Source organism: Macaca fascicularis, chromosome 8 (genome assembly GCF_037993035.2).
Source record: "Macaca fascicularis isolate 582-1 chromosome 8, T2T-MFA8v1.1".
Classification (NCBI taxonomy): Eukaryota; Metazoa; Chordata; class Mammalia; order Primates; family Cercopithecidae; genus Macaca; species Macaca fascicularis.
The window spans coordinates 33,246,049-33,317,773 of record NC_088382.1 but is presented as its reverse complement, the minus strand read 5'-3'; the positions used below and the strand labels follow the sequence as shown (position 1 = coordinate 33,317,773).

Genomic DNA, 71,725 nt, shown 5'->3' with positions numbered 1-71,725 from the left:
ATAAAAATACAAAAATTAGCCAGACGTGGTGGCGGGTGCCTATAGTCCCAGCTACTCGGGAGGCTGAGGCAGGAGAATTGCTTGAATCTGGGGTGTGGAGGTTGCAGTGAGCCGAGATCACACCATCACACTCCAGCCTGGGCAAAGACTCTATCTCAAAAAAAAAAAAAAATTTTTTTCGAAAATTTGAAAAAAAATTGTCCTAAAAATAAATGGCTGATATTATTCCCAGAGATATGTTAATAAAGTAAAAACCCACATGATAACTATTTACATAATTGTTAAATACAAAGCTGACTCATAAACATGTCTTACAAAGAGATCAATAACAGGAAGTAAACACTACTTTAATGTGACTTTGAGGGTGGGTTTGATTCTTTTTTTTCTTGGCATATCCTAAATAACTCCCTCTGTTTCTTTCTGTTAGAATTTAAAATACGCAAGAGAAAAGTATCAGGACTTCCAAATTATGCAGTAGCAATGTCATTTAACTAGCACTTACAAATTACTGCCACATCTGCAGATCACCTGTACTGTTATGCAATTACCATTTTTCTTCGATCAGCTTTAACTTACTTATAAAACTTACCCTGCTTCCAAGCAATGGCAGTGATGAAAATTGGGTTTGGTGTAGTAATTCTATTTTACTCCAGTACTCACTAAAAGAGACACATTCTTGTTCAAAAAAAAGAAAAAAACCTCTTTATTTGTGTACTGTGTAAAACCATCTACTTATCTAGGGTGACATCTATCCCACCATATGAAACATTGGACAGGTATCTCAGCTTGAGTATTCCAAACCAATCCTTCTCACCCTTTTCAAAATGTAAAATTGCAAATAAGCTTTTTGATATGGTTTGGGTCTGTGTCCCCACCCAAATCTCACATCGAATTGTAATCCCAGTGTTGGAAGAGGGGCCTGGTGGGAGGTGATTAAATCATGGGGGTGGATTTCCCCTTTGCTGTTCTCATAATAGTGAGTGAGTTCTCACAAGATCTGGTTGTTTATAAAAGTGTGTAGTACCGTCCCGCTCTTTCTCTTCCTCCTGCTCCAGCCATGTAAAACGTGCCTCCTGCCTCTTCACCTTCCGCCAGGATTTTAAGTTGCCTGAGGCCTCCCCAGCCATGCTTCCTGTACAGCCTGTGAAACTGTGAGCCAATTAAACCTCTTTTCTTTGTTAATTACCCAGTCTCAGGTAGTTCTTTTTTTTCTTTTTTTCTTTTTTGTGGGACACAGGGTCTTGCTCTGTCACCCAGGCTGGAGTGCAGTGGTGTGATCTCAGCTCATTGCAACCTCTGCCTCCCAGGTTCAAATGATTCTCCTGCCTCAGCCTCCTGAGTAGCTGGGACTACAGGCACATGCCACCATGCCCAGCTAATTTTTGTATTTTTAGTAGAGACAGGGTTTCACCATGTTGGCCAGGCTAGTCTTGAACTCCTGACCTCAAGTGATCCGTCCACCTTGGCCTCCTGAAGTGCTGGGATTACAGGTGTGAGCCACCACTCCTGGCCTCAGGTAGTTCTTTATAGCACTACAAGAACAGACTAATACACTTTTAATCGGTAAAACTTCACAAAGATAATACTAAGTTAGAAGTTATAGATAACTTAGAAAGTTATAGGTCAATGTCACTGATTAACATGAAGGCAAACAGCACGCCCAATCTTAGCACTCAGAACATAACGGGACAAGCAGTGAGGGTCTTGATGAACAGAGACGGCAAGGATTTGTAGTGGCCTTGGTAGGGCGCAGTGGCTCACGTCTGTAATCTCAGCACTTTGGGAGGCTGAAGCCGGAGGAGCTCTTGAGCCCTCGAGTTTGAGACCTGCCTGGGCAACATAGGGAGATGCCATCTCTATTAAAAAACACACACACACAAACCCAAAACTTGTAGTGACCTTACCCAGAAGGGTTCTATACTTTCTCTCACCATACTCAGTAGCCCAGAGGAGACAAAGTAGATAAACGGGGTTTCCCAGAGTTGGGAATAGTCAAAGAGACTCTGTCTCAAAAAATAGTTTCAGACTCTGTCTCAAAAAAAGAAAGAAAGAGCGATTTTTATAGGGTCACTTCTGAGGAGCTGTCTATGGGTGTGTCCAATTGATGAAAATCCTTTGAGAGGTACACTTTAGATGTGTGTCCATATATATGTTACACTTCAGTATTTTTTTTTTTTTGAAACAGTGTCTGGCTCTGTCACCCAGGCTGGAATGCAGTGGCATGATCTCGGCTCACCGCAACCTCTGCCTCTTGGGCTCAAGCAATCCTCCCACCTGAGCCTCCCAAGTAGCTGGGACTACAGGAGCACACAACCATGTCCGACTAATTTTTTGTATTTTTTGTACAGACAGGGTTTTGCCATGTTGCCCAGGTTGGTCTCAAATTCGTGAGCTCAAGCGATCCAACCTCCTTGGCCTTCCAAAGTGCTGAGATTACAGCCATGAGCCACCGTGTCCAACCCCGTAATTTTTTTAAGTGACTATTCTTCATGATTAGGGAAATGCTCATGAAGGAATGTTAAATTTAAAAAAGAACTTGGTTAACAAAGCCTTTTAAAATGCAATCTGGCCTCCAAATCTATCTCCCCACTGATGGCCAGGGGTAATTTCTACTCCTCTGATTGGTTAAACCAGAACGTCTGCTTCCTTCTTTTTCTATTTGCATTCTGTAGAGAATGATTCATTTCTCTGGACAGTAGTAGAAAGAACATTTCTCTGGACAGTAGAAAGTGATTTGTGGGAATTGATCTAAGGAAGAAGTTGGAGCCAAAGATGTAGACCGGAGCCATCTGTCTGCCCAGAGTACAGCCCGGATCCAAGATGGGCAGAGAACAGAGAGGAGGTGTCTCCTTCCAGTTCTGTTTCTTTTGTTAGGTCTTAACTTGTTCACTTCCCAACTCCTGCCCCCGCTGCTCCCTCCCATTTGGCAGCAGTTTCCCTATCCTTCATTACCCATTCTGTCACTTCCAAGACGCTGCCCATTCTCCCGAATTCCCTTTGCCACATGACTGGTAGTACCTGCTTATTAACACCCCACTCTCTCTTTTAAAAAAATTCAACCACTACCCTTCTGGAATATCCTCTCGTTAATGTGCTCTAACCTCACTTCCAGATCTGGATTTGATGTTTTCCTTCTCTTGCTTGATCTAGAAGTAACCCTCAGGTTACCCCTGCTTTCTGTCTTGTTCCGGCCCGTTTATTGGCCCAAGCAGAATATATATATATATATATATATATATATATATATAAGATAATGAATCATTCTCTACAGAATGCAAATATATATATATATATATATAGAGAGAGAGAGAGAGAGAGAGAGAGAGAGACTGTGTGTGTATATATATATATTTTTTTTGAGACAGGGTCTCACTCTGTCACCTAGGCTGGCATGCAGTGGCACAATCAGAGCTCACTGCAGCCTTGAACTCCTGGGTTCAAGCAATCCTGCCATGTCTGCCTCCCAAGTATAGAATAGTATTTTGACGAATTGTGCCTATCCTTACAAATGCAAGGATGGGGCCAGCTGTCTCTGTCTTGCAGGAAGTAACCCTGGACAAGTGAACTAAATTCTGTGGACCAAGTACTAGAGCTCAGTAACCCATGGAAACAGCGCCCAGTAGGCACATGCCTCCTGACCTCTGGCTCCCCACTTTCATCAGCCAAATCACTCTGAGAGGTTTGGCAGCTCTTTCAGGTCCCCAGGCAGGGGGCCTCATTCATTTGTTTGAAAATAGTGTCTGAGAGTTTGGTGATTAAGAAATCCCTAAGAGGAGGGTAAGCTAAGCCATGAAAACCAACTCAGGATGCTGGCAAAGCTTAACAAGAAAATGTTTAGCAGAAAACTATAGCATTAGCCTTTCTAAGAGCAGCAAGAAACTATAGCCTTCATTATTTATAGATTAAAATGGCATCATCACCTAGGAAGTGTCACGAGAACTCAGGTAATCTGTCAGCATATTATTTTGTTTTTTCTTTTTTTTCTTTTTCTGAGACACAGTTTCACTCTGTCACCCAGGCTGGAGTACAGTGGTGCCATGTCGGCTCACTGCAACCTCTGCCTCCCGGGTTCAAGTGATTCTCATGCCTCAGACTCCCAAGTAGCTCAGATTATAGGCTTTTTTTTTTTTTTTTTTTTTTTTTGTATTTTTAGTACAGATGGGGATTTGCCATGTTGGCCAGGCTGGTCTTGAACTTTTGGCCTCAAGTGATCCTCCCACCTCAGCCTCCCATAGTGCTGGTCTGGCCTGTCAACCTATTATTCTGAATAATCTACCCTCATAGTGCAGCCCCATCCTTCTGAATCATAGCAGCTACTAAGCTGCACTGGCCTCCTTCTTAATCTGTAGACAGTTGTTGTGATCAACAGTCAGCCAGTGGCTTTAATATATGTCCCAGGTTTAGTGATCCACTCCAGTAGTTAAACTTCTCCAAAGGGGACAATCCAACGTTGGCCTTTTTCTTTTTTTTTTTGAGACAGAGTCTCGCTCTGTCGCCCAGGCTGGAGTGCAGTGGCCGGATCTCGGCTCACTGCAAGCTCCGCCTCCCGGATTTACGTCATTCTCCTGCCTCAGCCTCCCGAGTAGCTGGGACTACAGACGCCCGCCACCTCGCCCGGCTAGTTTTTTGTAGTTATTTTTTTTAGTAGAGACACCTTGGCCTTTTTCTATTCATGTATTTTCATAAAGCAAACCACAGGAAGACTTCACTGATATACATTCAGTCTGTTGATTCATCTATACTGGATTCATCAATTCCATGAGAGCTTGGAAAAGGAGGCTGGTATGCTTTGAATGTGTCCCCTAAAGTTCAAATGTTGGAAACTTAATCCTCAGTGCAGCCGTGTTGGAAGGTGGGGCCTAATGGAAGGTATAGTCATGTGTCACTTAATATGGGGACACATTCTGAAAGATGCATTGTTAGGCTATTTTGTCATTGTATGAACATCATAGAGTGGTCTTACACAAAGCTGGATGGTCTAGCCTACTACACACCTAGGCTCTATGGTATAACCTAGGGGTCTCTGACTCCCAGTACTGATCCATGGCCTGTTAGGAACTGGGCCACACAACAGGAGGTGAGTGGCAGGCAAGTGATTGAAGCTTCATCTGTATTTATAGCCACTCCCCATCGCTCACATTACTGCCTGAGCTCTGCCTCCTGTCAGATCGGTGGCAGCATTAGATTCTCATAGGAGTGTGAACCCTATTGTGAACCGTTGTGAACTGTTCTCCTTATGAGAATCTAATGCCTGATGATCTGTCACTGTCTCCCATCACCCCCAGAAGGGACCGTCTAGTTGCAGGAAAACAAGCCCAGGGTTCCCACTGATTCTACATTATGGTGAGTTGTATAATCATTTCATTATATATTACAATGTAACCATAATAAAAATAAAGTGCACAATAAATATAATGCACTTGAATCATTTCAAACCATCCCCCATCCACCACCTAGTCCGTGGAAAATTGTCTTTCACAAAACCAGTCCCTGATGCCAAAAAGGTTGGGGACCTCTAGTATAGCCTATTGTTCCTAGGCTGCAAACCCCCACAGCATGTTGCTATACTGGATAACGCAGTTCTAACACAGCAGCTACATCACTAGGCAATAGGGATTTTTAAGCTGCATTATTATCTTATGGGACCACTGTCTCATATGTGATCTGTCATTGACTGAAACGTCATTATGAGGAGCATGACTATATTTAGGTCATAAGAATTCCACTCTTATGCAAGGATTAATGTTGATTATAAAAGGGCTTGAGGCTGCAAGTTCCATCTCTTTTTTTAAAAAAAAATATTTTTAGTTTCCTTTTTTTTTTTTTTTTGAGGCGGGGTCTCACTCTGTCACCCAGGCTGGAGTGCACTGGCTCGATCTCAGCTCACTGCAACCTCTGTCTCCTGGGTTCAAGTGATTCTCCTGCCTCAACCTCCCTAGTAGCTGGGACTACAGGCACATGCCACTACACCAGGCTAATTTTTGTATTTTTAGTAGAGATGGGGTTTCACCATGTTGGCCAGGCTGGTCTCAAACTCCTGACCCCAGGCGATCCACTCACCTTGGCCTCCTAAAGTGTTGGGATAACAGGCGTGAGCCACCACACCTGGTTGCAAGTTCGATCTCTTATTCTCTCTCATACATGCTCTCCTGCCTTTCCACCTTCTGCCATGGGATGGTGTAACAAGAAGGCCTTTGCCAGATGTGGGCTCCTGGACCTTGGACTTTCCAGCCTTCAGAACTGTAAGGAATACACCTCTGTTCTTTATAAATTACCCAGTCTCAGGTATTCTGTAACAGCAGTACAAAATGGACTAAGTTAGAGGCACCCAGATGGAGAGTTCGAGGAATTCATATTGACAGGCATTAGGAAATGACTCAAACCAGAAAACTGCCAAGAGGTCGTGTTCTACCTCTGCCCAGAGGTTGCCACTCAGCCTATGTGATCTCCCTTCTGCAGGTGATGAGCCCTCTCTCTGGTCACCTGAAAGGTCCTGGCAGCTGCCTGCCATAGCTGGGTGATGGGGGAAGAAGGATGAATTGATGAGGAACATATTGATTTTGATGGTGAAGCAGGTCCAGTGGATGTGAAAGAACTGATTTGACCACCACATTCGTAGACATATCATAAAGACCCACAGATTATGGCCATTGCAATGACCAATTGCAATCATTAGTAATTATCCTGATTAGAAAGCCAACTATTAGATAGTACATTCAAGTCACTTACAACAGATTCTTCACAGATTTATAACATAGGAGATGGTTCAGGAAATTTGATTCTCCATAGTCTAAGAGCTCAGTACTAACAGGTGAAGGGATAGTGATTATATTTTATGTGAGCTTTTTCCAAATGTCTAAATGCATCTATTTCCAAAGCATTTCAAAGGAAATGATAGAGTAAAATGACCCATGACTACTTTAGCATTTTCTTCCTGATAATGGCTGATTCCGATGTTGGCAAAGCCATCTCATGGGGAAACAGTCTGAATCCCTTTCCTCTAGGCAGGAGTTCTGGCTCTGTCCCAGTTCTAGCACAGGCCAACTGGGCGACCCAAGCAATTCCCTCGGGGCCCCAAGTTTCCTAGTACGCCAAAACAGGATGTGGATAAAATATTCCTTTTAGAGTATTTAATTTTAAAAATGAAGTCATTATGATTGTATAAGTGCTCTATTAATTTTTCAACACATTAAGCAGAAAAAGTAAGGCACCCATCTCCCAACCTGCCTCTATTCATCCAGCAAGAATTTTATAGAAAGCAATGGAAGAAAATCTGCTGAGTGCTCAAGGTTCTTTATAAACAGCCGGCATTTCCTATTACGTTCCTTCCATTTGTTTTCTATTGTATAAAAAGAACAAAGTGATATTTTTGTGGCTCACCAAAAAGCTGAGAGTCGACAATAGTTCTCTCCTACTAAGAAAACACTGTTAACTTCTCTGACTCTTTCTTTCCTGAATAGTAGGTTTAATTTCTTAGTCTATATTTGGCAGCTCATAACCGTCAAATAGTTATTGATCTCCTTTGGCTCGTTTCCAGGAACAATCATAACAACAGCTAGAGATACCAGATTATTTCTAGGGAAGTATTTTTGTCTTGCTTGGTTCTTGCTGCACCTTTTTCTTCAGAAACACCTTTAAAGCTACGACAAGTGAGATAATTATGTATGTATGTTTTCCTTGCGGGGAATTTTGTGCAGTTCATAAGATTCAAGTGATACTTTGATTTAGTTTCATGGCCAATCTGGGTATGTTACATCGAGTGCCTTAGGTGGATTCATTAGCCTGAGGACATGTGAGGTGATGTTTTCTGGTATTCTCAACTTAGGAAAGGAATGCTTACCACAACTTTGCTTCTAAATTGTTTGTTTAGAGCTTAGATGACATTTCCCTGTAGAAAGAACATTATGTTAACTCCTAATGGATGACACTCATGCTAATGACCTGAATTCAAGGGAACATGTTGTTTAGGATTGAAGAGAAAAGCAAAGGTAATTTCCTCCCCATTTCTTAAATGTGCAGCTGACCCTAAGTACATTTTATTTTTATAATTTTTTCTGTTTATATAGTTATGTAAATAACTATATAATAGGCCGGGCGCGGTGGCTCAAGCCTGTAATCCCAGCACTTTGGGAGGCCGAGACAGGTGGATCACGAGGTCAGGAGATCGAGACCATCCTGGCTAACACAGTGAAACCCCGTCTCTACTAAAAAAATACAAAAAAACTAGCCGGGCGAGGTGGCGGGCGCCTGTAGTCCCAGCTACTCGGGAGGCTGAGGCAGGAGAATGGCCTGAACCCGGGAGGCGGAGCTTGCAGTGAGCTGAGATCCGGCCACTGCACTCCAGCAAGGAGGACAGAGTCAGACTCCGTCTCAAAAAAAAAAAAAAAAAAAAAATAACTATATAATAAACTATATATACGAATTATATGTGGACTTTGTTTAGATCTTGATCCAAATGAACCAACTTTGAAAGGATACTGTAGGGAAATTTAAACAGTAACTGGATAGTAAAGCTTTATTTTTAACTTTTTCAGGTGTAATAATCATATTGTGTTTTTTCTTAAGAATAAGGAAGGGTCACATTTTAGAGATACTCACAGATTAAGTGATATGTCTTGGATTTGCTTTAAAATAATCTGAGTTAGAGAGAATGGAGAATACATGGATGAAACAGAACAGCCACGTGTTGAGAATTGTTGAAACTGGTTGATGGGGAGTTCAATATATTCTTCTATTTTTGTATAGGTTTGAAAATTTATATGAAAGCAAGTATGCAAGAGACTACTGGGCAGATAAGGAAGAGGGAAGTCAGGTACAGGAATTTCCATTCCCCAATACCTAATGAAAAGATCAAAAACTGCAAAAAAAAAAAAAATCACTGTGGCCCCAGTGACCCATCCCCTCTTCCGGCATTCTCATCACCCCACATTGAATCAAGGTTGGTCTGTGTGATGAATATTACATGACAGAAGTGATGGTATGTCACCTCTGAGATTAGGTTATAAGAGACAGTTGACAGTGTGAGACTACCAATCTTACCAACTTTGTGTTTTGGTAGTTTCTTCTTCACTGCACTCCAGGTACAATGGCCTTGCTATCTTCTGGAAAAAAAAAAAAAAAAAGCATATTCCTCTCTTTGAGCCTTTGAAATTGCTGGTCCTTCTATCCAGAATGTTCTTACCCAGATCTCCAAGGAGAGAGATGCTGCTTCTTTACATCATTAATGTCTCTGTTCAAATGACAGCTTGCCAGAGAGGAGCACCTTGTCTAAAATAAATCCCATTCCCACGCCATCATTCCCATCTCCTCACTCTGCTCTATTTGGTTCATTTACTTTTCATTGATTGAAATTATGTTATTTATTGTTTGACTAAATGAATAAATTATAGGTCTGGATAGAGCTTCCTAAGCAGGAATAAGGATAGACATGGGAACCATGCAAACATACTTCATACTTGAAGTTTGTATGTGTGTATATGTATGTGTGTGTGAGTGAGAGAGACAGCGAAAGAGAGAGGAATGCTAGTACGACATCAGAAAACCTGATATGTTTAGGAATAAATGTAGTAAATGACTGCAAGATCTGTACATGGAAAACTATGAAACACTGCTGAGAGATGTTGCAAACCTCAATAAATTGAGAGATATACCATGTTCATTGATTGAAATACTCAATACTGTTGTGGCAGATTGCATTTTCCAGAGATGGACACCATAATATATTCCTTCCCATATGCTTTTCTTACAATGTAACATTAACACTCTTCCCATTGACTGGTCTATGGTCATTCCCCTTGAACCTGGAGGGACATTTACACAACTGAGTTGACCACTAGAGTATGGCAGAAGTGATGCTTTGTGAATTCTAAGGTAGGTCATAAAATGTCCACACACTTCTGACTGGTTTTCTTGGGATGATTCACACTCTTGGAATGGATGTAAGAAAGCCACATTGCCATGGAGAGGCAGAGTTTTATATGGAGAGGAGCAGAGACCCCTGGCCTTCATACTAGCTGAGCTCCCATTTAGACATCCAGCACCAATTGCCAGCTATGTAAGTGAACCATCTTGGGAGATGATCCACCAAACCCCAGCTGACACCATGTGGAACAGACAAACTCTTACTGTTAAGTCTGGACCAAATTACAGATTTGTGAGCTGAACAAATGATTATTGGTTTAAGTCAATACGTTTTGGGTGGTTCGTTATGCTGCAATAGATAACTGTTACAATTATTAAGATTCATTCTCCCCAAATTGATCTATAGCTTCAGTGCAATCCCAATCAAACTCCCAAAAGTTTTTTTTGAGAGAGAGTCTTGCATTGTTGCCCATGCTGCAGTGCAGTGGCACGATCTCAGTTCACTGCAACCTCCGCCTCCTAGGTTCAAGGGATTCTCCTGCCTCAGCCTCCCAAGTAGCTGGGATTACAGGCATGCACCACCAAATCTGGCTAAATTTTTTTTAATTTTTTTTTTTTTTTTTTTAGTAGAGACGGAGTTTCACCATGTTGGCCAGGCTGGTTTTGAACTTCGGACTTCAAGTGATCCACCCGTCTTGGCCTCCCAAAGTGTTGGGATTACAGGCATGAGCCACTGTGTCTGGCCCTCCCAAAGTTTTTTAAATAGAAACTGACAAGCTAATTCTAAAGTTTATATAACAATGCTAGACTGGGTGAAGTGGTACCCGCCCATAATCCCAGTACTTTGGGAGGCTGAGGTGGGAGGATTGCTTGAGGACAGGAGTTTGAGACCAGCCTGGTCAACATAGGGACACCTTGTCTCTACATAAAAATTGTGAGTGAATTTTTGAATATAGAGTGAAGTAGGGATCCAATTTCATTCTTTTGCATGTGGATATCCAGTTATCCCAGCAGAATCATCTTGAAGAGATGATTCCTTCCGCATTGAATTACCTTGACAACTAAAGTTAATTTTTTTTTTTTTTTTTTTTTTTTTTTGAGAGGGAGTCTTGCTCTGTCACCCAGGCTGGAGTGCAATGGCATGATCTTGGCTCACTGCAACCCCTGCCTCCCGGGTTCAAGTGATTCTCCTGCCTCAGCCTCTCGAGTAGGTGGGATTACAGGCACGTGCCACCACGTACAGCTAATTTTTTGTATTTTTAGTAGAGATGGGGTTTTACCATGTTGGCCAGGCTGGTCTCGAACTCCTGACCTCAAGTGATTCTCTCGCTTTGGCCTCCCAAAGTGCTGGGATTACAGGGGTGAGCCACTGTGCCGGCCTAATTTTTTTTTAAAGATAAAAATAAAACAAAAAAGGAATCACTGGAATGCTTGGGGGAGCAGAAGGTAAGGAGCTGTCCACCAGCTTTCCTGTTAGTCCCCACACCCCTAATCCAGAGGTCAGGACATTTCTACTGCCATCCAGAGGCCAAGAAACCACTGCCAGAATCAAATATCCTCGCATCGGGTAAAAAGCAGTGCAACGGAGTCTTGTCAGCCCCAGAAAAACCATACCAAAGCCCACATACCACTGCTGGCAGAGGAAGGATGTCTTTTGCTTTCCTTCAGGTGTCCAAGTCATTTCATGAGTTTATCTTATTAAAAATATCTAGGCTGGGCATGATGGTTCACACCTGTAATCCCAGGACCTTGGGAGGCTGAGGTGGGCAGATCACTTGAGCTCAGGAGTTCAAGACCAGCCTGGCCAACATGGCGAAACCCCGTCTCTACTGAAAATACAAAAAATTAGCCGGGGGTGGTGGCGGGTGCCTGTAATCCCAGCTACTTGGGAGGCTGAGGCAGGAGAATCGCTTGAACCCAGGAGGCCAAAGTTGCAGTGAACTGAGATGGCACCACTGCACTCCAGCCTGGGCAACAGAGTGAGACTCTGTCTCAAAAAACAAACAAACAAACAAAAAACCAAAATACACAAAAACAATAAACAGCAAAACATCCAAAACACAATATGTAGATGAAACACAGAACCCTGGAGGTAAGGGAATCGAGAAGAATCTGTCTCAGAAACAAAATTAAACAAAGATGGTAGATTTCGTGTCATGTATTTTGTTACCAGACTTAAAAAATATATACATATATATGTGTATATATATGCATATACAAATACATACAACTTATTAAGTGACCATTTATATTTTGCCCTCTTTATATTTTACAACTAAAAGAATATCATGTAACATCTTATGCACGTGCAGTCTTATGATAGTTCTTATTCTTCTATTTTTCCCCAAATGGCTGGGGGAGATCTGGATCCATGCTGTTCTTTTATGTTTGTTATGGAGGAAGCAACTGTTAACAGATTTTCCAACTCAGAATCTGCTTCAAAGGGATGAGCTATTTGGACCCTTTTCAGAAACTTGCTTGGGGCAAAAATTATTAGTAATAATGACAATCAACTCTAATTTTACTATTTTATTTGAGGTAGTTTAATGTGCAGCATTAAAAACATACATTTATTTATTTATTTATTTATTTATTTATTTATTTAGAGATGGAGTCTCACTCTGTTGCCCAGTCTGAAGTGCAGTGGCACAATCTCAGCTCACTGCAACCTCTGCCTCCCAGGTTCAAACGATTCTCTTTCCTCAGTCTCCCCAGTAGCTGGGATTACAGGCATATGCCACCACACCCTGCTGGTTTTTGTATTTTTAGTAGAGATGGCATTTTGCCATGTTGGCCAGGCTGGTTCTGAACTCCTGTCCTGAAGTGATCTGCCTACCTCGGCCTCCCAGAGTGCTGGGATTATAGACATGAGCCAGCAGGCCCGACTTAAAAGCTTTTTTATAAAAAATCGTTAAGAAATTCTCCATATTTTAACAAATATCTAGTTAATATTTTTGTATATAGCTGTTATGGGCTGAGTAGTAGTCCCCTAAAATTCATATCCTAACCCCAGTACCTCAGAATGTGACTGTATTTGGAGAAAGGGCTTTAAAGATGTAATTAACATTAAATGAGGTCATTAGCATGGACTCTCATCCAAAATGACTGGCATCCCTCTAAAATCAGACAATTGGGACACAGACACAAAATAGAAATTGACAAGTGAATTGTAAAGTTTATATAAAAAAACTAGATAGGGTGCAGTGGCAGCTCACACCTATAATCCCAACACTTCTGTGTGAGGACACAGGGAGAATGGGCCATCTGCAAGCCAAGGAGGGAGACTGTAGGGAAAAGAGAGATCGGACTGTTACTGTGTCTATGCAGAAAGGGAAGACATAAGAAACTCCATTTTGACCTGTACCCTGAACAATTGCTTTGCTCTGAGATGCTACTAATCTGTAACTTTGCCCCACCCTTGAGCTCACAAAAACATATTTTGTATGGAATCAAGGTTTAAGGGATCTAGGGCTGTGCAGGATGTGCCTTGTTTACAAAATGTTTACAGGCAGTATGCTTGGTAAAAGTCATCGCCATTCTCCAGTCTCGGTAAACCAGGGGCACAATGCACTGCGGAAAGCCCAGGGACCTCTGCCCTGGAAAGCTGGGTATTGTCCAAGGAGGTTTCTCCCCATGTGGTCGTCTGAAATATGGCCTTATGGGATGGGAAAGACCTGATCATCCCCCAGCCCGACACCTGTGAAGGGTCTGTGCTGAGGAGGACCAGTGAAAGAGGAAAGCCTCTTGCAGTTAAGAGGAAGGCCTCTTTCTCCTGCCCACCCCTGGGAACTGAATGTCTCCGTATAAAATCCTATTGTATGTTTGTTCAGTTCTGAGACAGGAGAAAAACCGCCCTGTGGCGGGAGGTGAGACATGTTGGCAGCAATGCTGCTTTGTTATTCTTTACTCCACTGAGATGTTTGGGTGGAGAGAAGCATAAATCTGGCCTACGTGCACATCCAGGCATAGTACCTTCCCTTGAACTTATTTGTGACACAGATTCCTTTGCTCGCATGTTTTCTTGCTAACCTTCTCCCCACTATCACCCTGCTTTCCTGCCGCATTCCTCTTGCTGAGATAGTGAAAATAGTAATTAATAAATACTGAGGAAACTCAGAAACCGGTGCCAGTGCAGGTCCTCTGTATGCTGAGTGCTGGTCTCCTGGGCCCACTGTTCTTTCTCTATACTTTGTCTCTGCGTCTTATTTCTTTTCTCAGTCTCTTGTCCCACCTGACGAGATATACCCACAGGTGTGGAGGGGCAGGCCACTCCTTCAGGAGATCTCAGAAAAAAACTGAACCTGCTGACACCTTACTGTTGGACTTTCAGCCTCCAACAGTGAAAAAATAAATGTCTGTTGTTTAAACTACCCAGTCTGTGGTGCTTTGTTATTGCAGCCCTGGTAAATTAATACAATAACCTTCCAGCTTTTTCCACATGTACATATGTATCTGTATGTACATATATTAATATATTTATGTTTTTCTGGCCAGGCACGGTGGCTCACACCCGTAATCCCAGCACTTTGGAAGGCCAAGGCAGTTGGATCACTTGAGGTCAGGAATTCGAGACCAGCCTGGCCAACCTGGTCTCTACTAAAAATACAAAAATTAGCCAGGTGTGGTGGCCGGCACCTGTAATCCCAGCTACTTAGGAATCTGAGGCAGGAGAATCACTTGAACCCAAGAGGCAGAGGTTGCAGTGAGCCAAGATTCTGCCACTGCTCTGCAGCCTGGAAGACAGAGCGAGACTCCATCTCAAAAAAAACAACCAACCAAAATGAAACAAATAAACAAACAAAAATATATATTTTGTTTTTCCAAACTATATACATATATATTTTGTTTTCCCAAACAGTAGATTCACACTAATTTCTATTTTGTAGCCTGCTTTTTAAACTTTATGTCTATAAGCATTTTTCTACAATGTAATTTTTAATAACCACCTAATACAGTCATAGTTGATTTAATTGATTTTCTGCTAACTTTCAGATTTTAAAATTTTTTTGTAGAAACAGGGTCTCACTATTTTGTCCAGGCTGGTCTGAAACTCTTGGCCTCAAGTGATCCTCCCACCTCCAACTCCCAAAGCACTGGGATTACAGGCCTGAGCCACCACACTTGGCCTTAAGATTGTTTTGATTTTTCAATACCATAATTAGTAAAGCGATGACAATCTTCTGTCTGTGACTAATTCCCTAGGATTACAATACAGGGAGTTAGTAGGTCAAATGGTATGCATATTTTGAAGGTGTATAGGGAAAACAAACCATTTTTTTCCTCTACTCACACATCTCTCAATACTTCTAATAACCAAATGTATGGTTTTTTTTCTCCCCCATCCTGACCAATTCTCCAGCACCAGCTGGGCGTCCTATAATTCAGTTCATGTCTGATACTGACTACCTGGAGTTAGCATCAGATCCCACAGGGTGAGGGCCCAGTCCCACAAGATTGTCCCTCCCTTCAGATGCAATCACAAGTAGCAGGTCCCCAGAAAACCCACAATGTCTGTCTGACTTGGCTACAAATCAGAGGTTCTCACAACCCCCTTCTTGGATTTGACCATTTGCTAGAGCAGCTCACAGAACACAGGAAAGTGCTTTACTTTATTACCTGTTTACCCTAAGGGATACAGCTCAGGAACAGGAGGACATTTATCACGTAAGGCAGGGGTCCCCAACTCCCAACCCTACAACCCCCAGGCCAGAGGCCAGTATCAGTCCGTGGCCTGTTAGGAACCGGGCAGCAGAGCAGGAGGTAAGCAGCTGATGAGCGAGCATTACTACCTGAGCTCCACCTCCTGTTAGGTTAGTGGTGGCATCAGACTCTCACAGGATCACAAGCTCTATTGTGAATTGCACATGCAAGGGATCTAGAGATCTATGAGAATCTAATGCCTGATGATCTGAGGTAGAACAGTTTCATCCCAAAACCATCCCCTGCCTCCCTGTCCATGGAAAAACTGTCTTCCACAAAACCAGTCCCCGATGCCAAAAAGATTGGGGACTGCTGACCTAAGAGACCTCAAAGATGTTAGGAGCTGTGTGCCAGGAAATGAGGGTAGCAACCAAATTTTTTTTTTTTTTTTTTTTTTTTTTTTTTTAAGACAGGGTCTTACTCTTGTCACCCAGGCTGGAACACAGTGGCATGATCATGGCTCACTGCAGCCTCTACCTCAAGGCTTAGGTGATTCTGCCACCTCAGCTTCCTAGGTAGCTGGGACCACAGGCATGTGCCACCATACCTGGCTAATTTTTTGTATTTATGTAGAGATAGGGTTTTGCCATGTTTCCCAGGCTGGTCTCAAACTCCTGGGCTCAAGCAATCTGCCTGGCTTGGCCTCCCAATATATTTCTTATTATATCATAACATTATAGAAGGCTTTTAATATTTACTACCAAATTACATTTTAGAAGGTTCAGACCAACTACTTACACTCTCACCTAAAATATATGAGAGTGATCATTTTCATATGTACTACCTGGGTATTATAATTTCTTAGAAACACTGGGTATTATAATTTTTACAGATCTTTGCCAAATTTGTAGGTAATATAAAGTATGAGATGGATATTTAAATTTCATTTATGTGATTACTAATGAGAATAATGCCCCTTCCCGCACTCTTTATTTGCCACTTATGGGTTTTTATTTAGAAATTGCCTGTTTATATATTTTGCTATTTCTCTCTTGGGCCTTTTATCTTTTCCTTATTTATTTGTGAGGTTTTAAAGCATTCTCCTAAGCCTGGGCATCATGGTGAAACCCCGTCTCTACAAAAAAAAAAAAAAAATTAGCCAGGCATGGTGGTGCGTGCCTGTAGTCCCAGCTACTAGGGAGGCTGAGGTAGGAGGATCCCGTAAGCCCAGGGAGATCAAGGGTGCAGGATTAGATGAAGGTATGCATTTTTGGTAAGAATATAATGGAAATGGTGTGCTTTTCAGTACATCATATCTGGGGGTACATGATATAGATTTTTTTTTTTTAATTTTAAGATGGGGTCTGGCTCTGCCGCCCAGGCTGGAGTGCAGTGGTAAAATCTTGGCTCACTGCAATCTCTGCCTCCTGGGCTTCAGCGATCCTCCCACCTCAGCCTCTGGAGTAGCTGGGACCACAGGCCCGCAGCACCACATTTGGCTACTTTTTGTATTTTTACAGAGATGAGGCTTATCATATTGCCTAGGCTGATCTTGAACTCCTGCTCTCCAGGGATCCACCCGCCTCTGCCTCCGAAAGTGCTGGGAATACAGGCGTGAGCCACCACTCCTGGGCCACACAGTATTTACATCAGAAAAAAGTCAAGTACTGTACATGAGTTTCAGGAGCAGGGGAGAAATAAGGGAAGAGTTGTATAAAGAAGGGTGTTCGACTGTCTTGCTGGCATTCACTTTCCCTCATGTCTTGAGATCAGGCGTGGCTGTGTGACTTGCTCCGGCAATGAAAGGGGAGTAGAGGAGGAGCGTGTGACCTCCAGGTAGGAGATCTAACAGCCACCATCGAGGCCTCCGTGCTTGTTCCCAAGTCTGCCAGAAGACCGACAGTGCTACTGATAGCCCAGATTCCTGAGACAATACTCCAGTAAAGTCACAGCCAATCTGTGACGTAGTGAGAAATAAACCTTTGTTGTTAGCCCTGAGATTTGGGAGTCGTTTGCTGCTGCAGCATAATTGAGCCCATCTGGACTCCATCAGAGAGTTTTCCAACTCGAATAAATGTCCACAATGGGCCATGCAGGGTTCTAGGTGGGTATCCAAAGTGTCATGTAAGCTGGGCACAGTGGCTCACGTCTGCAATCCCAACACTTTGGAAGGCTGAGGCAGGCAGATCACTTGAGGTCAGGAGTTCAAGACCAGCCTGACCAACATGGTAAAACTCCGTCTCTACTAAAAATACAAAAATGAGTTGGGTGTGGTGGCGGGTGCCTGTAATCCCAACTACTTGGGAGGCTGAGGCAGGAGAATTGCTTATGCCGGGGAGGCGGACGTTGCAGTGAGCCAAGAGCCTGGGTGACAGAGCCAGACTCCATCTCAGAAAAACAAAACAAAACAAAAAATGTCATGTAAGATATGTCATTCCGAGCATAACTTTTCCCTACCTTCCTATCCAAGCAGATGGCAGGTTCTGGGTTCATTGTCTCAGGATGAGTGTTAAAGGAAGGAGAATACATTGGTGAATAAGGTTTATCCGTATTAAGATTATACTATGTGTCTTTGAATCAAATTCATCTTTGTGATAAAACAAAGAGCCTCTGAGGAAAACCAAAATGAAGTGTTTTCCCTAGGGTTCAGTCCTGGGGCAGCCTAATTGGATTTGGGTGCAAAAAATGTAAAATATTCTCTAACTTTAACCCTGATCAGCTTGACTTTGCACAACAGTTGTTAGGGTCTTCCTAGGCCGGTGGGTGGCTCCAATACTTAAAACAGTAAAAACGGAGCTTTGGTGTGTTCTCTTGTTTCCTCAGTGGTGAGTTCTCCAAATTTGTTTTCTTCCTGCGCTGTTGAGTGATCCTCTTTGCACGGAGACCCCCTGGCTGGACGGTCAGACGTGACTGCTTGTGGGTCTCACTAAAGGGAGAGGCACAGGATTTTCCCAGCATTAGGGATGAAAACGAGGTGCTGCTGAGCAGACGGCCCGGTGGCTGCTCTTCCAGACTTGGTATTCTTATCCTCGCTACTGCAGGAAACATGTTCTCTCTGGCCCAGAATGGAGGGTGAGACGGAGACGCATGTGTACATGGAGCTAGGCAAGTATCTACCGTCTTGGCTGCTCCCCTGTGGCCCCCCAAGTCCTCTCCCTGCAAGTTGCCTCAATAAGTCCCCTCCTGCTCCTGGATTCCACCACTTGTAGCGATGACAGGCTCTTTGGCAGGGCTCCCACCTTTTATGGTAGTATTTTTCCAAGCTTGCTAGCAGCATTTTAGGCTGCAGTTTCCCTCTTCAATATGATCCCGTATGTTTTCGTTTTCTCAGAAATGTCTTAGTTTCAGATCCACCAAGGCTTCCCTTTCTTGTTTTAACTTTGCCAATGTATTTTTCTGTTCTTTTTTGTTTTGTATTGTTTTGAGACAGTCTTGCTCTGCTGTGCAGGCTGGAGTGCAGTGGTGCAATCTCAGCTTACTGCAACCTCTGCCTACCAGGTTCAAGCGATTCTCCTGCCTCAGCTTCCAGAGTAGCTGGGATTACAGGCATGAGCCACCACACCTGGCTAATTTATTTTTTTTTTTTTTTGGTAGAGAGGGGGTTTCACCATGTTGGCGGGGCTGGTCTCAAACTCCTGACCTCAAGTGATCCGCCCGCCTCAGCCTCCCAAAGTTCTGGGATTACAGGTGTGAGCCACCATGCCTGGCCTATTTCTCTGCTACACACACACACACACACACACACACACACACACACACACACACGTGTATCATTGCTAAGATTTGGTGCAGGAGTAGGGATAGGGAGGATCACATGCTTAGTTCCACTAGATCGTTAAAATGTGTTTTTAAAGAGTTTGTCCACTTAGAAGAGGAAACTGCTTAGCAATACAGGTAATTGGTAAGAAACAGTGAAAGTAACGGCTAACATCTATCATTCACTCCCTATCTACGTGAGCTCTCTGCGGGTTACATTTAAATCTCACCACCACTTTATGAGGTAGATACTATTAGTATATTCACTTTACACATGTGGAAATGGGACACAGGTTAAATAACTAGGCTAAGGTTACACCGCTAGTATCAGGAAGAGCTAGAAGTTAGGTGGTCTGCCTCCAGAACCTGGTGTGTAGCCCTTATGCTGTGATGTGTGCTACAAAATGTAAACCCTCCAGGAATTTGAAAAATGGTTACAAAGGCCGGGCATGGTGGTTCACGCCTGTAATCCCAGCACTTTGGGAGGCCGAGGTGGGTAGATTGCCTGAGGTCAGGCGTTTGAGACCAGCCTGTCCAATATGGTTAAACCCTGTCTCTACCAAAAATACAAAACAAAAAAAAAAAAAAAAAAAAAAGCTAGGCGTGGTGGTGGCGCGTGCCTGTGATCCAGCTACTCGGGAAGCTGAGGCAGGAGAATTGAACCCAGGAGGTGGAGGTTGCAGTGAGCCGAGATCGTACCAGTGCACTCCAGCCTGGGAGACAGAGCAAGACTCCATCTCAAAGAAAAAAAAAGAAAAGAAAAGAAAAGAAAACGGTTACAAAGTTAGCGTCCCAACTCTGAATAGTGTTTTGTTTGGCAAGGGTCTGAAACAAGGCAAATCGTGGCATGTCTGAGTAACGGGTGGATATGATGAACCAGTTTGGATCTGTGGTCCAGAACCTTGGTTTTTATTTTCAATCTCTCCCCTCACTACGCCTTTACTCCTACCCAGGTGATACGGATGAGCAAAAACTTGGTAGTCCTGACTCCACTCTCTCTTCCACACAACTCATCAGCAAACCTTTTATTTCTTTAAAATATAGCCTGAATCTCACCACTTTTTATATCTCCATGGTATCTGGGGTCTAGAGATCAGGGTGTCAGAATAAAAAAGCTGTCCCCAATTGCCTCTGAAACCCCAAGACGCTGAAGAACCCCAGACTGCTGCTCCAGAGGAACTCTCACATCCCTATGACCCTGCTGGCTGACACAGGACCCGCCAGAGAAAACGGCCCCCCACCCAGCCTTTGCCTCTCAGATCTTTCCCTTCCGTGAACTCCACACTTCTCTCTCGGCTTGGAGAGGAATCAGCTTCCTTTGATATATTTCTCTCTCTCTTATCTCATTAGATTACCACTTCAGAGAGGGACTGTGCTCCAAGATTTTCCTCTTTCCAGTAGTACCTGGAATGCTGTCACGTGGCATGTAACTGCCACTGGGAACAGGGAAGTTTTCTAGAGGAAAAGCTGAAACCAAACGTGGAATTTCAGCGTAAGTATCTTATGACATACCTGAAGCGAAATACAGAGATGTGAACACCAAGTTGTTTCTACCTAATTCATTGGACATTTCTTAGCATCTGGGTTTTTAAATGTATATATTTTTGAAATCGCTGTTTTAATCACTGTTTTGATTTAGTTGATAATTTAATAAATTAAATTATTTAATTTAAATTACTAGGCCATTTACACGAGTAAATGACAAACATCATTTCTAGTATGAAGTAGAGCTCGAAACCACCTTCTTTTTCTTTTAATTCTCAGGGACTAACACCTTTGTCTTCACTGCTACACTCAGTTAATGTTTAGAGCCAATTCTTGCTTATGTTTTGGAAGTTGATGATTTAGACCCTGACAAAAATAAATCCATCTATACTTGGTTTAATCCTAGAAAGCTGTTTCAGTTGTAAACCCTTTTAGAAACAATCCTCAAATAGCTGACATAAGTAAACCTAGCTTTCAGGAAAACATCTGTCCTATTTTGGGGAGGTTCCCAAATCTACACAAGTTCATTTACTTTTATGTCATAGTTGTATTTACATATTATACAATAAACTGATCTACCAAGAGAAAAAGATACTTTCGATATTAAATGCCAGACACACTATATATCAAGATAATTAATAAATACTAATGCTCTTAACTAACAGACATGGAAATACTCAGGTTTAGTCTTTAGTATTTTATTCTATTTGCTGGTTTCTATGGTTGTAAACTGCCACCACGCTTCCCTTTCATAGTATTAGATGTTCTACTTTTTTTTTTTTTTTGAGACAGAGTCTCGCTCTGCCACTCAGGCTGGAGTGCAGTGGCACGATCTTGGCTCACTACAACCTCTGCCTCATAGGTTCAGGCGATTTTCCTGCCTCAGCCTCTCAAGTAGCTGGGACTACAGGCACCACCACCACACCAGACTTAATTTTTTTATTTTTAGAAGAGATGGGGTTTCACTATGTTGGCCAGGATGGTCTCAAAGGTCTGACCTCAAGTGATCCACCCACCTCAGCTTCCCAAAATGCTGCGATTACAGGTGTGAGCCACTGCGCCCAGCCTCCACTGTCTTTTGAAGTAAAATAAAAATTCTGATTCTGCCCCCACCACACACACACACACACACACACACACACACACACACACACACACACAGACACACACACACACGGAGTACTGCCTCTAAATACAAAACTCCCCAGAATTACAGTTGAAAGATAAATGCTTTATGGTCATAATCTCTCACTCATAGAAACAGGTTTGGATTTTGTCTGTTCCCACCACCCTCTGCTGGAATTTACAAGCTTAACAGTAAATATTTGAATCGCTGTGACTAACCATGTGTATGGGCATAAGCCACATAAATCACAGATGAATTCAAATAATCTTCAAGAGACTGGAAGCAAACCATACAGTCTAAAGTTTCTTGTAAAAATAATCTGTAAATCTGTCTTCATCCCTAAACTTTTAGTAACTAAACACAAAGGGTGAAGTGAGATATAAGACCCCAGAAATCAGATAAAGGTCTATGAGTATCTTGAGCTCAGAATAAGCCCTACATTAAAGCGTAGTAAACTTAATAATAAGGCTTCTTCCGCTGCACAGCACGGGAACACCTCCTTACGTGGTGCTCCTTTTGCAATCTCAGATGATCTAGTATACAGTTAAAAATTAATTTTGTTTTCTTAAAAAAGCCTTTCAAGAGGAAGAATACCTATCACAAAGCATTTCATTTGTGCAAGAGGTAGGAGGCACCCTAATTAAGTTCACTGACGTTGTACTGTGTACAGAAATGTTACATAATTGATTTAATAAGCTTGATTGCCTTATTTTTTTCCTTGACCACTTTCCACTCTTCCTAATATACTGTAAATCAGCAACTTGGAAACAAAATAAGTTAAGGGGTGCTAGAAACAAATACTCAGTTGTACGAAAAGGATCAAAAACACAATTCCAGAAAACTACAGGTCTGCAGCCACTTACGATTGGGGAGGGACATAGTTTATGATGATAGTCCTAAATTACCAAGGCAAAATTAAAGTGGTTTAATATATTCTAAGAAAGCACAAGTGTACGATCCACTTAATACGTTCAAACGATTACAGTAAAACAAAGATTAGTTCTTAGTAAGTTAAGCTTCATTGATCTGAAATATTTACCTACAGGATATGTCTTCTTCCTTGGGAATGCCATAAAATGAACAGACCTGTAATAAAATCAGAGCTCCTAATCTTCACTGAAAGAAAGGGCAATACAAGATTATAGGGAAGAAATACGAATTTCAATTTCCCACCAATCGTATACATCATAAAGCATCCTGGGACCTAAAACACACATATCACTTAACAATAATGTGTTGCTTGTTAACTTTGGTGCATTGATTAAAAGTTATCTGAAACTTAAGAATCTAGTCACATTCAATATAAATATCCTAGACTTTAGAAATCTGGATTATTTTGGCTAAGTGTGGTGGCTCACGCCTGTAATCCCAGCACTTTTTTCGGGGAGGTAGTGGCCAGGAGTTTGAGACCAGTGTGGCCAACATGGCAAAACCCCGTCTCTACAAAAAATACGAAAGTTAGCCCGGCGTGGTGGTGCACGCCGATAATCTCAGCTACTCAGGAGGCTGAGGGGGCAGGGGGATCACTTGAGGCCAGGAGTTTGAGACCAGTGTGGCCAACATGGCAAAACCCTGTTTCTACAAGAAATACAAAAATTAACCAGGTATGGTGACCCATGCATGTAATCCCAGCTACTTAGGAGGCTGAAGCACGAGAATCGCTTGAACCTAGGAGGCAGAAATTGCAGTGAGCAGAGATTATACCACTGGACTACAGCCTAGGCACAAAGCAAATCTCAAAAAAAAAAAAAAAAAAACTGGATTATTTTGACAATGACCCCAAAATCATATTAGAGCAGACATTTAGTGTCCATGGCCTAACTTTTTAAAGTATATGATGAGATTATAATTAGGACAATTTGGGACATGACTAATGTTTGAAAAAAAAGAACAGTACTTTTCTCTCTTCATAGTGTACCAAACAGAAACATTTTTTGTTTAAAATGTTCGCAAAAAGTAACATGCTATAATAATGAGTGGTAATAAAATACATAGTAAGTAGTCATAAAAATGTTCTGAAAATTTAAGAACAGGTAGGACCTTGCCTTTAGATCAGTAGTAGTCTTAAATGTCAACAAAACCTTCTATGACTGTTTTTGTAAAAGATTTTATAAAAATTCTACTTCCCAGATTACCAATCCTTTTACTATAGCTCAAAATCACAGGGCTGCATAGTAATATCTGTTACTATGGTTTCCATTTTATTTTGGAATGGAAACTTCTGCAAGTCTAACATTACACCAGTGTCATCTTGCTTTATATCACATTATTAAAATGGTTAATGCACTTTACAACAAAAGTGTGCAATATATTTTCATTTCAAAAACACCCACAAACTAAAATAGGTATTTAAAATCTTTATTGTTTCATCATCAAAAGTTTTCATTCCATAGAAGAATGGTAATGCTGTATCAGTGCATATTCTATGGAAAATTCATATCTCAAGTAACTAGCCTAGAAATCAGAGACAGCACTATGTCAAGCTAGTGTACAAGGTCAAAGACACAATGCTGCCAATGCAATTAGTATATAGAAAGAATATGCAGCTGTTAGAAAAAGAGTCTATGGCCAAGTGGATAAAACAGTAGCAGTGCACTGCACTGACATCTAGAACAGAAAATGGGGAAGGACTAGAGAATGCACTTCCTGCAAAAAAAATCCAGTAGATCACAGGCACAAAGAGTTCCCAACTGTCTCACCAGCTGTCTAATTCATGTGTACCTGCACCTTCCTCTTCAAGTCTGAACATTATAATACCACAAGCCACTTTCAGCCTCAAGTGTGAAGGCTCCAGCCACATGCCAATATTTCATCCTGATATTTCATCCTGCTTCCCGTCATCTCGTATCTAAAAGTCATGGCTTAAGTTAGGCAATAACACCTGTGGCTTTAGGCATCTTTAGTAAAAATGGTGAACAAACCCCAAATTTATTCCCATTTTCTTGAGAAATAAACTTCATAAAACAACAAAAGATAGCTGTCATGATTACTGAGTTTTGGCTGATGGCGAAATAATTTTTATGTAAGTATACTGAATAAACATACAAACAAATATTCTTAACAAAATACTGTCAGACCAACTTGAATGTTTTTATAACCCACTCCCGAAAAAAGTCCTGATAATTGTTAGATGTAAACGACCACTATAAATTGATCATGCCTAGTTACTGGGAATTTTTTGGTCACGTATGTTTCTGAAGCTGCTATATAGCTGGACTTGGCTACTTTGCATTAACTCACACAACAAATGCCTTTTTTAAGGAAACAGCAGATCTATCATGATGAAATCAAAATCAAAACAGTTCAGAGGTATACAGGAGACTTGTCTTAAATACTTTTAAATTACATATGATATAACCTTAGAGAATAAGAACTACCATTACCATGGTCTAAATCTTAAACTGTTAATGCATGAATTATCTGTAAGACTAACAAGTTACTTGTTAATCATGGCAAGGCCTTGTCGGGGAGGGGGCATTCTGAATGTACGGCATAGCAATTATTTTCCAGGTAAGTAAACACTTCTAAGTGTTATTAAACTATATTTGAAAAGTTATTTTATGTAATATATACAACATACAAAATAAGTCAAGAGGAGGAAGCAGAGGAAGGTTTTCTGGCATATATGATGCAAACATACAACTGTCCCTCATCAGTAGTGGTTCCATGTATGTCCATTTTAACAGGGTAAAACATGAAAGGTTGATAGGAGATCACAAAATTCACTTACAAATAGAAACAGGATTCAAAAACTGGAATTTCAATGTCATTTCTTCCCATATTGCAACTCACTCTAACGATAATAAACATAAATAAAAACCTTATCTCAAAAATCTGTTTTTACACCCTTACCTCAAAGTTTAACATAAATTCTTCTAACAATTGAGAAGAAAAGTACTCCTCTGTAGCAATTCCATAAAATAATTTTCAATTCACAAAACACCTGTCATTAGTAAAACCAGCAACCCTTATGGAGGGCATGGGCATTAACACTTGGCCCCTCTGAGGTATAAATGCAGCTATATTTGCACTGAGTATATAGTCTATAACGTATGCCAACCATCTGAACCATCTGCATGTCTGCATAACATTGGGAGTGATGTCATCCTGACTGATTGAAAACTTATTTTTACAATTTTTTGTAATAATGGAGGCTAAATAATTTTAAGAGAAAAGATGTACTTGCCCAGTAATAGAGCCGGCAGAATTCTGAATTCCTAACCAATGTAAATGATTACATTAAAAAAGTGTTTAACATTGCATATTGATTCCAAAAAAATCAACCAAACAGGAAAAACACATAAATATTTAAATTCAGCAGGACGCCACAAAAAGCATACTATAGATAAGTGTGAAATCAGTCAGGCTTTTCCAAAAGAGAAAATCCTTTTAATCCTTCAGCAAGTCTCTGTGAAAATAGTACGCTTACAATAAAAGTGAGAAGGGAGCACCTAAAATACCCCCAACAGGCTTGCTATATCATTCAGCATTAACTGCCCCGTCTCCTGTGTGCGTGAATGGCCAACGAATGACAGGAAGTCCATTTGACAATAGTTCAGTAATTTCTTTTCACCACTGCTGCCAGCTGAAGTCGTCGTTGCTTCCAAAGACCAAGAAAAAGCCTAGTATAGTTGCAAAGATGACTGTGTTTCCTGTGAGAACAAGTGCACAAGCTCCCCACTCAATCTATGGAAATAAGATACACTCAGTTAACAGGCATGAAAAACAAAAGGAAAATGAAAAAAAAAAAAGGCTCCAGTTGTGTCCTAATTATGATCTAAAAGAAACATGGCTTGTAACAGTAATTGTTACAGTGCTGAACACATACTTAGTGGTACTTTTATACTGTTTTATATTGTTTTCATTTACCATTGGTTCCTTTAAAAAGAAAGTCATGAAATGACCATTCAAAAACAAGCTTGACTTCTGGGCTACGATGAAGCAGCATAAAATTCTACAAGTTTCTGTTTATAAAGGAATATGCTTACTCTTCCTTAATCTAAAAATCTGTCTAGAGTAGATTAAATTTTAGCATATCACAGATGGAAACACACCCGTGTACATTCTTTTGAAGGGGTGGGAAAACAATTGCCTTCTCCATATGGCTGTCTTCTCTACCTCCCCAGAGATGAAGGCGCCAAGTGTGGATCAGTAAGTTTGGGAGGAAGAACTGAGTACCCATAGCCAGCCCCTTCCCCTCTTCAGTGCTCTTCCGCCTGCAGAGCACATACATCTTTTCAGGTCTTCCAGATTTTAAGTTTTACAGGATAGGCCTGGGTTGTTCAGCACCGGGGGAGTTGATATGCTCAACTCTGACAGTTAAGTATTAGCAAGCCAACAGCTGCTGCAGATCCAAGCCACGTTCTCAAATATCTCTTTTTTTAGTTAACAAGAACAAACAATAAAGTGAGATTTTAATCTCTGTCTTCTAGGCTCTTATGTCTTTCATCTCTTTTCATGTCATTAACAAAACCTTTGCTTGAGAAAAATTTAACACATGTTCAATATAAAATCATCAATGGAAGAAGATAATCACTTACCAGATGCGCTCTGGCAAATACAATAGGGAGTCCAAAAGCTGACACAACAATGCCTGTTGTAAGAAAGATGGCAAGTTCCTTACAAGCGTTACTCATAGCATCTGTATCATCCACTAATCTTCTTGCTATGCAGTATGGAATAGGTGAAAGGATGTAAAAAAATAGAACAAAGAGGGGCCAGTATTTGCTAGAAAAAGAAAAATAAGTTAATGTAATTTTTGCTATGTCATTTTCCTACACACAAAATATGGTCTTTTTAAAAAAATCAAGATTCATTCCCTTGACTTCTAATGGATGATACCCAAACTTAGCATAAAGCTGAAGCAACCCTAAACTTCCCTTACATCACAAGGAACTCCCAAATTACAGAAATCAAAATACAGAAAAGAAGCTAAAAGTAATTTTGAACACTTTCAGTCAGAATATAGAATTTATCACAATAAAAACAGATGGCTTTTACTCTACCATCTAGTTAATTGTATTGTACCACAGTCATTTCCTGGTTTTGGTAACTACAGTTATGTAAGATCTTACGACTCTGGCAAGCTGTGTGGAGGGTACAGGGGATCTCTGTGTATGATTTTTGCAACTTCTTCAGAATCTAAAATTGTTTCAAAATAAAAAGTTAAAAAGGAAATACGTGCCCTTAAAACTACCATAGAATAAAATACATATCATGGTGGAGATCTGATTATACAGAGGCTAATGATAAGCAGCTATTTATGTTTCCTAAATTTATTTTTATTTTTATTTTTTTGAGACGGAGTCTGGCTCTGTTGCCCAGGCTGGAGTGCAGTGGTGTGATCTCGGCTCACTGAAACTTCTGCCTCCTGGGTTCAAGTGATTCTCCTGCCTCAGCCCCGCTGACTAGCTGGGATTACAGGCGTGTGCCACCATGCCCTGCTAATTTTTGTATTTTTAGTGAAGATGAGGTTTCACCATGTTGGCCAGGCTGGTCTTCAACTCCTGAGCTCAGGGGATCCACCCGCCTAGGCCCCCCAAAGTGCTAGGATTACAGGTGTGAGCCACTGTGCCTGACCATTTCCTAAACATTTTAAGAAAAAAAATTAAAAATTGAATATATGCTTAAGAAAAATAATTTAAACAGTACAAAAGCACAAAAAGTAAAGACTAAAAGTTCTCCAAATCTCCTCTTGCCCACTCTCCTATTGAGCTTCTCGGGGACTCTTCCACATTTCCACATAAACTTTAAAATATGAATGGGTCCCTGCAGTTTCCTAACAGTGTGTCTTGAACATATTCACATGTTCGCACTTACAGCTCTTCCTCATTCTTTTTAAGACTGCCTTTTATTTCCATTAATAGATTTACTATAATGTAACCATTTTTCTTCTGAAGGACATTTAGGATATTTCCAGAATTTTTTTTGGCTCTTATAAATAAGGCTCAGATGAACAAAACAAAACCAAAAACCAAAAAACAAGGCTGCTTGAACATCCATACTCTCCCCCACTAAATGTATCCATGTAAACATCTGCAAGTGGGTTTGCATGAGTGAAAGGGCTACCTCAAAGAATATATACTTTGAGAGCTACAAGCAAACTTATCTCCAAGAAAACTACCTATGTGTACTCCCCCACAGCACAAAAGAGTGTCTGCTTGCACTGTCTCTTGTCTTTGCCAATGGATTTGGCTTAGTTTTGAGTGAAGCTGGGGATATTTTTATATGCTTATTAGCAATTTGTAGTTCTCTTTTTATATTTTTTTTCTATTGAGTTGTCCATTGTTTTCTAATTTATCTAAATGTTAAAATGTTAACTTTGAGAAGTTCTTTCTATCCTAAGGAAAGCAATTTTTGTTTTTTTGTTTTTTTTTGGAAACGGAGTCTTGCTCTGTTGCCCAGGCTGGAGTGCAGTGGCGTGATCTTAGCTCACTGCAACCTCCGTCTCCTGGGTTCAGGTGATTCTCCTGCCTCAGCCTCCCGAGTACCTGGGACTACAGGCATGCGCCACTATGCCTGGCTAATTTTTTTTTTGTATTTTTAGTAGAGATGGGGTTTCACCATGTTAGCCAGGCTGGTCTCGAACTCCTGACCTCAGGCAATCCTCCCACCTTTGGCCTCCGAAAGTGCTGGGATTACAGGCGTGGGTGAGCCACCACACCCGGCCGGAAAGTAATTGTTTACATATCTTTTTTTTTTTTAGTCATTTGTGCTTTGACTGCTTATGGCATTTTTTTGCAAAAAGACATTTTAAATTTTCTTGTAATTAGTATTATCAATAGGTGTTAAAAACTGAGCAGGAGGGCTGAGGTACTGTGTAGCTATCCTGCCATTGCAGACTCAGCAGTAGTGAAAGAGCAGGTAACAGCCAAAAGTCTTATTTGCATTTTGGTGTCCTAAAATCTTTAGAAACAAATTTTAAGTGATGATTTTTACAAAGGTATGTGTTTGGTAAGTGAACATTTCTCTGCTTTACTTTTACAGTAGTGAAAAAAAAAACACTTTTTTTAAGCTTTAAAAGTAGAAAAATTTTACCCTTAAATATTCAGAAAGACAAACATTTTACATACTTGTATATTGGAAGGGCACATCCAAGCATCAAAAACATCAGTCCGATTGCTCCTCCAAAGGACAAACTAATCAAAGCTGCAAAGCAAATAAGAAGTGCAATAGGAATATAAATTAGTTAAATAAATATTTTTATTAATATCAGCAGTCTGAATATTATCTGTAACCTCAGAAGCAAAAATCCCTCAAACGTATTAATAGCAAGTTGCCATCAAAAGTGTAAGTTATCTAGTCTTAGAATAAGTCTTCTGTGGCATCTTCAGGGCAAAATAAAGTGACATTGACTTTTCTTGTTTTGTTTTGTTTTTGAGATGGAGTTTCACTCTTGTTGCCCAGGCTGGAATCCAATGGCTCGATCTTAGCTCACTGTAACCTCCACCTCTCAGGTTCAAGTGATTCTCCTGCCTCAGCCTCCTGAGTAAGGTGGGATTACAGGCATGCACTACCATGCCCTGCTAATTTTCTATTTTTAGTAGAGACAGGGTTTCTCCATGTTGGTCAGGCTGGTCTCGAACTCCCGACCTCAGGGGATCCACCTGCCTTGGCCTCCCAAAGTGCTGGGATTACAGGCATGAGCCATCGCACCCAGCCAGGGACATTGATTTTTAAAGCTCTAACCTATTGCTAGTACCCCACCACATTCCCCAATTGCTGGTTCCCTTTCTAAAGAGTCACAGTCCACAGGCTCAATGCTCTTCTGGGCATTAGAATTATATTTACTTCACAGATCACTACAGTTTTGAAAAGCTGTATATGGAGAAACTCCACATTCTCAAGTTTACTGCACTTTAAAAGCCTCATACTATAGGAAAACCTCTTCTAATCAGCTCCTGTTTCTTGCATATATACTCTCAATGTGCATAAAACTGACCAGAAAAAATGCCTGAAGATATCTGTAGTTAATGATTTTAATCAATTAATTTTGTTGCAGATCTTTAAATCGTTTGCAAAAGTAGAGCTGGGTTTCCTTCCCTAATCTACATTAGAAAATCTGTAGGATAACGGGTTATAATCCCTCTGAGGTATCACTATTTTAAGGTGTTATTATAAGCAATAGATGCATTCTACAGGTGAAATATAGTTTCTAAAGCTACACACACACACACACACACACACACACACACACAGTAGTACATTTTAAGGTGCTCTCACATGTTAGTGAATAGAAACAACTTTCTTGAATAGGCATAGTTAATCAATGACCTAGACTAAAGCAAAGAAATAAATGATAGCCGAATGCAGTGGCTCATGCCTGTAATCCCAGCACTTTGGGAGGCCGAGGTGGGCAGATCACGAGGTCAGGGGTTTGAGACCTACCTGGCCAATATGGTGAAACCCTGTCTCTACTAAAAATACAAACAATTAGCTGGATGTGGTGGCACATGCGTGTAGTCCCAGCTACTCGGGAGGCTGAGGCAGGAGAATTGCTTGAACCCGGGAGGGGGAGGGAGGTTGCAGTGAGCCTAGACTGTGCCTTTGCACTCCAGCCTGTGCAACAGAGCAAGACTCCATCTCAAAAAATAAATAATGATAAATTTATGATGAGTTCTATATAACCTGTATTTCTACAGTCACAGTGGCTAAGAAAATAACTAGTTTTGTTGTTGTTAGGCCATTTTATTAAAATTCAGAAGTTAAAATTCGAAACATTTGAAGAAGGTCTAAAAGTTACCAGGACAAAGGCTAACAAAGAGAAACCAAAATGAACAGGAAACAGGTTAAACTTTGCCAAGTACTACTGATACACTCTGCAGAACTAAAATGGTTGTAATCAAGGACGCCCAATGACATAGTGGCTTGGCAGATTTAGTTTTTGGTTAGATCGCTGATGCAGGTGATGTTAACCCCGAACACAGTCACTTAGTCCTGAACACCATTCTATTTCCAGCTATAGGAAAAGAATTGCATTTTTATTTTACAGCAAACGAGGCACTTCAAGTTTACAGGGGAATGCAATATAAACTGTAAGGAAAATTACAGAATTTACCATTTGTTTTCTTCAGTTCCAAACTGGTTCTCATGACCGGGCCCTGCCCGCCCCTCTTGTGATGTGTCACACCAGACTATTACAGTGTCCCTGAACCCTCACTTTAGTTACACTGGCCCTCTTCCTTTCCTGGAAATCAGCAGTCTCGCTCACTCACGTGGCCTGGGCATACTGTGTCCCTTCTGCCTCGGACATTTTTTTCATTCACTGAAGAAATATTCACTGAGCACTAAATATGTGACAAGCACTGGGGATACAACAGTGAATGACACATGGCCCTTTCCCACTCCTCTCCACTTTCTTCCAACTTAACTCCTGCTTTTCCTTCAGATCTCAGCCTCCCGGATAGCTGGGACTCGAGGCACACGCCACCATGCCCAGCTAATTTTTTTTTTTTTTGTATTTTTAGTAGAGATGGGGTTTCACCATGTTGGTCAGGATGGTCTCAATCTCTTGACCTTGTGATCTGCCCGCCTCAGCCTCCCAAAGTGCTGGGATTATAGGCGTGAGCCACCGCACCTGGCCCCAATGAAGTTTTTCCAAACCTTCTGACTAGACCAATTCCCCGTTATATTCATTTATTCATTCCTCTAACAAACATCTATGGACCACCTAATGTGTGTCAGATACTGTTCTTGCTACTGGAGACAGAGCAATGACAACAATCAAAGCTTTTGCTCTCACGGAGCTTATGTTCTAGTGGGAGAAGAAAATGATTTTTAACAAGCAAGCAAATAAATGTCAAGTGATGACAAATGTCAGGGAGAGTAAGGGATGTTAGTGCTAGTCTAGACACAGTGGCCAGGGAAGGCATCTCTGATGAGGAATCACCTAAGCAGAGATCTGTGTGAAGGGAGGGAGGAAATCACATGGATATTTGGGATGAGTATGCCAGGCAGAGACCCATGTATGCTGAGGCCCTCTGTTCACTGAATGCCTCTCCTTTGCTCAGTTATTAGCTGTGATTTCCTACTGGTTTGTATTTTGTCTTTCCTTCTCAACTGTCCATTTCATGAGAAGGGGGAGCAAGTTTTTCTGTTGTGATGGTCGTGCCCTGGCTCTTAACACTCAACAAATATTTGTGGAATGAATGTAGCAGAGTGGAAGCAGCATGGAACTGACAGTAAGGAGGGTCTGAGGCCCTAACTAGTTGTCCAAGTAATTTATGAGTCTCAGTTCTTCCTTCTTTAAAAGGACAGTTGGACTAGATCTTAAAAGCAGATAATTTTCTGAACACTAAAGGTACTATTAAGACAGCTAAGTCCATTACTAAAAATACTACCTAGTAACACCTCAATCATTCAGAAGCCATTTATATGCAACTTAGAATCCTGGAGAAAACAAAGGCCACTAAAAAAAGACAAAATAGATGTTACAAAGCCCATACACTAAAGCCAACATTCTCTATAAAAAGACCCTTAAGTTCTTATTTATATTAATTCATTTTCGTGACACAGTTGTTAGGTAGGAATTCAGAGGACAACACATTTTTATTTTAAAGAATCACCTATGCTCACTTATATATTTTTCAATACGTAAATCATACACCCAGAACAAAAATTAAGTAAAAAGGAACTTTCCCTTCCCAAAAGTAATCACTATTACCTGTATACCTTGTGACACAAAATTTTCTAAGTTTGATTATCTTGCTTCCCACACTGAAACAAATGGGAACTAGGAGAAAGAATTGCATACAAGTAAGAATTGCCCTCTGACAGAAGGCAGGAAGCAAAGAAAAAAAATATATATATTTAAACCAGGAAGAAAAATCTCAAAAAGCATGTTTATGGTAATCTCTGCAAGAGGCAAGCCACCTTAGGACCATGATGGCCTCTGAAGGTGACTGTTCTGTGACAGAGAACAGTCATTCATGTTCTCATCAAAAAAGAAAGTCTAAATTCTTTGACTATACTCTTGCAAAGTTAATGAAAAATGATTCCTTAAAAAAAAACAAACAAACAAGGTCTAAAATGAGATAAGGCTCAAGTATCAAAAAATAATTTAAAAAACAAAAACCAATGTTGTCTTCTTATAAGTGTTATGAATAGGAATATTGGAATAACTTTAATATATTTATTTATGCCTGAGATTCCAGTTCCTTGTAAACGCTGTTGTATAATGAAAAAGTAAGTTTCTTGGAATTGTTTGGGGGAATTAAGATACCTTGAGATAATACTTCCATTCCATTAAATACTAAATATAATATATATACTATATATAATTATATATATTATTGTATATGTAATATATATGTATAATAATAATATATGTATATAATATATAATGTATATTATATAATATATAATTTTATTTCATATATAATTTATTATTTTTTTTTTTTGGGGGGGAAGGAGTCTCACTCTGTTGCCCATGCTGGAGTGCAACAGCGCGATCTTGGCTCACTGTACCCTCCACCTCCCAGGTTCAAGCAATTCCCTGCCTCAGCCTTCTGAGTAGCTGGGATTACAGGTGCCTGCCACTATGCCCGGCTTTTTTGTATCTTTAGTAGAGACGGGGTTTCACCATCTTGGACAGGCTGGTCTTGAACTCCTGACCTCGTGATCCACCCCGTAGAGACGGGGTTTCTCCATGTTGGTCAGGCTGGCCTCAAACTCCCAACCTCAGGTAATCTGCCCGCCTCGGCCTCCCAAAGTGCTGGGATTACAGGCGTGAGCCACTGTGCCGGGATTAAATACTAAATTTTTAAAAAAATATTCATAACACAGTTTGATGTGACATCTCATCTCCCAGTCATATCGAATAAGGTAGCCAATTAGAGGTTAAATAAATTGCTTATCAGTATTCTCAAAACTTGCAGTTTCTTCAATCTTATGAAATTGGCAACTGCCTAGTTTATATATACATTTCATCATTTGTATACAAACTGTTTCTTAAATGACACATCAACAAGGCAAGAATTCATAGAGTAATTGTGTGATGCAACATTTGGAAGGCAAAGCTTAGATAAGTCTGGTTTCTACTCCCAAAGCCTCTAGGCTAGGGATGGAGCAGCCCAATTAGCTAGAAAAACTCTCTAGAGACAAGATGCTGACTCTGTGATTACAAAGAAATTAGAGTAGAAGGAGGGACCACTTCTCTAACCTGGGAGTTACCAGAAAATCCAATATATCAAAAAGTAATAGACAAATGGCTCAAGAAATGCCTGATGGTCTCTAATTATAGCAACACTCCTTCCTAATATAAAGATGATATTAGGCCAAGAGAAAGAAACATACTGACTCACACCAACCAGAAAATCCTGCTGAAATCAAAAGTGCAATTCACCTGAGGCACCTTCGTCAGTTTAATGCAGTATTTCCCTAGGTCTGGAGAAGTAAATTACAGAGCGATTTTCTTAAGAGACTCCCGCATTAATGACACTGAAGAAACGGGGAAGAACAGGGAAACAGGCAACATCCTAAAAACCACAGCAATTCACAATAACTGCCTTTCACATAAGAGTTTAAAAGAGTCTATTATAGTTCAAAATGAGATTACAAAAAGTATCCCAGTTGCTTAAATGACAAGGTTTTATATGGGAAATGAAATGTTTCCAGACATTGAAAATAAATAAGAAACAGTAAGACCGACCCTGAGAAAAAAAAACTCGATTAAGTTTTCCTTAGAGAAGAAAAAATACAAAGAAAACCACTGCTCCCAAAGTAGTTCCTGCTTCCTGCCTGACTGCCCTTCTACAAAGCGGCAGGTCAAGAAATCAATGTAATTAGTAAGCAGTAGTTGAAAACTTTGCTTCTCATCACACTGACAACAAAACTACCTAACATTTGGAACAAATGCGACATCCCTTTTTTTAAAAAAGAAAATACATGAATAAGCCAATAGTTTTTCATTAAGTTGTAACACTATTTTATCTTCTTTAAAAAAAAAAAAAGAAATACTTCGCAATTTGAAAAAGCCTCAGGGTGCAACTGCGGAGAGGGAAGTGAGCCAAGAGCACTCTGGGGTCGCTACGGGATCCACTCTAGGGTCCAGACACCGCAGATGAAAATGCACCGGTTTCGGGAGCCTGTAAAGCTTCGGGCGCGGGCGGCCGGGGTGGACGTGGGGCTCGAGGTTTCGGGGAGACCCGTGCAGTGCCCGCAGCCCGCACTTGTGCCTTTCGGTGGGAAATGACTGGTTTTCCATAGCTGGCATCTCCAGCAGCCTCAGCCTCCTCAATCCCACGCTCTGCCTGCCTCTCTCTTGGATGCAAACTCCTGCAAAACGTGTGTGGCCGCCCAAGTCGCGACGGGACTCCTCACTGACCGCCAACCACTTCATATTTTGTCCGGGGTACGATGGGTGGGAGAGAGGCTGCCGAAATCGGCAGAAAGTGGGGGCTGTCGGGGGAAGCCGGAGTCGCAACCGTCCCTTGCCTGAGGGCGCCGCGCCCACCTCCGGGCCAAGGGCAGGGCCGGGGCGGGGGTCGCTTCCCCGAAGCAGGGACCCCCACGCGCGCGCCCGGGCCCAGAGGAGAAGTGCGGGGGCTGCGTGGGACCCCCGGCCCATCTTCCCCGGCGGGCCCCAGCCCTCCTGCGTCCCGCACCCCAGGCCCACCTTTGATGCCTGCCATGGCGGTGACGTCGCTCCTGGCTCCACGACCCGAGGCGGCGGCGGCGGCGGCGGCGGCGGCGGCCAGGAGACCCAAGACGCTACGGCGGCCAGACAACACCCGGAAGTGCGCGACGCAGCACTTCCGCCGGCGGCTCCGGCTTGCGCGGGGGCGCGGAAGCCGCGCCAGGCTGGGCTGTGTGGCCGACCCCTGCCTCCCTTCTTGGCCGTTCTGCAGATCGCCGCCGGCCGAGGCTTATCACCGCCGGCCGAGGCTTGCCGCCGCCGCCCCGACTGGGGGAATGAGCCGGCGCCAGGTCTTGAATTCCCGTCAGGGCCGGTCTGGGGGCTCCCTGCTGAAGCCCCCGTAGCTGATCCCGCAACCTCCCGCGTGCTTTGGGAAGGGATCGCGGGTGGCGGCCGTCCTTTGGATGCACGTGTGATGGCTTTTGGCTTAATTTCACATTCTTTGTTTGTTTTTTGACACAGGGTCTCTGTCGCCCAGGCTGGAATGTGGTCACGGCTACTGCAGCCTCTATCTCCAGGGCTCAAGTGATTTTCTCACGTCAGCCTCGCAGTAGCTGGGACCACAGACACGAGCCACCATGCCTGGCTTTTGTTTTGTTTTGTTTTGTTTTGTTTTTTGTAGAGAGGGGGCGGGGTATGAGACTCTCACCTTGTTGCCCAAACTGGTCTCCTGAGCTCAAGGATCTGCCCTCCTCAGCCTCCCAAAGCGCGGGGATTACAGTGTGATACCCTACCTTGTTTTAACCTGATTGACTCTCTTAGTTGAGAGAGCCGGACAGACTCCATTTTGGTTTCTTCGCTTGCAGACCCTTGTCCCCCTCCCTTAAGGACATAACTGGTGTAAGCTGACTCCAAGCACATCCAGGAATGCGCTTATTGATAAGATACTGAGGCAAGCTTACCAGCAGCTCCTGGGAACGTGCTCAGTTGATGGTACCCAAAGCCCCTGCGTTTATCACTTTGTGATAATTTAAGACCCATGCACCTGGAACTGTTTATTTTCCTGTAACTGTTTCTGTAATCACTTATCTTTTAACTCTTTGCCTGTTCTGCTTCTGTAAATATTGCTTCAGCTAGACTCCTCCCCGATTTAGACCAAGGTATAAAAGGAAATCTAGCCCCTTCTTCAGGGCCAAGAGAATTTCGAGCTCTAGCCGTCTCTCGGTCGCCGGCAATAAAGGACTCCTGAATTAGTCTCAAAGTGTGGTGTTTCGCTCGGTTACAACAGGTTTCGCCATGTTGGCTAGGCTGGTCTCAAACTCCTGGCCTCAAGTGATCTGCCCACCTGGGCCTCACAAAGTACTGAAATTACAGGCGTAAGCCACTGCGCCTGGCCCTCAAAAATTTTTTTTCTACTTATAAATATTTACATTTCCCAGACCAGGGAGAGGAGGCAACTCTTATGCCCCAGTAAACAGCATTTATTGGAGTCTGTGAAATCGTTACTAAAGTAGACCTTATCTTTCATTAGTTTCCCTCTATATATTTACCTTCTTACAATCTACTGCCCCTAGAAGTCCAAACCCTTTCCTTTGTCTACTTTTCCACAATGCATCACCCTTTGTTAAAATGATCCAAGGTTCCAGGCCTAATTACTTTTTGAGTTTTCACTTCTTTTTCTGTGAAGACTCCTTGTGCCTGCAAAATAAACCTTTTTTTTCCCCCTGGTAATCTGTACTTTGTTAGTTTAATTCACAGTTCTCAGCTTCTGAACCTAAGAGGGTAAAGGAAGTTTTTATCCTTTCCTACACTAGGAAAGATGGGTAAATAGTCCTATGAAAACTTTTGATTATGATCTGCCAGGGAAAATTTCCCCCAAGGAGAGACAACACAGGGATGAATAAATGTGTTAATAGAGAAGGGAAAAGCCATCACAGGTGGCGGGGTGTGTTGTTTTTGTGTTTGTGTGTGTGTGCGTGCATGTGTTTGTGTGTGTACGTGTGTGCGTGTTTGTGTGCGTGTTTGTGTGTGCATGGGTGTTCGTGTGTGTGCGTGTTTGTGTTGTGTGTGTGTGTCCTTGTGTTTGTGTGTGCGTCCGTGTTTGTGTGCATGTTTGTGTATGCGTGTTTGTGTGTGTGTGTTTGTGCCTGCGTGTATGTGCGTGTGTATGTGTTTGTGTGTTTGTATGTGCCTGCGTGTGTGTGTGTGTGTGCGTGTTTGTGTGTGCACGTGTTTGTGTGTGCATGTTTGTGTGTGTGCGTGTGTGTGTGCGTGGTGTGTGTGCGTGTGTGTGTTTGTGTATGTTATGTGTTTTTGTGTTTGTGTGTGTGTTCACGCGTGCGCATGCATGTGTGTGTGGTGGGGAGTTAGGAACTTTGGCAGCAAATGGAGCAAGGAGCTTGCTTGGTCCCTTGGAGAGAAGAGAGGTGGCCAATAGGGTTGGTCAAGGTTGGGGTGGGGCAGCATGCTTATATAGTAGGGCCATACACAAGGATTTTTGGCTTTTCTCTCTGAGCAATAAAAATCTTTTGAAGTTTTTAAAAGTAAGTAGGTGGGGGTGAGCTACATATGATTTGAATTTTTAATTTTTTTTCAGTCATCAGACTAAGATAAAGTGGCATATAAGACTTTGTTGAGTGAATGTTTAGAAGAGATATTTCCAATATGCTTTTAAATGAGAGCAACTGGGAAGTTTGAGGCATTACCCACTCCGCTTCTCTCTACTATTTCTAGAGTTGAATTACAATTTAAACAACAACAGCAACAACAAACAGGTCACTTGAGTCTTAATGCACCAAATGAGTCTATGGGTGTTTTGTAGGAGAGTAGATTTTTTTCTGTTCAAGTTAGTGCAGAAAGATCTACCATCTCTTTCCTGTATCATGAAAAAAATTTTCATTCAAGGATGTGGTAACAAAACCACAAGGCACACTTGAACATATGCCATGGAAATGCACGCTGTTTACATGGAATCTGTGAGCCACCAGCTCCTTTCCCTAAACTACTGAAGCAGGCATATGCACCCTTCTCCCCAGCCATCTTGAATGGATAGGTAGAATTCCTGGAGAAGTGAATAATTCCATCTCACATGTCACCCACCACACCACCTTTTCTTGTTTTGTTCTGTGAACCCACAATATCTGAGACAGGTCTTAGTCAGTTTAGAAAGTTTATTTTGCCAGGGTTAAAGACGTACCCTTGACACGCCTCAGGAGGTTTTGATGACCTGTGTCCAAAATGGTTGGGGCACAGCTTGGTGTTACACATTTTGGGGAGACATGAGACAGCAATAACTGTATATAAGGTGTACATTGGTTCGGTCTGCGAAGGGGGACAACTCAAAGTAGGGAGGGGGCGTCCAGGTCATAGGTAGATAAGAGACAAATGGTTGCTTTGTTTTTTATTTTTTATTTTTTTGAGACCAAGTCTTGTTCTGTTATCCAGGCTGCAGGCTGGAGTACAGTGGTGCGATCTCGGCTCACTGCAACCTTCAACTCCTAGGCTCAACTGATTCTCCTGCCTCAGTCTCCCGAATAGCTGAGATTACAGGTGTCCACCACCATGCCCGGCTAATTTTTTTTTTTTTTCTTTTTTGAGGCCGGAGTGCTGTGGCACCCTCTGTCTTCTGGGTTCAAGTGATTCTCCTGCCTCAGCCTCCCAAGTAGCTGGGATTACAGGCATGTGCCACCGCACACGGCTAATTTTTGTATTTTTAGTAGAGATGGGTTTAACCATGTTGGCCAGGCTGGTCTCAAACTCCTGAGCTCGAGTGATCCACCTGCCTCAGCCTCCCAAAGTGTTGGGATTATAGGCATGAGCCACCATGCCCAGCCTCTTCTGAGTTTCTGATTAGCCTTTCACTGAATACACAATTTACAGGTATAGTCACTTATGCTTTAGTCTGGTTTAGTGAAAAGACAGGGCAAAGGAAGCAATCAGATAAGCATTTGTCTCACAGTGAGCAGAGGGTGACTTTAAGTTCTCTCTGTCCTTTGTCCACAAGGAATATCCTTGTGGGCAAATTGTGAGGTGGGTATATAGCTTTATTTTTTCATTTATTTTTATTATTTTTTAATTTTTAAATTTTATTATTTTGTTATTATTTTTATCTTTGTAGCTATCTTGTCTAGAATAACTACAAAGATAAATTTCCTCCTTTTTTTTTTCTTTTTTTTTTTTTTTGAGACAAGGTGTTATCCTGTTGCCCAGGCTGCAGTGCAGTGGTGCAGTCACAGTCATGGCAGCCTCCTGTGTTGGCAGCCACCACCTCCAGGGCTCAAGTTATCCTCCTGCCTCAGCCTCCCGAGTAGCTGGGACCACAGATATGCACCACCACTCCCTGCTAATTTTTTCGTTTTTGTAGAGGTGGGGTTTTGCCATGTTGTCCAGGGTAGTCTTGAACTCTGGGGCTCAAGAAATCCTCCCACTTTGGCCTCCCAAAGGGCTGGGATTACAGGTGTGAGCCACTACGCCCTGCCTGATTTCCTCTTTTCAGTACAAATGTGTTGGCATTACAGATGTCGTTGACAACATTCATGGGCAACTGGGATTACTCAGCAGGTTACAGGAATCTATATTCTTTTCTTCCGTGGTCACAGAATCCTAAGAGATTGTGCTCTTTATCTTTCCCATGAGATTCACAGTGTTTCCAGCACAAAAACACTCATTACTCTAATGACTATTTTTGGTTTACTGTTGTAGGGACCAGTCACTTGAGACCTTAAAAACAGTGTTTCCAAATGTTGTATTTCAAGGACCACCTAAAGCAGAGTACTTTGGGGTGCTTTCCAAATTCTTGACTGCTACTCCAGACCTTCTGAATTTAGAACTCTTGTGGGTAAAGCCCGGAATCTAAAAATTTAACAAGCACCTAAAGCAAAGCTTGAAAATCATTGTCTGAAAAAAGGTAGAATGTCAGTTTTCTTCACCAGTTTTCCAAGAGAACCCTGAATGCTGGTTAATGTCATATCCTTTAAATGTTCTCTATTGTTATGTAATAGCCAATTAGTGTTACCTTTCAGTTTTAATACTTCTTATACAGATGGTTTTCCATTTTCCAAAGTTAAATAGTAAAGATGAGAATGTGGATGAGAGGAAGGGAATTCTTGCTTTTTGAGCAGGTGCTATGTGCCTGGTGCTTTAGCATTCATCTCATTTAATCCTCTTCACAATTTTGTAAACTGGGAATTACTAACACTTACAGGTTGATTCAGAGAAAACTCAGAGAAAAAAAATATTTTTTTGAGTCAGGGTCTCACTCTGTCACCCAGGCTGGAGTGCAGTGGTATGATTTTGGCTCACTGCAACCTCTGCCTCCCAGGCTCAAGCTATCCTCCTGCCTCAGCCTCCCAAGTAGCGGGGACCACAGGTATGCACCACCATGCCTGGCTAATTTTTTTTTTTTTTTTTTTTTTGTAGAGACAAGGTCTTCTTACGTTGCCCAGGCTGGTCTCGAACTCTTAAGCTAAAGCGATACACCCACCTCGGGCCTCCAAAAGTGCTGGGATTACAGGTGTTAGCCACCACACCCAACCCTTCCTGTATACTTTAAATAATCTCCAAATTATTTATAATACCTAATGCAATGTAAATACTATGTAAATAGTTGTTATACTGTATTGTTTACAGACACCAGAAAGTCAGTCACCAGAAAGACCATGTGATTAGAGTGTTAGAGGGTTGGAACTTTCAGCCCACCCACCAACTGACAGGAGAGGTGGGAGGAGGGCGGCTGGAGATTAAGCTCTATACAAACCCTAGACAATAAGATTTCGTGAGCTTCTAGGTTGCTGAATACAGGGAGGTGCTGGGAGGGTGGGGTGCCCAGCGAGGGCATGGAAGCCCCATGGCCTTAATTCTTATCTTTGCCCTATCCATCTCTTCATCTGGCTGTTTGCCTGTATCCTTTATAAATCCTTTACAATAACAGTGGTAAACATAAAGTATTTTCCTGGACTGAAGCCTGAAGTGGGGGCAGTCTTGAGGATAGTGGGCCCTTAACTTGAATTGAGTTATAGGACGTCATGTTGATGTCCTTTAGAGTTGGTTGGTGTGTGGTAAAATACTCCCCCAGGTTCCCTTCTGGTCACAGAACTGCTCTGTGTTGTGTGATAGTAAAAAGGAGAAAACAGTTTGTTTTTTCCTTTTATAGCCTCATCATTTAGCTCTCAGCTCAAATGGTAATTTCTTAGAGAATCTTTCTGGGCCATCCTACTTATTATAGCACTACCTGTCATATTGCTCTGTTTTCTTCTTCAAGGTACTTATTATTATTTGAGATAGAGTCTTGCTCTGTTGCCCAGGCTGGAGTGCAGTGATGCAATCATGGCTCGCTGCAGCCTCAACCTCCAGGCCTCAAGTGATCCTCCTACCTCAGCCTCTTGAGTGTCTGGGACGACAGGCACATGCCACCACATCTGGCTATTTTTTTTTTTTTTGAGACGGAGTCTCACTCTGTCGCCCAGGCCGGAGTGCAGTGGTGCGATCTTGGCTCACTGCAAGCTCTGCCTCTTGGGTTCACGCCATTCTCTTGCCTCAGCCTCCCAAGTAGCTGGGACTACAGGTGCTCGCCACCACGCCCGGCTAATTTTCTGTATTTTCAGTAGAGAAGGGGTTTCACCATGTTAGCCAAGATGGTCTTGATCTCCTGACCTCATGATCTGGCTGCCTCAGCCTCCCAAAGTGCTAGGATTACAGGCGTGAGCCACCGTGCCTGGCCACATCTGGCTAATTTAAAACTTTTTTTTTTTTTTTTTGTAGAGATGGGGCCTTACCATGTTGCCCAGATTGGCCTCAAACTCCTGGTCTCAAGTGATCATGCACCTTGGCTTCCCAGAGTGCTAAGATTACAGGTGTGAGCCACCGTGCCTGGCCGAAGGCACTTACTTATTTGCAATGACATAATTTGTTGGCTACCTCTCCCACTAGAATGTTTATTAGTACAACCTTTCATGTTTTGTTCATGACTGTCCAGAACTGTACATGGTGTATGGTGAGAATCTCAAATAACAAGAATTCTATTCTTAAGGTAATTAGTGATTTCTACAGTGTAAAATTCAAAGACCAAATTTTGCTTCAAGCTTTCAGCGACAGTGGACACTGTTGACCATTCTTTCTTTCTCTCAATTACCATATTCTATTTTCCTAGTTCTTCCTCCTTCTTCACCAGAGGTTACTTCTCAGATTCTTTCTAGAATCTTCTTCTGCTCAAGGTTCAAATGTTAGTGTTCCCATAGCGTGGGCCACCTCTTTTGTGGTATCTCAATTCTCCCCTTATGTTACTGTATATCTTCTCACATGTCTCAGTTCATTTTGTGTTGCTATAACAGAATACCTGAGACTGGTAAATTTATGAAGAATAGAGATTTATTTCTTACGGTTCTGGAGGCTGGGAAATCCTAGGTCCAGGGGCCTGCATCTGGTGGGGGACTTCCTGTTGTGTCATTTCACGGTGATAGGCAAAAGAGAAAGCGAGCTGAACTCATCCCTTTTATCTGGAACCCGCTCCCCAATAACTAACCCACTCCTGTGATAACAGCATTCAGAGCTCTGACCTCATAACCTCATCACCTCTTAAAAGTCCCCCCTCTCAACACTATTGCTTTGGGGATTAAGTTTCCAACACATGAGCTTTGGGGGACACATTCAAACCATAGAATCCTGACATTAAATGCTACCTTTATATTTACAACATAACTACCAAATTTACCTTAGTTTTGAACTTCCGACTTTTACAGTATATCTGTTTATTTGACATATCTACCTGGATGCCTAATAGTCACCTCAAACTTAAGAGAATAGAATTCTCTATGATCTCTATTTCAGTCCTTGGTCCCACCATTCCTTGATTCCACGCTGAGGTCTCACTGCTCTGCCACCTCTTATTCCACTCTTCCCCTAACTTACTTTGCTTCAGTTATGGCCTTGTTTGCCTCTCTTATCCCCCAAATTTTGTTTTATTCACTGCTATATCCCCAATACTGATAACAGTGCCTGGTAGGTACTGTTAGGTACTAGTAGGTACTCAATATAATAATCTGGTAAACATAAAGTGTTTTTTTGAGTTCTGTGAGCCATTCTAGCAAATTATGGAACTCAAGATGGAGGGGTCATGAAAACCCTAATTTATTTGTTGAGAGGGAGTCTCTCTCCGTGGTCCAGGTGGAGTGGGGCAATCTTGGCCCACTGCAACTTCCGCCTCCTGGGTTCAAGCAATTCTCTTGCTTCAGCCTCCCGAATAGCTGGGATTACAGGTGTGTGCCACCATGCCCAGCTCTTTTTCCTATTTGTAGTAGAGATAGGGTTTTACCATGCTGGCTAGGCTGATCTTGAAGTCCTGACCTCAGGTGATCCACGTGCCTTGGCCTCCCAAAATGCTGGGATTATAGGCATGAGCCACCACACCCGGTCTGGAAACCCTAATTTATAGCTGGTTGGTCAGAAGCACAGGTCACAACCTGAGACTTGTGATTGATGTCTGAAGTGGGGGCAGTCTTGTAGGACTGAACTGTTTATGGCATCTGACCGAATGACTCTTCCTCAAAACACAAAGCTAGGGCTTTTGCATCCACTCTTCCCCGGATGGGAAGATGAGTCCCCTGATCTTTGTAGGGCTAGTTCTTCCTCATGATTCAGGTCCCAAGCTTCAAAAATCACTTCCTCAGCAAGGCCCTCCCTGAAGTTGTGTCCCCAGGCTCCATTGTATCACCCTGTTTTTTCATCAATGTAGTTATCACTTCCTATATTTTTGTTGCTTAATTGGTATGTCGTTTGTCCTATTCCTTTTTTTTTTTTTTTTTTTTTTTGAGACGGAGTCTTGCTCTGTCGCCCAGGCTGGAGTGCAGTGGCGCGATCTTGGCTCACTGCAAGCTCCGCCTCCGGGGTTCACGCCATTCTCCTGTCTCAGCCTCCGAGTGGCTGGGACTACAGGCGCCCACCACCGCGCCCGGCTAATTTTTTGTATTTTTTTAGTAGAGACGGGGTTTCACCGTGGTCTCCATCTCCTGACCTCGTGATCCGCCCGCCTTGGCCTCCCAAAGTGCTGGGATTACAGGCGTGAGCCACCACGTCCTGCCCATTTGTCCTATTCTATTTCAATGAGTACAGGGATCTTGTCTGTATCCTCCACGCCTAAAACAGTGCCTGGTGCGTATTAGGTATTCAACATATACTCATTGAATGAATGAAAGAAAGAAAGAAAGAAAGAAAGAAAGAAACCCAGGCCTGCCAGACCTCAAAGTTCAGAGAACTGTTTTCTCTGGCTGGTTCTTCATTCAGATAATATTTTCTCCTCCTGACATTTTATACAGTCTTCCGGCCCCATGAGTAAGGAACCATGTAAAGGTTCTGAGCCTTGAAACCAGACAATGTATTTCCTTGCTACCTTTCGGCTGAATCTTCTCTGTATTTAGCAACAAGTCAAAGAACACTGACCATGCGCCAGGCGCTATGCTAAGTGCTGAACACATAGAGCTGAATAAAGCACAGAACTTCCCTTGGTACAGTTATTGAGGTTTTAATAATACATAATTTGACTACATTTCTTAGATTTCGCGTCGTGACGTTTTCAGCCTCTCAAACTGCAGCGCCTACGCACAGAAGCTTCCCGAATCTCAGACCAGACACAACAAAGCAGCTCGCAGCCCTCGCCCCGCCCGCGGGCGCGGCAGCGTCAGGCCCTCGGCCCAGCCCACACCGTGGCGCCCCGCCTCGAACCCGCCTCCTGCCGCATCTCGCCTGGTCCTCGGCCCCGCCCACACGCCTCGCCCCGCCCCAAACCGCGGGGCGCTCTAGGGGCGGGGCCGACGACGGCCACTCACGTTGCCCCACTGGCCGCGTCGGCAGTGACGTAGGGTTGGCGCACTGACCCATTGCGGCTGCGGCTGCGGCTGCGACTCTGCAGTCGGACAGTCCCTTCGCCGCCGCCAGAGATTTCGGTGTCGCTGCGAAGCGTCGCGCGCGCTGCCGTATCCGGGTTCGGCCCGCAGGCGTCTTACAGCCCAGCGCCATCTTCATCGAGCGCCATGGCCGTAGCCTGCGGGCCGGGAGCGGCCGGGCACTGCTTGCTTCTCGGCCTGCATTTGTTTCTGCTCACCGCGGGCCCTGCCCTGGGCTGGAACGACCCTGGTGAGTGCTGCCGGGGCCCTCAGGCCGTTCGCTCGCCCTTTTCCGCCGCCGTCAGCCGGTGCAGGCTTCCCTGCGTTTCCGTGCGCCGTCTTCCCGGAGCCTAGGTGCCCGGATTCCCCATGTCTGGCCTGTTTGCTGTTCGTGCCCTCCCTGGTTCCGCTGCTCTTCCCAGGCGTCCTGGTAGGCGGGTAGGGATGGCTCGAGTGGGCGGGGCGGGACGGCTGGGGATCCTTAACGTCCCCTTTCTCCCTGCCCCGGACTCCCGGAATTTGCCCACCGTCTTCTTTCTCATCTCTTGAGTATGACTGGAGAGCTGGACACTCACCTGCGCATCTGCTTTGTTGTCATGGCTGTGTGATTGTGTGATGTCATCGTGGCCGGCTGTTGTCATGGCTGCCTGTTGCTATCGCCGGCCCTTGCCTGCCACTCTCAGTCTCTGAGTCACTCTTAGTGGACAGGGCTGCAGACCTCGCAGGTCTGTTAGCAGAATCGCAGATTGCACTCTTTTTTTTTTTTTTTTGAGTCGGAGTCTCACACGGTCGCCCCGGCTGGAGTGCAATGGCGTGTCCTCGGCTCACTGCAGCCTCCGCCTCCCAGTTTCAAGAGAGTCTCCTGCCTCAGCCTCACCAGTACCTGGAATTACAGGTGCCCGCCACCATGCCCGGCTAATTTTTTGTATTTTTAGTAGAGACGGGGTTTCACTATATAGGCCAGACTGGTCTCGACCCCTGACCTCGTGATCCACCCGCCTCGTCCTCCCAAAGTGCTGGGATTACAGGCGTGAGCCACCGCGTTTTTATGAGAACCCCTGCCTGTTATTCTGAAGGTTGCAGTGAAGTCAGTCGCGCGGCACCAGCTCTTCCCATTGGCTTTCACCGTAGAGAAGAATTTAAAAAATAATTTTCTGTCTCTCTCTCTTTTTTTTTTTTTTTTGGTGGTGGCACATGCTCAGTGGATTCCAGGGAAGAGGTTCTTTTATGTCAGTACGGTATTAAAATTGTCTAAAGAATTTTCATGGAATCAGTAATATTCCGTGCAATTAATACGTGTATGTCTATATACTTAGATACAGATTTTGACTTTTTTCATTTAATAAATGACGCATGCTGTTACATTGTACTTTTGTAAAAAAAAAAAAAAGACATTTTTGGTTCGCGGAGTAAAGATGGCATGGAAAGCATATTGCCTTTGTGATTTGGTGATTGGAAATGCCTGCATTGTCGAATTTAAGCAACAGGTTTATTTCTGTAATAGCCTATTTTATTTTTACATGCTGAAGTGACAGAGAAGGTGCTATTTGCAAGCACATCACGTTGAGTAGTCACTTGATGTGGACGTTTTATTATCAAAAAATAAAAAGCCACTTTGTATTTAAATGTCTGTATGTTTTTCTTTTGTATTTCTAGAAAGTTGTATATGAGTGGGAGACTTGATCAGAATTACAGTTGAGAACCTAGAATGAAACATTAATTTGTTGAATTTTGAATCAGTTCGTAAATAAATTTAAAAAGGAAGTTTACAGTTGAGTCAGAAGAACTATAAAAACTATAAAAGAAGAACCAGATTTAAAGATGAACCACTTCCTCGTTTTATCTACGCTGTAAAACTATTGTTCTGGAACACAAAGCACCACAGTATTTTGCAGAGTAAACTCAATTGTTTTATGTAAATTCTACCTCAAAGTTTACTTTGAGGAACTTTTTTATGAAGGTACTTCATTGGCATACTTTTTATTAAGTCTTTTAGTAAGGCATTTTTTTTTTTTTTTTTTTTTTTGAGACGGAGTCTCGCTCTGTCGCCCAGGCTGGAGTGCAGTGGCCGGATCTCAGCTCACGGCAAGCTCCGCCTCCTGGGTTCACGCCATTCTCCTGCCTCAGCCTCCCGAGTAGCTGGGACTACAGGCGCCCGCCACCTCGCCCAGCTAGTTTTTTGTATTTTTTAGTAGAGACGGGGTTTCACCATGTTAGCCAGGATGGTCTCGATCTCCTGACCTTGTGATCCACCCGTCTCGGCCTCCCAAAGTGCTGGGATTACAGACTTGAGCCACGGCGCCCGGCCTAGTAAAGCATTAATCAGCTCCCTAATTTATCTTTTGTTTGACTTGGATGCCCTTTAGCTCACGTTGAGCAGTAATTTGTCTGGAAAAATAAATTAGCACCGTTCTAAAGAGATTACCAAAGAATTTTCAAAATTCCTTATTGAATGTAGTCTTATGTTAAGTTACTCTTCAGGGTATTGGGGATATAGCAGTGAACAAAACAGTGTCTTGCCTCCAAGGACTTTACCTCTATTGGAGAGAAATAGCAATAAACAGATAAACATGTAAATAGCATGCTATATTGTGAAAATTGGTATGCACCGTGTATTATAAACAGGGTGAGGAGGACATGTTGTGCGGGCGGAAGTGGAGACTTAAAAAACGTACATTGGTCAGGGAAGTCACTGTTAGGGTGACATTTGACTGGAAACCTAAAGTGGGGAGGAGGAGTAAATGACCTGAAATTACTTACATCTTTAAAGGGTCATTTGGGCTGCTCTGTGGAAAACGGACCGAAGAGGGTAGGAGGGAAGCAGGTAAACCAGTGAATTAATATATATTGGTATCTATTTTAATATTGTACAGTAAGTTCTTAGAGTGGTGACCGCTTGGACCAGGGGAGGAGCAGTGGAGTTGGTTAGAGTAGCTGGATTCTCTTGTCACCTGTTTGGAAGGTGGAGCTAACATGATCTTCTGAAGGATTAGATGTAGGAGTGAGAGGAGAGAAGATGAGGAGAAATCCAAGGTTTTTGGCTTGAGCAACTAGAAGTATGGATGTGGAAGAATGTGGGATGATCAGGTTTAGGAGAGTTTGGTTTTGTTTATCTTGTTTGAGACCTGCCATGGATTTTGATTTATGAGTCTGGAGTTCAGGGAGCTCCTGTGTCCCTTGACTGATGTAAATAGTGGGGCGTGGGTATTAGAATTTTGTTCTTGGACCTTAAGAATCTCTAGGGAAGAAAGATGCTATAGGATTATGGTAATGCTATTCCATCTTAAAACTTTGAGTAATGTTTATCATACCTGATCACCTGTTATGCTTCAAGTACTCTGCCAGATAATAAATTACATCTAAGCTTCACAACAAATTTCAAGGTTGATAGCATTTTAATTTTGTAGGTAAGGAAACTTCTACACAGGTAAATTAAGTGCCTTGGCCAAAGTCATAGCCAGTTAGTGACACCAACTTAGCTCAGTGTTCTTTGCATTATTGCAACTCTGTTACAATAAATTCAATTTATTATTTCTGTTATTTAGTTGATTAATACAGTCTGATTTTTCTAAACCATTGAACATTTTCATTGTTTTATTTTTTATTTATGAGGAGGTAGTAGTTTGTGTTTAATGTAGCATAGTTTATTTTAACATAGTTTTTGGAAATTTTAGATCCTTAGCCCATGTGGAATTAAGTTTTTATATAGCTTTAGGTGAATTTTCTTGTGGCTGCATAGTCAATTATGCCAGTGCTACTTATTAATTAAAGAAGACATCTTTTATCCACTAAATTAAAAAGACCACTTCATCTTACCAAATTCACACATGTATCTCAATTTGTTTCTGATCTTTCTTTTGTTTCACAATTTCCTTGTCTCTGTTCCAATTCCCTACTATTTTGATTATAATTTTTTTTTTTTTTTTGAGATGGAGTTTCACTCATGTCTCCCAGGCTGGAGTGCAGTGGCAGCAATCTCGGCTCACTGCAACCTCTGCCTCCTGGATTCAAGTGATTCTCCTGCTTCAGCCTCCCAAGTAGCTGGGACTACAGGCGTGTGCCACCACGTCCAGCTAATTTTTGTAGACGGGGTTTCACCATATTGGCCAGGCTGATCTCGAACTCCTGACCTCAGGTGATCTGCCCTCCTTGACCTCCCAAAGTGTTGGGATTACAGGCATGCACCACCATGCCCGACCGATTATAATAATTTTATAGTAACCTTTACTATCTGGTAAGCTATGTGTTCTTTTTTTTTAAAAAAAAATTGTTCACAGGACCTTTAACATAATTTCTTTCCCCCAAAAACCCTAGTGGGTTCCTGGTTAGAAGTATATTTAGGTCTCTTTATATATATATTTTCTTACATAGATAGGGTATTGACCTTAAGTTTATTGGATTGATTAGATTCATATTAAATACTTGTGGGAAATACATCATAGGATATGTTGTAACGTCAGTGTGTTCTACCATTAGCAAAGCGATGGTTGGCAAACCCAGCCAGACTTTTTCCTTTAGAGTTTTTGAATACATTTCTCCATTTTCTTTTTCTATCCTGTTGAGATATCTGAAGCTTTTCTAAGTCTTATCTTTTCTATATGGCTTGTTTTCCCCCTATTCTTCTGGCAATTAGTAGAATCTTTTTTTGTCTATGGTGTTCTAAAATTCACTTTTTGTGTGCCTCTGTGTGGTCTGTTTCTCAGGCCTGGGTTTTTGTTGGGCCCTTTCAGTATGACAACTCAAGTCCTTCAGTGTGGGAGTTTTTCTTGAATTACAGCCTGGAGTTTGTCTAATCAGATTCCTTTGTTCATTCTTTCTGAAACCGTTGTTGGATTTTTGGACTTTCTGAACTGGTCCTGAACTGGTAATTTTCTTTTTTTTTTTTCTCTCCTACTGTCTGTTTTCTTTTCTTTTCTTTTCTTTTTCTGAGACGGAGTCTAACTTTGTCCCCCAGGCTGGAGTGCAGTGACGCCATCTCGGCTCACTGCAACCTCTGCTTCCTGGGTTCAAGCAATTCTCCTGCCTCAGCCTCCCGAGTAGCTGGGATTACAGGTGCCCGCCACCACACCTGACTAATTTTTGTATTTTTAATAGAGACGAGGTTTTACCATGTTGGCCAGGCTGGTCTCGAACTCCTGACCTTGTGATCCGCCCATCTCGGCCACCCAAAGTGCTGGGATTACATGCATGAGCCACCGTGCCTGGCCTTTCTCTCCTACTTTCTTGTCTTTTTGCTCTACCTTCTTTTTTCTTTTTCTTTTCTTTTCTTTTTTTTTTCAGATGGAGCCTTGCTCTGTCGCCAGGCTGGAGTGCAGTGGCACGATCTCGGCTCACTGCAACCTCTGCCTCCTGGGTTCAAGCAATTCTCCTGCCTCAGCCCCCCGGAGTAGCTGGGACTACAGGCACATGCCACCAGCTAATGTTTGTATTTTTAGTAGAGCCAGGGTTTCACCATGTTGGCCAGGATGGTCTCGATCTCTTGACCTCGTGATCCGCCTGCCTCAGCCTCCCAAAGTGCTAGGATTACAGGCATGAGCCACCGCGTACGGTGTCTTTTTGCTCTACTTGCTAGAAGATTTTCTTTAAGCTTTACTTTCTAGAAGATTTTCTTCTGACAGTTCTGTTATATGTATGTATGTATGTATTTATTTCTGTTTTGAGACAGGGTCTCACTCTATCACCCAGGCTGGAGTGCATGGCTCATTGCAGCCTCGACTTCCCCGGGCTCAGGTGATTCTCTCACATCAGCCTCCTGAGTAGCTGGGACTGCAGGTGTGTGCCACCACACCTGGCTAATGTTATAATTTTTTTTGTAGACACAGGGTTTTGCCATGTTGCTTAGGCTGATCTTAAACTCTTGGGCACTGCTGATCTGCCTGCCTTGGCCTCCCAAAGTGCTGGGATTACAGGCATGAGCCACTGCACCTGGCAGTTTTGTTGTTTTTAATCTTAGCTGTCCTGTTTTTAATTTCCAAAAGCTCTTGTTTTTTCTCTGAATATTCCTTTTAAAAATGATTGTTTTATTAATGCAGTCTTTTTCTCTTAGCTCTCTGAGGATATTACAGTGTTTTTAAAAAAGTTTTCTTCTTCTGCATGGTCTCATTTTTCCTCCTGCTTCCTTTTGTTGTTGTTCTGTTCTGTCCTGGTTGCTGTATTTCATGTTAGGGGCTGTTTTGTCTGTTTAATGTTACTGTAACACAATACCACAGACTGGGAAATTTATTAAAAAACTACATTCATTTCTCACAGTTCTGGAGGCTGAGAAATTCAATATTAAGGTGCTGGCATCTGGTGAGGGCCTTCTTGCTGTGTCATGCCATGATGGAAGGCAGAAAAGGGAGAGAGTGAGAGAGGGGAAAAGGGCCTAACTTATCCTTTTATCAGGAGTCCACTCCTGCGATAACCCAGTCCTGCAAGAGTAGCATTAATCTATTCATGAGGGCAGAGCTCGCTTAAAGGTTCCATCTTTCAACACGGTTGCATTGGGGATTAACGTGAACTTTGGGGGACACATTCAAACCACAGCAGGGACTTTCATCATGTTTTTAGTAATCCTTGGCTCCCTGCTCACGGTTAACCCTGGGGAACCAAAAAGCTCATTGGAAGCTATCAGTGTGCCGTTGCAGTTTTGATTTTGAACTTCACAACAGGGTGACCTAGGTTGCTCTTTTTTTGGAGGAAGTTCCTGATGTCACTGTATTTAGGTACTTCTTCTTGGTTAGATTACCAAGGGAATAGTCATCCAGTCTCCCACAGAGGACGAGGGGATGGCTGTTAGCATTTTGTGCGCCATGTGGGAAAGGAGAACTGTGCTTTCAGCTGTCAGAGTGCACACAGTCACTTGGGTTCCCTGTTTGGTTGTTTTTGTACCCTTGCCTTCTACTATGCCAGATGGTCCCCAATGCAAATCTCTTCAGTTTTATCCTCTCCAGAGAATACATATCCAGACAGTTTCCTTAGTGGGGAAGAGGGAGTTAGAACAGTGTGGAGTTGGGGAGAGGATCTGGGATATGGCTTCTTCTCAAGTAGCTTTCACCCTGTAGTGTGTATTTCAGGCATCTCTCATTCCAGAGCTGCCATTTCCCATTTTTTGTTTTGCTTTTTTTTTTTTTTTTTTTTTTGGGATTCTGTTATGTACATCAGGTTGATTCTCAGTTTCCCCCCTTTGCTGTTATGGCATTTGACTTTCACTTAGGTCTAGTCACCTACCATTAGTCTATTTGCTTTCTCCTTCCAAAATTCTGCTGTCATCTCCTCTTTGGTTTTACCTGACCACAGTCATTCACATCATTAAAACAATGTATTTATTATAGTTTTAGTAGAATTTTGGGAGGCTGCAAATTCTGCTAATTTGACAGGTTGAATATAGGGAATTGGGTACTCACAAAATGATAGAAAGTGATGCCTATTACATCTGCCACACTGAAAAATAGGTTGCTCATGTCAAGCCTCTTGACAGCCAGGAAGCTGATTAGAGGATACTATCAGTTCGAAAACCCACGGTCTCCATGCCTGTGTTTGCTAGCTGAAGGACAGAGCACGGTATAAGTCTAGGGTCTGCTTTCCGGATTTTGCTCTAGTCCCTCTGGTTGGCAGAACTGAAATTGCTTTTGGCAACTACAGCGGCAAGAGGTTTGGGATTCCTTTTGCTTTGCAGGAAGGCACACCTGTTTGAGGATGAAGTGGATCTTGACTGAGCCAATCCACAGCATCTTCCATCAATAATCCACAACATGATAAATAGGAAGATTTTGTCCTTATTTTGCAATAATGCGTAGAAATTCATTTTTTTTTTTTTCGAGATGGAGTTTCATTCTTGTTGCCCAGGCTAGGGTGCAATGGTGTGATCTTGGCTCACTGCAACCTCCTCCTCCCAGGTTCAAGCAATTCTCCCGGCTCAGCCTCCCAAGTAGTTGGGATTACAGGCATGCACCACCACTCCCAGCTAATTTTGTCTTTTTAGTAGAGATGGAGTTTTGCCGTGTTGACCAGGCTGGTCTCGAACTCCTGACCTCAGGTGATCCATCTACCTCAGCCTCCCAAAGTGCTGGGATTATAGGTGTGAGCCACCTAGAAATTCATTTTTGTACATGAATGCCAGACATAATTTTATTGTTTTGACTCCTCCTTTCAAAGTCTCTTGTCAGTATGTTTTAAATTTTTTAGTTTGTGAAATAGTTTAAATAGTTTTGATTTTTAAAATTGTGAAATATCTAAAGTATTTAAACATACAGAAGTGTACAGTGAACATACATGTAGTCATCACCTAGTTTTATTGAATTATCACATTGTACCATATTTGCTACAAATCCCCCACTCCCAGTAATAAAACATTAGGAATAGAGATAAAATCTCTTTCCTTTCTCTCTCCGTAGACTAGATACTTACTTGAATTTGGTGTTTATTCCTTCCCATATGTGTTTTCATGTTGTTGTTATATACATATATAGACATTAACAGTACGTAGTATCGTTTCACCTTTTTTAAAGGTTTATGTAAAGCTATCATACAAAACATTCTGCAACTTGTATTTTGTTTAAAATGTTTTTGCCGTTTATCTAGTTTGATACATGAATTCTAGGTCACTCATTTTAACCGCTGTGGAATATTCCACTGTAATAGATCAGAATATATTAATCTCTTTACCTGTTGATGGACATTTAAATCATTAAATGTGCTTCAGGAACATGCTTGTATTTTTGCCTTTTTAATTAACCACTGTTATTATTACACAGTAGTACAATGTTTCAGGTTAGTGAACTTTTTGTTCTTTTGATTTAGCAAAAATGATGTACAACTTGTGCTGTAGAAGCATCTGGCCTGAAATGCAGGGAGATCTTAAAAGTGTGACCTGAATTTTGTGCAGAAGGCCTGAATGTTGTTGGGATAGCTTTGAGAGGTGGATTCATCCTCTCTCAGCCATTCTCAGAAGGCGAGAAAGGCATTTCCTATGACGAGAGTTTTGTTAGGATGAACCTTTCTTTCTCTGACGTGATATTTACTTTGTGTTCCTCTGTTTTCTTGCTATTTCAGACAGAATGTTGCTGCGGGACGTAAAAGCTCTTACCCTCCACTATGACCGCTATACCACCTCCCGCAGGCTGGATCCCATCCCACAGCTGAAATGTGTTGGAGGCACAGCTGGTTGTGATTCTTATACCCCAAAAGTCATACAGTGTCAGAACAAAGGCTGGGATGGGTATGATGTACAGGTAATATCCACTACAGTGATGGCAGTCTAAATGGGGGTTTTTATTCAGTAAATGGTTTATTGGGACATTATTCAGTATTTTGAGGGAGCACATACAGAAATCTCAGATCAGCCTAAAATATGTAAGTAAATCAGTCACTCTTCCTGTGGAAGAAATGGCCTCCAAAAGAAATGCACCGATTTTAAAGCCTGAAAATACTTATTATTTTTTTTTTTTTTGAGACGGAGTCTTGCTCTGTAGCCCAGGCTGGAGTGCAGTGGCCGGATCTCAGCTCACTGCAAGCTCCGCCTCCCGGGTTCACGCCATTCTCCGGCCTCAGCCTCCCGAGTATCTGGGACTACAGGCGCTGCCACCTCGCCTGGCTATTTTTTGTATTTCTTAGTAGAGACGGGGTTTCACCGTGTTAGCCAGGATGGTCTCGATCTCCTGACCTCGTGATCCGCCCATCTCGGCCTCCCAAAGTGCTGGGATTACAGGCTTGAGCTACCGCGCCCGGCCTGAAAATACTTATTGTAGTTTTTGTACCATGACCTCCTTCTAAGATACTTGTAAATTTTCACAACTTTTTATATACTTGAGGGTGAGGGATAGGAGATCTCTTGTGGTTGTCATTTTCCTGTCATTCCTCAAAGAATACCAACCTACCCTTAAGACAAAATTGAGATAATTAGGAATTATAGATCGTAAATAGTAGGGGTTCATATATCTCTATTGTGCTTCTAGCACTTGATTTTAAAATTATCTTATAACTGAGGGTGGTTACTTTTGAATGGAAGCATTTCAGCAGGTTTCATTTATTGTCTTTGGGACACTGGTATTTTGTATACGAGCAGAGCATCTCCTTGAAGTTCCAAAACTGAGTATGCTTTAAATATAGATTTTGTTAAATGAATTCAGTTTAAATCACTAGTTACGTATTTCTACTTTGTATGCTGACTGCTTTCAAAAGGGATTTAAGACGACAGGTCACAAGGCAAGAAACTTGTGTTGACAATTTCCCCTCTCCATCAGAATGATATTCTTGTTTGATACAACCTTTATGCATAGTCTTTGCAATTCAGAGAGAAAGTTGATGTGTACTGGGAGATACTTACTTCACAATATTTTCCCCCAGTACTGCTAAGTTGAATCATAGAATCCTCTGGGTTATAGCGGAAGTCTCACTCCCACTTGACTTATGACTTTTACAGTCTTGATGGGAAAAAAAGGCAGTAATGGTGATGTCATTCATTAAATATGTATTAATTGCAATATACAAAAATGGATAAGGTAGAATGAAGAAGCTCTCTTAGTAGTAGAGGAGGTAAGACAAGTACTCAGATTACATGTAGGTCCCAACACAACATTATAAAGTCATGTCTGGTTGGAGTCATTGGGATTTAAAGGATGAGGTATTTGTGCTGTGTTAGGAAGGAATGATAACATTTTTAGAGAGGAAAAGGCTAGAGAAGGGAATAGCATGAGCAAAGGAGTGTTGAGCATATCATACATTGGCTTATGTTTAGTAGCTGGAGAGAGGCCATTTAGTAGCAGGAGAGAAACTCCTTCTATTCCAAGAGTTGAAATTTAAGTACAGTACTTAGAAGCTACTTATAGTACGCATGATTAAGGAAGTGGTAGTTAACATGAAATACCAATATAAGGTTAGCTTGTTTTACTTACCTAAGTCAGCAAACTTATAAATCTTCCTCCAAATAAAATTATTTTAAAAACAGTGTAGTAACAGCAACAGCAACAAAAGAAAAACTGCACCTTATCCAAATTAAAAACTTTTGACTGTCAAAGGACATCATCAAGAAAGTGAAAAGACAGCCTACAGAATGGGAGGAAGCTTAGTGAATCATAGTTTGTGAGGGACGTGTATTAAGAATATAAAGTAACTCTTACAACTCAATAAAGGCCGGGCGCGGTGGCTCACGCCTGTAATCCCAGCACTTTGGGAGGCTGAGGTGGGCGGATCACGAGGTCAGGAGATCGAGACCATCCCATCCCGGCTCACACAGTGAAACCCCATCTCTACTAAAAATGCAAAAAACTAGCCGGGTGTGATGGCAGGCGCCTGTAGTCCCAGCTACTCGGGAGGCTGAGGCAGGAGAATGGCGTGAACCTGGGAGGCGGAGCTTGCAGTGAGCCGAGATTGCGCCACTGTACTCCAGCCTGGGTGACAGAGCGAGACTCCGTCTCAAAAAAAAAAAAAAAAAAGAAAACAACCAAGTTAAAAATGGCAGAGTGTCTGAATAGACATTTCTGCAAGGAAGATACATAAGTAACAAATAAACCACATGAAAAATGTTCCTTATTAGCCATTGGAGAAATGCAAATCAAAGCCACAGTAAGATACCATTTCACACTCAGTAGGATGGGTATAATAAAAAAGATAACAAGGCTGGTGAGGATGTGGAGAAAGTGAAACCCTTATACACTGCTGTTGGGAATGTAAAATGGTCCAGCTGCTTTGGAAAATTGTCCTTTCCTCAAAAGTTTAAACATAGAGTTACCATTGTATGCCTCAGTCATTCCACTCCAAGGTGTACACCCAAGAGAATTGAAAACACATGTCCACACAAAAATTTGCATACAAATGTACATAGCAGCATTATTCATAATAGCCAAAAAGTAGAAACAATTCAAATGTCCATTACTAATGAATGATAAATAAAATGTGCTATATCTATGCAAAGAAATATTATGTAGTGTATGTACCAATACATGCTACAGCGTGGATGAATCTTGAAAATGTTATGCTAAGTGAAAGAAGCCAGTCACAAAAGACCACATATTGTATTATTACATTCCTGTGAACTGTCCAGTTAGGGAAATCCATATAGACAGAAAGTTGGTTGGGAGGGGTGCAGAGGGCAGAATGGAGAGTGACTGTTAATGGGTACAAGATTTCTTTGGGGTGACGAAAATATTCTAAAATTGATTGTGGTGATGGTAGCACAACTGTGAATATACTAAAAACCATTGAAATGGGTGAATTGTATGGTATGTGTGAATTATATTTCAATAAGGCTGTTATAAATGAAATAAAATAGTGTGTCTGAAGTTTGAAAGAGGAAAATCATTTGTACAAAAATTTGCAGAAGGGCAGCAGAACCAATTAAATCTACTTTAGCTTGTATCTTTTCTTTTTCTTTCTTTGAGACGGAGTCTCCCTCTGTCGCCCAATCTGGAGTACGGTGACATGATTTTGGTTCACTGCAACCTCTGCCTCTGGGTTCAAGTCATTCTCCTGCCTCAGCCTCTATTTTTGAAGTAGCTGGGATTATAGGCATGCCCTACCACGCCCAGCTCATTTTTGTATTTTTAGTAGAGATGGGGTTTTGCCATTTTGGCCAGGCTGTTCTCAAACTCCTGACCTCAGGGGTGATCCATGCGCCTTGGCCTCCCAAAGTGCTGGGATTACAAGCATGAACCACCGCACCCAGCCTTTAGCTTGTATTTTAAGAGTTAAAGAAGCATATTGCTTTTTCACCACAAAATATAGAATGTAGACCAAACTTGGGCATATGTTTTTTTAAGGTGGACATTTTTGGGGCTAGCCTGGCTTCTTTTTGTGTTTTTCTAAATATCTTTTAAAAATACAAGAGAATTACGTAGAATTGGACCCTGGAAAGTTAGTCCATAGTTTTATAAAATTTGTGTAGAAAGGTTTTTTTCTCAGAGTGTTATGTAATATCTCTGTTGCTTTGTGTAGCTACCAGATGTTCATATATGATGCTGTTTTGAGCCTTAGCGTCTTTTAAGAAATCTGTGTTTTTAAAGAAAGCTTCTTGAACAGTGGCAAAAAGTTGACATTTTGGCAGTTTGCTTAAATTGTATAAACTATGGAATACTTAATATGTTCAGATGGATATATAACATGTATATGTAAAGAATGAAGAATAGCGATAAAGTGAATACTCGTGTATGCACTATCCAGCATAAGAAGTAGAACACAGATACCATCATTATCTTTGAAGCCCCTCATTTTCCCTGCCTTCTAGACACGAATACTTACTGTCGTGAATTTTGCGGCTCATTCCCTTGCTTCATTTTGCAATTTTATGATGGATATATAGCCCAAGTGACATTTTTTTTTTTTTTTTTTTTGAGACGGAGCCTTGCTCTATCGCCCAGGCTAGAGTGCGGTGGCACGATCTCAGCTCACTGCAACCTCCGCCTCCTGGGTTCAAGCGATTCTCCTGCCTCAGCCTCCTTAGTAGCTAGGATTATAGGCACCTGCCACTGTGCCTGGCTAATTTTTGTATTTTTAGTAGAGATGGGGTTTCACCATCTTGGCCAGGCGGGTCTCGAACTCCTAACCTCGTGATCCACCCGCCTCAGCCTCCCAAAGTGCTGAGATTACAGGTGTGAGCCACTGTGCCCGGCCCCCAAGTAACATATATTAAATGAAAAAAAGTTTGTTTCTAATAGTCTGTTTCCATTTTTCTTCACAGTGGGAATGTAAGACTGACTTAGATATTGCATACAAATTTGGAAAAACTGTGGTGAGCTGTGAAGGCTATGAGTCCTCTGAAGACCAGTATGTACTAAGAGGGTCTTGTGGCTTGGAGTACAATTTAGATTATACAGAACTTGGCCTGCAGAAACTGAAGGAGTCTGGAAAGCAGCACGGCTTTGCCTCTTTCTCTGATTATTATTATAAGTGGTACTCGGCGGATTCCTGTAACATGGGTGGATTGATTACCATCGTGGTGCTCCTTGGGATCGCCTTTGTAGTCTATAAGCTGTTCCTGAGTGATGGGCAGTATTCTCCTCCACCGTATTCTGAGTATCCTCCATTTTCCCACCGTTACCAGAGATTCACCAACTCAGCAGGACCTCCTCCCCCAGGCTTTAAGTCTGAGTTCACAGGTATGTTTCCCTCGCAGTGGCCATAAATAGGGTGGGTGTGAGGTTAGTGCATCCTGTGCTTGGTTCTGAAATAGAAAATCGTTGCATTGGGAAACCAAAGGAGGTTTGTCTTCTCATTTTGTTTTTTACTTTCAACTTCTTTTACCTCTTCTGTTCTGCTGTCTCTCAAGGTATATTGTGATCGCTATGTTAAGAATGCCTGATTGGCCAGGCACCATGGCTCACGCCTGTAATCGCAGCACTTTGGGAGGCCGGGGTGGGCAGATCACTTGAGGTCGGGAGTTTGAGGCCAGCCAAGATGGTACAATCCCATCTCTTAATAAAAATACAAAAATTAGCCAGGTGTTGTGGCGGGCACCTGTAATTCCAGCTGCTTGGGAGACTGAGGCATGAGAATCACTTGAATCTGGGAGGTGGAGGTTACAGTGAGCCAAGATCGTACCAGTGCACTCTAGCCTGAGTGACAGAGCGAGACCCTGTCTTAAAAAAAAAAAAGCCTGATTAAATTATAAGTACTCTTAATCAGAAAAACTTGATCAACTTTGCTAATAATCATTTGCCCTGACCCCGTCTCACACTATACATAAAAATTAATTCTTTAAGTAGTATAATTCTCAACATAAAAGGCAAAACAATTAAGTTTCCAGAATAAAACATAGGAGAATATTTGTTATGACCTTAGGATGGGTAAAGATTTCTTAAACAGAACATAAAAAGTACTGGCCATAAAAGAAAACATGGGTAAATTAGACTTTATTTAAATTAAGAACATCTAATCATCAAAAGGCACTATTAGGAGAGTGAAAAGGCAAGCCACAGACTGGGAAAAATTTACAAAACATATTTCCGGCATATATATGTGTCTAGAACATACAATGAACTCCCATAAATCTGAGCAACAGGCAGACAAGCCCTCCAAAGAGGACTTGAATGGCCATTTTATAATAAGAGAAGACATCTACTTCACCAGTCCCCAGCCTTTTTGGCACCAGGGACCAGTTTTGTGGAAGACAGTATTTCCATGGACTAGGGGGGTTGGGTTGGGGTGGGATGGGGCGGGGAGGGAAGGTTTTGGGATGATTCAAGCATATTATGTTTATTGTGTACTTTATTTCTGTTGTTATTACATTGTAATATATAATGAAATAATTAACAACTCACTGTAATGTAGAATCAGTGGGAGCCCTGAGCTTGTTTTCCTGCAACTAGACAGTCCCATCTGGGGGTGATGGGAGACAGTGACAGATCATCAGGCATTAGATTCTCATAAGGAGCACGCAACCTAGATTCCTCGCATGTGCAGTTCACAGTAGGGTTCGTGCTCCTATGAGAATCGAATGCTGCTGCTGATCTGACAGGAGGCCGAGCTCAGGTAGTAATGCAAGTGATGGGGAGTGGCTCTAAATACAGATGAAGCTTCAGTTGCTTGCCTGCCACTCACCTCCTGCTGTGTGGCCCAGTTCCTAACAGGCCACTGACCAGTGCTGGGGTCCCAACCCATGATCTACATGGTCAATAAAAATAAGCAAAGGTGCTTAGCATCATTAGTCTTCAGAGAAATGCAGATGAAAACCACAGGGAGATTATTTTTAGCCACCAGATAACCACCATAATGACTAATGTTAGAAAGACAAGAGTACCAAGTGTGAACAAGGATGTAGAGTGACTGGAGCTTTCATACTTTGCTGGTAGGAGTTAAAATGGTAAAACAACCCAAACATATGCCTACCCATTTCTATTCCTACATAAATACCTGGGAGAAGTGAGTGCATGATGCACCAAGAAAGATGCACAGGAGTGTTCATAGCAGTTTTGTTTATAACAGCCAAAAAATGAAGGTAGAATTTTATAGCAAGACCCTCCCCAGTCCTAAAATCTATCCCTCTCCTCCCATATCTATGGGAAATGCTCTCCTTCATTATAAACCAGTATTTTACAAATACCTTTTTGAATACAACTTGTTAATAACTTGATGCCTGAGTATTATTAATAGTTCAGTACAGATGAAATAATTGAAGTGTTATATTGGTTATATTATCTTTGCTCTTGTAGACTGTGTCATGTTTAAGTGAGGATACATAATAAATCATTTTTATTTTAAGGACCGCAGAATACTGGCCATGGTGCAACTTCTGGTTTTGGCAGTGCTTTTACAGGACAACAAGGATATGAAAATTCAGGACCAGGGTTCTGGACTGGTTTGGGAACTGGTGGAATACTAGGATATTTGTTTGGCAGCAATAGGTAAGCTTTTTGCATTTATCTCTCTTGCTCTTTAATTCAAGAGACTTCTGCTTACAATTTAACTGCATTTAGTTTCACTAAGGAAAATAAATTCTGGTGACATTAACCTATTAAATAAGATTCTCTGGGAAGGGGGAAGGTACACTATATGTGTTTCGATCAGTATTGTATATGTTATTTTCTTTCATTGTGTTTCTTCCTATGTCACCCTCATAGATATTATAAGAAAAAGACTGTTTAGTTGACATCTGAGAAAATGAGAAGGAAGGAAAGAATACAATATTTGGGGAACAGTTAGTCTGGTTTGGTAGGAGAATGATAAAAGTAAGGCTGGAAAGAGCTTGGGGCCAGATTTTGGAATATGAAATATTAATGGTAGTTTAAGCTTAGATTTTATTTGAGTACAAATTCAGAAAGGAAGAGCATTGACTCCCTGTCACTTTTCCACCATAGCAATGACCATAATAATGGCAGAAATATGAAACAGTTTTTATTTCATGTTAATTCTGATATACCAGAACATTCAGGAAAAAATACTTGATAAAGGTATTTTTTTTTCTGACAGTTTAGGAACAGTAAGGTATTTAAAAATTATAGCCACAAGAAAAAAATGCCTAACTTACTTTTATGCCTTTAAAGAGCGGCAACACCCTTCTCCGACTCGTGGTACTACCCATCCTATCCTCCCTCCTACCCTGGCACATGGAATAGAGCTTACTCACCCCTTCGTGGAGGCTTGGGCGGCTATTCGGCATGTTCAAACTCAGACACAAAAACCAGAACTGCATCAGGTAAGAGCAAAAAATACAAGTTCATTTTAACCTAGGAGTAAAGTACAGAAATAGTTTTGGAACTTTAGAAGATGATTATCTATTTAGCCACCATGGTTTTATTTGGTGTGTACCTACCAAAAATATTAACAGCACAATTAACTGAGATCTCACTTCTAAATATTCTTTAAAAATCAAATAGGGATTTGATTTGGGCTTAGCTCTACCATAGACCAAGGTTTTAACTTGAACTTTACTGTGTGCTAGCTTCCACATGTATTTAATTCTGTGATCTCTAGAGATCCTTTAAGTTCTAAACTAGACTTTTCTAAGTAGAAACTTAAACTTAAAATTCAGTAACATTCAAAAAAGATATTGAGGCATATTTTAATTTTCAAAAATATAATGTTTACTGGAATGCTGAGAGAATATTTTGTAAAAAGCAAAGATATATTAAAAAAAAGGAATAACTGGATTAAACATCAAATCTAATTGGCAGAAAATGGGAGCTGCTGGGTAAGGAGGCCATGAGAGATTGCTGTGGAGTAGATTTGTCTTTCAGGAGAAAGAAGTTATAGACAGTGATTACTTCTTGAAATTGATAGAAAAATACATTTAAATATGTTTTAAAATGTGAGTAGAATTCTCATAATGCTAGTTTGGATATACATTGATACATTCAATTAAAAGAACTGGTACTACCTCCTAAAATTGAACCTATGCATACCTAGGACATAGCAGTTTTGCTCTCAGATATATAGCGACAGAAATGCATACACTTGTATGCTGGCAGATAAGCACAAGACTGTTTATAGCATCCCTATTCATAAATGCCCAAAACTGGAAACAGCCCACATATCCATCAGCAGTAAAATGGATGAATAAATTGAGTTATGTTTGCTGTATTGCAGTGGGTTACTGTGCAACTAAGAAAATAAGCAGTTATGTGCAATAACATGGATAGATCTACCAAATATAAAGAAGCCAGACACAAAAGAATATATACACTATGATGATAGCAGTTATATTTTATAAAATACACATGCAAAAACAGGCAAAACTGATCTGTGGTATTAGAGTATGAGATAGTGCGTACTTCTGGGGAGAAAAAAAGGAGTTGGGAGAATATATAAAAATATGACTAGGTAAGGCCAGGCGTGGTGGCTCACACCTATAATTCCAGCACTTTGGGAGGCTGAGGGGTGGATCACCTGAGGTCAGGAGTTTGAGACATCAGCCTGCCCAACAGGGTGAAATCCTGTCTCTGCTAAAAATACAAAAATTAGCTGGGTGTGGTGGCGCATGCCTGTAATCTCAGCTACTTGGGAGACTGAGGCAGGAGAATCACTTGAACCTGGGAGGCAGAGGTTGCAGTGAGCCGAGATTGCGCCATTGCACTCCAGCCTGGGCAACAAGAGGAAAACTGTCTCAAAAAAAAAATATATATATATATATATGTGTGTGTGTGTGTGTATAAAAATATATATAAAATGTATATAAATAACTATATAAAAAATATATATAAATGAGTTTTCTTCTCTCATGATGTCTTAATATATATGGCTAGGTAAGACATGACAGAAGAAAACTCATTTATATATATTTTTTATATATCTATATTATATATGACAGAAGAAAACTCATATATTATATAGATATATAAAATATATATATATATGGCTAGGTAAGACATCATGACAGAAGAAAACTCCTTCTCAGTGGAAAGAAGACTTGCAAAAAATCATGACTATCAACTAGAAATGTATGGGAATTATATGAAAGAAAATCATAAAAACCAAATAATCTAAACCTAAAAATAATGGAGAGACTTTCCAGATAGGAAGACTTGTCATCCTGTAGCCTGTGTGTCGTGGGCATGGTGTCTAAATAATGCTTAACCATCTGAAGTCCTCCCCACATTACGTCTCTTACCACTGGAGTTGTGAGAAGTAGCAGGGCATGGCTTATGCGCCACTGGCCTCTGTCTTTTTGGCTTAGACTTTGAGTATTGCCTGTACCATGGTGGCTCCACTATAGAATGCATCTTCTTTTTTGGGGTCCTAACTGTCATTCCCAGCAACCATGTGCGAGTGTAGTAGGCTCAATGATTGGGAAGGTTGCTGTGGGAGGCGATGCACTGTCCTGCTCAGCCCAGTTCCACCTAGTGGCTCACTCTTTCCTTTCCTCCTATCTCATTCATTTGCTAACAATAAACATGTATGACTTGTAATTTTATAAGCAATTCTAATGCATTTTTAAAAACTAATGTAAATTTTACCCCTCTCATTCTAGGATATGGTGGTACCAGGAGACGATAAAGTAGAAAGTTGGAGTCAAACATTGGATGCAGAAATTTTGGATTTTTCGTCACTTTCTCTTTAGAAAAAGTGCTACCTGTTAACAATTGGGAAAGGGGGATATTCAAAAGTTCTGTGGTGTTTTGTCCTGTATAGCTTTTTGTATTCTATTATTTGAGGCTAAAAGTTGTGTGACAAAATACTTATGTGTTGTATGTCAGTGTAACATGCAGATGTATATTGCAGTTTTTGAAAGTGATCATTACTGTGGAATGCTAAAAATACATTAATTTCTAAAACCTGTGATGCCCTAGGAAGCATTAAGAATGAAGGTGTTGTACTAATAGAAACTAAGTACAGAAAATTTCAGTCTTAGGTGGTTGTAGCTGATGAGTAATTACCTCATAGAGACTTTAATATTCTATTTGATATTATATTATTTGATGTTTGCTGTTCTTCAAACATTTAAATCAGGCTTTGGACTAATTATGCTAATTTGTGAGTTCTGATCACTTTTGAGCTCTGAAACTTTGAATCATTCAGTGGTGGTGATGGCCTTCTGGTAAGTGAGTATTACCTTCTGTAGGAAAAGGTAGAAAATAAGCTCTAGAAGGTTGTTGTGAATGACTGTGTGCTGGCAGAAATGCTTGAAACCTCTATATTCAGTTCATAAGAAGTAAAGGTCAAATTTTTCAAAAAAAGTCTTTTAATAACAAAAGCATGCAGTTCTCTGTGGAATCTCAAATATTGTTGTAATAGTCTGTTTCAATCTTAAAAATAATAAAAACAAGGAGTTTAGTCTCATTCTTTCTATTAGCCTAGGCACAAATAAATGTTACTTTAAAAAAAAAAAACAACCCATTTTCCCAAAGGGGAAAGTTCATGCAGAAGTTCTGTCTCCCTAAACAATAATTTTATGTGGTAGTCATACCTTAGTCTTTTGGTAAATGTTTTCAAAAAGCAATTTAGAAATGGTCTGGAAGCCTCTGCCAAAAAATAGCTTTTTAAAAAAATAATTAAATCTCCAAGCATCCCAACCCATCAGAGATTGCATGGTTACACTTAGTTAAGCTTCATAACCTGAAAACCCCGGTTTTATATCTTATGTGTTTAATGATTTTTGCTATTTAAAACTGCAGTTACTTTTCACTAACCAATAGGAACTAATTTAAAACAAACCCTTATTAAAACTTTAAAATATGATTTAGGGGATAGTTGCAAGGGTATTGCGATTAGAACTATCCTCTCTTCATCAGTGAAACAGTAGAAATTTTAACTGATAGAAGAAACACAGCTTTACTTTATGTATGTTCCCCTAAATCCTTACTCCATTTCTCCTTAGTAGAAGGATATGGAGTAAAAGAGAATGTAGTTTGTTGCTTTTTTTTTTTTGAGACAGAGTCTCGCTCCTGTTGCCAGGCTGGAGTGCAGTGGCATGATCTCGGCTCACTGCAACTTCTGCCTCCCAGGTTCAAGCAATTCTCCTGCCTCAGCCTTCTGAGTAGCTGGGATTACAGGCTCCTGCCATCAAGCCCAGCTAATTTTTTGTATTTTTAGTAGAGATGGGGTTTCACTATGTTGGCCAGGCTGGTCTCGAACTCCTGACCTCAGGGGTTCCACATGCCTCAGCCCCCGCAAAGTGCTGAGATTACAGGTGTGAACCACTGCGCCCAGCTTACTCAAGATTGTTTTTGAACATAGTACTGCAGATCATTGGGATTGTAAGAAAATAATGAGTTAAGGTAAAGAGAGGTGTCTAAAACTAAAAAAAAGTTGACTAATTGGTGACTTTCAAGCTACTCTGGGGAACCCTAGGGATGTTCTTCCGAGGTTCTTTCAGAGGGTGTCTGGAAGGAAGGGAGGAAAAGAGGCAGAGTATAGGTTTCAAACCCCACCTGAGTGTTCCTCTTTTATCTGTTGTGTATTTGCACTTCCTTGTTATTTATTTTATTTTATTTTATTTTTTTTGGTAGAGATAGTGTTTCACTATGTTGCTCAGTCTAGTCTCAAACTCCCGGCCTCAAGCAGTCCTCCCATCTTGGCCTCCCCAAGTGCTGGGATTACAGGCATGAACCATTACTCCCGGCCTTTTGTTGTTTATGGAAAAGGTTCACATATTATCGCCTCCCCAGATGTAAAACTCAGAGTAATAAGATAGTACAGCTAAGTCTCCTTAGGGACCAAGATAAGGGTCATTGCTAAGGGAGACTGGGGCACTTCAGTGGAAGATTGGTGTGCCCTGTTCGGAGGGCAAAGAAAGGACAAAGAGGAGTGAAAGGGAACTGAAGACAAGCTTTGAAGTTTTATACACATGAGAGTTCACTAGAACCTTTGAATGTTAAGATGAGGTTTCTGGTATTTCAACCAGTTAGGGGTGTTTCTATAGATTCAAGCAGGTTTCTGTCTGAAGCTGCTTGATCTTTTCCATTCTGACCTTGTACCTCCTTAAGACTGGTTTAAGTTTTTCTAATGTTCTTTTTTTTTCTTTTTTTTTGAGACAGGGTCTCGCTCTGTTTCCCAGGCTTGAATGCAGTGGTGCAGTATTGGCTCGCTGCAACCTCTGCCTCCTGGGTTCAAGCAGTTCTCTTGTTTTTGCCTCCTGAGTAGCGGGAGTACAGATGCACACCACCATGTCCAGCTAATTTGTGTGTGTGTGTATATAAATATATGTGTGTATATATAGATATGTATGAATATATATATGTGTACATGTATACACATACATATATACACATGTATATACATATATATATGTGTGTGTATCTATACATGTATACATATGGATATATATTTTTTGAGATGGTATTTCACTCTTGTTGCCCAGGCTGGAGTGCAATGGCGTGATCTCGGCTCACTGGGTTCAAGCGATTCTCCTGCCTCAACCTCCCAAGTAGCTGGGATTACAGGCGCCTGCCACCATGCCTGGCTAATTTTTTTTTTTTTTTTGTAGTTTTAGTAGAGACGGGGTTTCACCGTGTTGGCCAGGCTGGTCTCGAACTCCTGACCTCATGTGATCTGCCTGCCTCAGCCTCCCAAAGTATTGGGATTACAGGTGTGAGTCACCGTGCCTGGCCTGAATTTTTGTAGTTTTTTTTTTTAATAAAGACAAGGTTTCGCCATGTTGGCTAAGCTGGTCTTGAACTCCTGACCTCAAGTGATCCGCCTGACTTGGCCTCCCAAAGTGCTGGGATTATAGGCATGAGCCACCGAACCTGGCCTTCCAGTGTTCTTCTATAACACATCTTAACTTTTTGTGTCATAATTATCTTCTAAACACAGGTCTTTCTTGCTACTCTGCTCTTTAGGGGCATGGAGTACTCTTCCCTTTGCAGCTAGTGCATGGTCATGTGACTAAATTCTGTCAATCAGATGCCTCCTTCAGGTCTTTGAGGGGAGAGGTACTAAGAGCTCAGGGCAATTAAAAATTATTCTCAGCAGTGACGGAGTAGTCAAAGACTTAACAGAGGCTTTGGCGAGTGCCTGGTGGTAGTTCATGGGGAGATGTTCTCACTGGACACTTGCTGTGGCATATCTTGGCTGGGTTGTGCTGCCTGGATGCTAATGGTGAAAACCTGCCTCTTCCCAAGCCTGCATCTCTAGCCTTCCCATCGACTCTGAGCTATTTGACACATATGTTAACAATTTCCCTTTCTGCCTACTTCAATAGAGTCATTTTTTGTTGTTTGCTATTAAAAACTTCATACATATGGTGAATCTCCTAAGATTCTTTCATTGCAAGCAACAGATGTTGGCTGGCTAATGGTAATGAAACATTGTGGTTGACTCCCAACATCTGTTCCTCCTGGTTGGTTTGGTTTCTTTTTTTCTTTTTATATTTTTCATTAACATTTTGAAAGAAGGTAGGTAGATTGGTTTCTAAACCAGTGGTTCTCAAACTTGAAGGAGCATCGGAATCAATGGAGGGCTTTGGAAACACATTGCTTGGCCCCACCCTCAGAAATTCTGATTTTGTAGGTGTAATGGTTGGTTTTATGTGTCAACTTTGTTAGGTTATAGTCTCCAGTTATTCAAACAGCGTTGTAGGTGCTGTGAAGATATTTTGTAGAGGTGATTAACATCTACATCTAGATTATCCTTGATGATTTGTGTGGGCCTGATCCAATCAGCTGAAAGGCCTTGGGAGCAGAACTAAGGTTTCCTGGAAGAAATTCTGCCTGTGCACTGCAGTTTCAGCTTGGGAATTAGCACCTGCCCTTCCTGGTGACCCATGTTATGGATTTTGGACTTGCCAGCTAACTTCTACAATCATGTAAGCTAGTTCCTTCCATAAATTTCTCCATATATGTCTCCTACTTGTTCTGTTTCTCTGGTTGAACCCTGACTGATACGGATTTTGGTACCAGAGGAACGGAATCTTAAGTATGAGTTTTCTGAATTGGCTCTGTGTTTTCTAGAATTTGTTTTCTAATCTGATTAGATTGAAAGGCACTAATGACTGTGTTTCCAGTGGTAAAGACGGTGCTGATGGTCCATGGCCTGATGTGCCAGTGGAGATGCACGAAATACCATGTTTAGATGCCTCTCTGAAATACCTTATAAAATGCAAGGTTCTGGGTGACCATGGATCTGATATCTTAGAACATTTTAATCAAATAGGTACTATAATGAGATTGGCTGACTGTTCCTAATTGAGCTGGACAAAGTGGAGAAAGAAAAGGGTGAGCTAAGGGTTTCAAATTCCCAGCTGAAGTGTTGCGTAAATGATCGGAAAGTGTTTTATGTCTGCCCTGGAAGCAACTCTCATCTTCTTAGCCACAGGACTAAGATTTCTGAAAACCAAACCCAGAGTGCATCCTGCAAGTGGCTGTATTACTATGTAAATGGAATTCTCAGCCTTGCAGAGTGTATACTATTGAAGTGAGAGCATTGGCTGAGTGTGGTGACTCATGCCTGTAATTCTAGCACTTTGGAAGTCTAAGGCAGGAGGATTGCTTAAGTCCAGGAGTTCGAGACTAGCCTGGGCAACATAGCAAGATTTCATCTCTACAGATTATTATTATTATTATTTTAATTAGCTGGGCATGGTGGTGTGCACCTGTAGTCCTGGCTACTCCAGAGGCTGAGGTGGGAGGATCACTTGAGCTCAGGAGATTAAGGCTGCAGTGAGCTGTCATTTTGCCATTGCATTCCAGCCTGGGCAACAGAGTGAGACCTAGTCTCTTAAAAAATAAGATGAGAGCATTGATTGAGAAGCAGTGGGATCCTGAAAAGTGGAATGGGGACATATGAGAGGATCCTGATGAAGCCAGTGAAATGGAACCCCTAAATTCTGCATTGTATTTCTTGCCAGTAGAAGCTGCCCTTCTACTTCTGTTTGAGAAGGTTAATCCTACTTTGCCTGAAGGATCTGTAATGGTCTCTTCAGAGGGGTTCCTTACCAGGCATCACTGATCTTCCTCAGGGTCTGCCCTTGCTACCTGCTTTGCTCCTAGATGTATAACTAGACATAAGTTCCAGTAGGCACCAAAGAGTGAGGTATAAATTATGATCCATGAGGAGGTACCCTGCACACCAAAAGGACTCCATGATTTTCCCAGTCTATACAGACAGAAATCTGGGGAATATATGTGAGAATGGATCTCAGAGTGTAGGATATGGTGGTAGGACTAAGGTTGAGTCAGGACAACTTTATTGATCTGGATTCAATATTTAAGGGGTTAAAAAGGACTCTTAACAGTTTAGTTGGTTTGCTGAACATGGACTCAAATATGGCCTACACTAAAGTCAAAATGCCAGAACTGCCTCAGTGTACTGTGGAGGAAGGGATTCAAAGGTTCAGGGAGACTGGAATGTTAGGGTGGATTTATCATATAAGCCCCACCCACCCACCCTGGAGGAGTCAAGAGGACACACCTTTCACCATGACTGTGAGAAATAGATTTTTGAGGAGGCCCACAAATTTGGGTTCTCTTCTTTGTAGGTCAGAATGTACAGTGGGAACTGCTAGCATCAAACTGGAACCCCTAGAGGCAGTGGGGTTAATTTGATCCCAGGGTAGCAGGG

At 41.7% G+C, this 71,725-nt stretch overlaps 2 protein-coding genes and 1 long non-coding RNA gene across 4 annotated transcripts; 2 read left to right on the top strand and 1 right to left on the bottom strand.

The window, feature by feature from the left end:
- Window positions 1-24,210: 24,210 nt before the first annotated feature.
- On the bottom strand, window positions 24,211-36,605 carry LEPROTL1 (leptin receptor overlapping transcript like 1). Its single transcript, XM_005562977.4, has 4 exons — window positions 36,483-36,605; window positions 29,941-30,016; window positions 27,409-27,595; window positions 24,211-26,554 (listed from the first exon to the last, which is right to left on the bottom strand). Exons 1-4 carry the CDS (start codon window positions 36,496-36,498, stop codon window positions 26,438-26,440), a joined length of 396 nt encoding a protein of 131 aa, XP_005563034.1. The 5' UTR covers window positions 36,499-36,605; the 3' UTR covers window positions 24,211-26,437.
- Window positions 36,606-36,635: 30 nt separating this feature from the next.
- LOC135964706 (uncharacterized) lies at window positions 36,636-37,704 on the top strand. The gene is made up of 2 exons (XR_010577236.1): window positions 36,636-36,793; window positions 36,966-37,704. It is a non-coding gene; the product is annotated as an uncharacterized lncRNA (long non-coding RNA).
- Window positions 37,705-46,340: 8,636 nt separating this feature from the next.
- Window positions 46,341-66,505, top strand: SARAF (store-operated calcium entry associated regulatory factor). 2 transcript variants are annotated; one of them, XM_045398092.3, is made up of 6 exons: window positions 46,341-46,568; window positions 55,352-55,530; window positions 59,973-60,390; window positions 62,493-62,634; window positions 63,274-63,425; window positions 65,697-66,505. In XM_045398092.3, exons 1-6 carry the CDS (start codon window positions 46,466-46,468, stop codon window positions 65,720-65,722), a joined length of 1,020 nt encoding a protein of 339 aa, XP_045254027.2. In that variant the 5' UTR covers window positions 46,341-46,465; the 3' UTR covers window positions 65,723-66,505. The 2 variants fall into 2 exon arrangements, with proteins under 2 accessions (XP_045254027.2, XP_065375107.1); XM_065519035.2 differs by lacking the exon at window positions 55,352-55,530.
- The last annotated feature ends 5,220 nt before the right edge of the window (window positions 66,506-71,725 follow it).

Excerpts from the sequence above, each read along its gene's own strand:
- LEPROTL1 (XM_005562977.4), bottom strand. Across the intron at positions 27,596-29,940 it reads TGTGCCCTTCCAATATACAA|CAAATACTGGCCCCTCTTTG; the intron begins GTATGTAAAATG and ends TTCTTTTTCTAG. Across the intron at positions 26,555-27,408 it reads TATTTGCCAGAGCGCATCTG|ATTGAGTGGGGAGCTTGTGC; the intron begins GTAAGTGATTAT and ends TTATTTCCATAG.
- SARAF (XM_045398092.3), top strand. The coding sequence starts at position 46,466 with ATGGCCGTAGCCTGCGGGCCGGGAGCGGCCGGGCACTGCTTGCTTCTC. Across the intron at positions 55,531-59,972 it reads GGGATGGGTATGATGTACAG|TGGGAATGTAAGACTGACTT; the intron begins GTAATATCCACT and ends TTTTCTTCACAG. Across the intron at positions 62,635-63,273 it reads TATTTGTTTGGCAGCAATAG|AGCGGCAACACCCTTCTCCG; the intron begins GTAAGCTTTTTG and ends ATGCCTTTAAAG.